Here is a 69,980-nt window from a genome sequence, read left to right on the forward strand (position 1 = left end):
ACAGGGCCTTTGCTCGGCTGTCCCTCCCTGTGGGTCACTCCCTACCCTCCTTCCAAAGTTTGCTCAAATCTTGCTTTCCCAGTCAGGCTTCCCCTGACCACTGCCTTTAATAGTTTAACCACTCTGCCTTTTCTTGAACTCCTAGTTTTTTATTTTTATTTTTATTTTTTGAGACAGGGTCTAGTTGTGTTGCCCAGGCTGGAGTGCAGTGGCGTGATCATGGCTCACTGCAACCTTGAACTCCCAGGCTCAAGCAATTCCTCCTGCTTCAACCTCCCAAGGAGCTGAGACTATAGGTGCACACACAGCACCTATAATTGTAATTTTTTATGGAGATGGGGTCCCACTATGTTGCCCAGTCTGGTCTCAAACTCCTGGTCTCAAGTGATCCTCCCACCTCAGTCTCTCAAAGTGCTGGGATTGCAGGTGTGAGCCACCACACCTGGCCACCACCCTGCCCTTTTACCCCCTTTGCCTACTCTGATTTTCTCAGAAACCTTCCATAGACTTCACAGCTCCCTCTCACCATCCCACTCATCCAGCCACTGGCCATGGCCACCTTCCCTGTCACTGTGACTTGTTAACTGTATGCAGGCTCCAGGAGGGCTGGTCAGCTCAGCCTCTCTGCTGGAGTCCTGTATTAGTTTCCCATTGCTGCTGTAATGAATTATCACAAACTTCATGGCTTCAGACACAGGCATTTATTCTCTTGCTGCTCTGGAGGCCAGAGTCTAAAATCAGTTTCACTGGGTTGGAGTCAAAGGAGTGGCAGGACTGCCTGCCTTCTGGAGGCTAGGGGGAGCCATTCATTGCCTCTCCTGGCTTCTGGAGGCTGCCAGCATTCCTTGGTTTGTGGCTGCATCACTCCAATCTCTGCCTCTGGAGTGATTTTGCCTTCTCCTCTTCTGTGTGCAGCCTCCTTCTGCCTCTCATATTTATAAGGACACTTGTGATGGCATATATGGCTTAACAGGTAGTTCAGGATACTCTCATCTCAAAATCATTAACTTGGCCGGGTGCAGTGGCTCACACCTGTAATCCCAGCACTTTGGTAGGCCAAGGCGGGTGGATCACCTGAGATCAGGAGTTTGAGACCAGCCTGGCCAACACAGCAAATCCCTGTTTCTACCAAAAATACAAAAATTAGCCAGGCTTGGTGGCATGCGCCTGTAATCCCAGCTACTTGGGAGGCTGAGGCAGGAGAATTGCTGGAACCTGGGAGGCGGAGGTTGCTGTGAGCTGAGATTGCGCCACTGCACTCCAGCCTGGGTGAGAGAGCAAGACTCCATCTCCAAAAAAAAAATCATTAACTTTCTCACATCTGCAAAGACACTTCTTTCGTATAACATAACATTTATAGGTTCCAGGGATTAGGTTCCCGTCTTAGTCTTTTCAGGCTGCTATAACAAAATATCATAAACTGGGAGGTTTAAACTCAACAGAAATGTATTTCTCACAGTTGTAAAGGCTGGGACGTTCAAGATCGAGGTGCTGGCAGATTCGGTGTCTGATAAGCGCTCTGCTTCCTCACAGAGGGGCTCTTCTCCCTGGGTTCTCACATGGTGGAAGAGGCAAGGGCTCTCCCTGTGGCGTGTTTTATAAGGGCACTAATCCTATTCATGTGGACTTTGCCCTCTTGACCCAATCATCTCCCAGAGGTCGCACCTCCTAATACCATCACCCTGGGGGTTGGGATTTCCATATGTGAATTTTGGGGTTTGTTTTTGAGACAGGGTCTCTCTCTGTTGCCCAGGCTGGAGTCACAGCTCACTGCAACCTCAACCTCCCAGTCTCAAGTGATCTTCCCACCGCAGCCTCCCAAGTATCTGGGACTTCAGGTGCATCCCACCGTGCCTGGCTAATGTTTTATAGAGATGCGGATCTTACTATGTCAGCCAGGCTGACCTTGAATTCCTGAGCTCAGGCAATCCTCCTGCCTTGCTCTCCCAAAGTGCTGGGATTACAGGTGTGAGCCACTGCTCCTGGCCTCAGTATGTGAATTTCAGAGGGGATACAAACATTGAGACCATCGCAGTCCTGAATATATTTGGAGGCCGTGATTCAGCCTACTGATAATCAGTTCCTGACTGATAGTGGTTCTAGGGGAACGGAGCCCTAGGGAAGGGCATCTGCAGCCGGTTCTCTAATTGGAGGGCTTAAGAGCATCATCAACCCTGTTGCCACGGTTAAGGAGGCACTGGTGGTTCACAACATGTAGAGACAAAATGGTGACTTATATTGTTACCTGTGGTCACCTGTCATTTACAGGGTCAGGTCCATTCTGCCCTGGTCTCCCTGTTGAGCAAGGATGGTGGCCATTGTCAATCCAGGCTGCCCACTTCCTTGTTCTTTTTTTTGACAGAGTCTGTCTGTTGCCCAGGCTGGAGTGCAGTGGCACGATCTCGGCTCAGTGTAACCTCTGCCTCCCGGGTTCAAGCGATTCTTCTGCCTCAGCCTCCCTCCCAAGTAGCTGGGATTACAGGCGTGCGCCAACAAGCCTGGCTAATTTTTTTTTTTTTTGTATTTTTAGTAGAGACAGGGTTTCATGATGTTGGCCAGGCTGGTCTCGAACTCCTGACCTCAGGTCATCTGCCCATCTCGGCCTCCCAAAGTGTTGAGATTACAGGTGTGAACCACCGCGCCTGGCCAAGGAGCCTCCATTTTAGACGGTAAGTTCATTTGGGGATATTGGGAAGCGCACTGTGGCCACCCAGCTAAGCCTTGACCAATAGGCTGATACATATTTGTTTAATTATTAATTTTTGTAGGTACACAGTAGTTGTCCTTATTTATGGGGTACAGGAAATGTTTTGATACAGGCACAGAATGTATAATAACCACATCCTGGAGAATGGGGCATCCATCCCCTCAAGCATTTATCCTTTGTGTTACAAACAATCCAATTATACTGCTTTAGTTATTTTAAAATAGAGAGTTATTGACTATAGGCACCCCGTTGTGTGATCAAATAGTAGGTCTTATTCATTATTTCTATTTTTTTGTACCCATTAACCATCCTCACCTCTCCCCAACCCCCACTACCCTTCCCAGCCTCTCTATGTCCATGAGTGCAATTGTTTTGATTTTTAGCTCCCACAAATAAGTGAGAACATGTGATGTTTGTCTCTCTGAACCTGGTTTATTTCACTTAACATAATGGTCTCCAGTTCCATTCACGTTGTTACAAATGACTGGATCTCATTCTTTTTTTATGGCTGAATAGTACTCCACTGTGCATATGTACATTTTCTTTATTCATCTGCTGATGGACAAGGTTGCTTCCAAATCTTGGCTATTGCGAGCAGTACTGCAATACATATGGGAGTGCAGATATTTCCTTAACAGATACACTGATTTCCATTCTTTGGGCTATATACCCAGCAGTGGGATTGCTGGATCATATGGTAGCACAATTTTAGGGTGGATTTTTTTGTTGTTGTCATTGTTTTTGTTTTGAGACAGAATAGAGCTCTGTCCCTCAGGCTGGAGTGCAGTGATGTGATCTCGCTCACTGCAACCTCTGCTTCCCAGGTTCAAGTGATTCTCCTGCCTCAGCCTCTGGAGTAGCTGGGATTATAGGCACGCACCATGACGCCTGGCTGATTTTTGTATTTTTAGTAGAGATGGGGGTTTCACCATGTTGGCCAGGCTAGTCTTGAACTCCTGACCTCAACGGATCCACCTGCTTGGGCCTCCCAAAGTGTTGGGATTACAGGCATGAGCCACTGCGCCCGGCCTCAATTTTGAGTTTTTTGAGGAACCTCCAAACTGTTCTCCATAGTGGTTGTACTAATTTACATTCCCACCAACAGTGTACGAGGGTTCTCTTTTCTTCACATCATTGCCAGCATTTGTCATTGCCTGCCTTTTGGATATAAGGCACTTTAATTGGGGTGAGATGATATATCTCACTGTAGTTTTGATTTGCATCTCTTTGATATCAGTGATGTTGAGCACCTTTTCATATGCCAGTAGGCAGATATTTTGAGCTGTCTGTGTGATTCCTGGGCCTACTTCTCCAAACTCAGACTGGAAGCAGAGAGGCAGTGTGGAGAGCAGATAAGAGCCAGGGCTCTGCTGCCAGACTGCCCGGGTTCAAATCCAGGCTCCACCTCCAGCTCACTGGGGGATTTTGGGCATGCCACTCAGTCTTTCTGACCTGAGTTTCCCCCTGTATAAAATGGGGATGATAATGCTACCTACCTCATAGGGTTGTGGAGAGGATCAAATGAGCTACTATGGGGTATTTCATTGATCCATGGAATTGGGATGGGTGTTAAAATAGACGATCTGTTGTGGTTTAATCAACAGTGGTCTTTTCTGCTTGCTTTTTTTTTTTTTTTTGAGATGGAGTCTCGCTCTTGTTGCCCAGGCTGGAATGCAGTGGCGCGATCTCGGCTCACTGCAGCCTCCACCTCCCAGGTTCGAGCAATTCTCCTGCCTCAGCCTCCCGAGTAGCTGGGACTACAGGCGTCCGCCACCTTGCCCGGCTAGTTTTTTGTATTTTTTAGTAGAGACGGGGTTTCACCGTGTTAGCCAGGATGGTCTTGATCTCCTGACCTCGTGATCCGCCCGTCTCGGCCTCCCAAAGTGCTGGGATTACAGGCTTGAGCCACCGCGCCCGGCCTGGCTGCTATTTTTTTCTTTCTGAGATGGCTGTTATGCACAGAGCACCTTAGAGTTGGTGGAATAGGGCATGTGGGAAGGCTAAGAGCAGTGCTTGCAGCACAGAAAGTCGCATGTAACTGTTGATCAGTATCATTACTGTTCGTTCCCCTCAAATACCCCACAGCTCCCTCTGTACTCTTGAGGGAGTCCCCCAGGAAGACAGCTTCTCTCTCTCTCATTCTGTCTTTCTCTCTCCCTTGCCTCTGCGGAACTCAAATAAGAAAGCATGTTGCAGTGGTGTTGGCAGCCTTTCGCTAACAACCTTATCTTCAGGATGAAGATAAAACTAGATAGAGATCGCAGAGCAGAGAAACAGGAACCCAGGATGCCAGTGACATCAGTGAGCATCTGGACAGACTACACATCTCTGTGGGTTTCCTGTTACTTGCAGCCCGAAGCATTCATATATGGAGTTTGTATATGTGTGTGCGTGTGTGTGAAATGTTCTCCCAAAAGCACTGGGGGGTTTCTGAGACTTCTGAACATGGGCTGCTTTTACTAGTGTTTTTTCAGGCCTGTCTCCCACTTCTGAGCCCCTTAAGCCAGTATTCTCTCCAATAAGGCCTCTTTCCCTACCCCATGCTACAGATCTCTGGGAAGTTGAGCCCAATGGTCTGATTGACAAGTGACTGCAAGAAGTTGCTTGTTCAAACGTGCTGAGATCTCTCTGGAAATTGTCGCTAATTTCCACTTAGAACAGCATTTCCCAAAGGGTGGAATATGCTGGTGGGATTTTACACATTTAGGTAGTACACAAAACATTCGTTATGTGAATAGCTGTGTTTTCTTTCTTTTTTTCTTTTTAAGAGCTAGAGAAACACAGTTACCCAAGCTTGAGTGCAGTGGTGCAGTCTTGGCTCACTGCAGCCTCGGCCTCCTGGGCTCAAGTGATCCTCTCACCTCAGCTTCCCAAGTAGCTGGGACTACAAGCGCACACCACAGTGCGCAGCTAATTCAAAATATTTTTTTTCATAGTAATGGGGTTTTGCTATGTTGCCCAGGCTGGTCTTGAACTCCTGACTTCAAGTAATCCTCCTGCCTTGGCCTTCCAACATGCTGGGATTACAGGCGTGAGCCACTACACCCAACCCAGCTCTGTATGTATTTCCTTTTTTTTGGAGATGGAGTTTCACTCTTGTTGCCCAGTCTGGAGTGCAATAGCTCGATCTCGGCTCACTGCAACCTCCGCCTCCAGGTTCAAGAGATTCTCCTGCCTCAGCCTCCTGAGTAACTGGGATTACAGGCACCTGCCACCATGCCGGCTAAGTTTTTGTATTTTTAGTAGAGATGGGGTTTCACCATGTTGGCCAGGCTGGCCTTGAACTCCAGACATCAGGTGAACCACTCCCCTCGACCTCCCAAAATGCTGGGATTAGAGTCGTGAGCCACTGCGCCCAGTCTCTATTTTCTTTGAAAAACGATTAAGTGATTTTGGTTTTATCTTTATAGTAGTGATACAATGTTGCCTTCAAAATGAATTAAGTCTAAACATTATTTAAAGAAATTAAGTAAATGAGAGTTCAAGTAGTCCTTGAATAGGACAAAAAAATCTCAAGTGGTGTGTGAGCTGCTGAAGTTTGGGTAACTTAGTTTTAGAGAAATCCTATTTTTTGCACTATTTTTGCCCCCGGCGATGGTTCCCAGTTTGTCTGGCCTGGAGGTGAGACTCACTGTTCTTTCTTGCGTTTTCTTTTCAAATGTACAGAGCAGGGCACTCAGCCGGTCAACACTGAGAGCTGAGGGTTGTCACCAAGCAGCGATGTCTCTCCACTGGGAGTCTTTAAAAAGGCTACACTTGGCCGGGTGCGGTGGCTCACACCTGTAATCCCAGCACTTTGGGAAGCTGAAGATGGTGGATCACCTGAGGTCGGGAGTTCAAGACCAGCCTGACCAACATGGAGAAACCCCATCACTAAAAATACAAAATTAGCCGGGCATGGCAGCGCATGCCTGTAATCCCAGCTACTTGGGAGGCTAAGGCAGGACAATCGCTTAAACCTGGGAGGCAGAGGTTGCGGTGAGCCAAGATCGTGCTGTTGCACTCCAGCCTGGGCAACAAGAGCAAAACTCCGTCTAAAAAATATAAAAAAGGCTACACTTGCAGTGATTTAAAATAAACTGAGGCTTTTAGGAAATCTCTAAATTTCCTGAAGCAGCTCCTGCTTCAGCAGAAACACTAGTGTGTTTTAATGCTGAGGATAAGGATGGGCGGAATACGGAGCCTTGGGTGAAGCTGCAGACTGGGAGAGACCCGGACCAGTTACAAGCTGTAATATCAGACAAGCTACCTGTATTTGTCTGTTCCTGCATTGCTATAAAGAAATACCTGAGAGGGCCGGGTGCAGCGGCTCACGCCTGTAATCCCAGCACTTTGGGAGGCCGAGGTGGGCAGATCACGAGGTCAGGAGATCGAGACCATCCTGGCTAACACGGTGAAACCCTATCTTTACTAAAAATACAAAAAATTAGCTGGGCGTGGTGGCGGGCGCCTGTAGTCCCAGCTACTCAGGAGGCTGAGGCAGGAGAATGGCATGAACCCGGGAGGCGGAGCTTGTAGTGAGCCAAGATTGCACCACTGCACTCCAGCCTGGGCGACGAAGCGAGACTCCTTTTCAAACAAACAAAAAATAATAAAAATAAAAAAGAAATACCTGAGAGGCCCAGCATGGTGGCTCATGCTTGTAATCCCAGCACTTTGGGAGGCCGAGGCGGGCAGATCTTTTGAGGTCAGGAGTTCAAGACCAACCTGTCCAAGATGGCGAAATCGGGTCTCAACTAAAAATACAAAAAATTAGCCAGCTGGGGTGGCAGGCACCTCTAATCCCAGCTACTCGGGAGGCTGAGGCAGGAGAATCGTTTGAACCCAGGAGGCAGAGGTTGCAGTCAGCCGAGATCGCGCACTCCAGCCTGGGTGTCAGAGTGACTCCATCTCAAAAACAAACAAACAAAAAAAGAAATGTGACCAAGCCAGGCGGCGCAGTGGCTCACGTCTGTAATCCCAGCACTTTGGGAGGCTGAGGCAGGTGGATTGCTTGAGGTCAGGAGTTCAAGCCCAGCCTGGCCAACATGGTGAAACCCTATCTCTACTAAAAAAAAAACACAAAAATTAGCCAAGCGAGCTGACGGGCACCTGTAGTCTCAGCTATTTGGGAGGCTGAGGTAGGAGAATCTCTCGAACCATGGAGGTTGAGGTTGCAGTGAGCTGAGATCGAGCCACTGTACTGCAGCCTGGGCAACAGAGTGAGACTCTGTCTCAAAAAAAAAAAAAGAAAAGAAAGAAGGAAGGAAAGAAAGAAAGAAAAAAGGAAGGAAGGAAGGAAGGAAGGAAGGAAGGAAGAAAGATGCCCTAGGGTGGATGCAGTGAGTCATGACTGTAATCCCAGCACTTTGGGAGGCCAAGGTGGGAGGACTGCTTGAGCCCAGGAGTTTGAGATTACAGTGAGCCATGATCATGCCACTACACTCCAGCCTGGGTGACAGGGCAAGACCCTGTCTCAAAAAAAAAAGCAAAATTACCTACGCTCCGCATGGAACTCCATTATACTCATAACCAGGTTTGTTGTCGTTGTTAGAGACAGGGTCTCGCTCCGTCACCAGGCTGGAGTGCAGTGTTGCGATCATGGTTCACTGTAATCTCAAACTCTTGGGCTCAAGCAATCCTCCCAACTCGGCCTCCCAAACTGTTGTGATTACAGGCATGAGCCACCGCACCGGGCCTGTAAACAGTTTTAAATTTTTCAGGAATACAACTACTGGGTAGTTGTGATCTCACCAGGGATGTGTGTTCATTGTTCACCATTTGGTGCCTGAGTCACAAAGCCAATGTACCTGTGTCTGTCTTCATTTGTGGCTCTCCAGCAGGCTTTTGCAAAGCTTCTACCCCCGGCACACCCCTAACCCTTTATTATGTTTTATAGCTTAAGTCTGAGCCTTTTGAACGTTTTACTATAAATTATTTTCCACTTATTCTTTCTTTATTATAGTAAGGACATTATCTTGATTAAAAACTTTTTTTATACGTGGGTGGGTTATATTATCCATAAACTTTATTTCGGGGTGGTAAAAGGAGCATATAAAATATTTATTATAACACTAATCTATGCTAAAAATCAAAACAGCAGTTACCCCTGGGGGTGGGGGGTGGGCGGTAAGAAGATTGACTGCAAAAGGGCACAAAGGAATGTTCTGGATAGAAATGTTCTCTGCCTTGATTGAGGTGGTGTACAATTGTCAAAACTCATCCAACTGCACACTTAAAGTGGGCGCGTTTTACTGTAATTATAATGTAAATTATACCTCACTCGAGTGGAATAAAACAAATTTTAAAATATCTGCACAGAAACTTTAAAAACATAGACTTGGCCAAGTGTGGTGGCTCAGGCCTGTAATCCCAGCAATTTGGGAGGCCCAGGTGGATGGATCACCTGAGGTCAGGAGTTCAAGACCAACCTGGCCAACATGGAGAAACCCCATCTCTACTAAAGATCCAAAATTAACCGGGCATGGTGGCAGGCGCCGGTAATCCCAGCTACCTGGGAAGCTAAGACACAAGAAGCACTTGAACTCAGAAGGCGGAGGTTGCAGTGAGCCAAGATTTCGCCACTGCACTCCAGCCTGGGCAACAGAGCAAGACCCTGTCTCAAAAAACAGAAAACAAAAAACATAGGCTTGTTCTAGAAAGCAGATAGAGATCTGCTAAGGCTCTGAAATCAATCAAGTGGATTTAGACTAGCATTTAAAAACAAAAGCAAGAACAGAAGAGATTAGAGGCTGGCACTGCCCACGTTGTGAGTCTTGCACAAGTTATGTAAAACTTTTTTTTTTTTTTTGAGACGGAGTCTCACTCTGTCACCCAGGCTGGAGTGCAGTGGCACGATCTCAGCTCACTGCAACCTCTGCCTCCTGGGTTCAAGCGATTCTCCTACCTCACCCTCCCGAGTAACTGGGATTACAGGTGTGTGCCACCACACCCAGCTAAATTTTTTTGTACTTTTAGTAGAAACGGGGTTTCACCATGTTGACCAGGCAGGTGTTGAACCCCTGACCTCAAGTGATCCACCTGCCTTGGCCTCCCAAAGTCCTGGGATTACAAGTGGCAGCCACCGCAACTGGCCAAGTTATATAAACTTTTAATTATGGAATAGATACACATATATGCATGTGTGCTAGGTTGTGATGTAAGTACATGTCTTATTTTGAATTGCAGTCAAAAACATTGAAAAAACTAAAATGGTACTCGCCAGACTTTCAAACATAGATCTCTTCTTTTGCAGCAATGTCTGAGATGTGATTAGATCATCATGATTTTATCTGAGAAGACTGACAGTCAGAAGCTTGTGTTTGAAAGAGGATTAAATGTGGTAGAGTGAGTTCTAATAACAGAAATCACAGGGATGGGGAATAAAAAGAGTGCTGGGGTGAGAGCTGAATGCTGATCGTTCATAATGATGTCTATATTTGATCAATCCAAAATTAACATGAACAAACCTGGAAAAATACTTCCAAATTGCATCACATGCAAAAGGTTAATTTTAATAGATTTCCCACAAATGAATAAGAAAAGGAACAATCTCATCAGGGGAAAAAAATGCACAGAGAATGTGAACAAATAGTTCATAGAAAAGGAAATAAAAATGGTTCTTAAGGGCGGGCGCCATGGCTCATGCCTGTAACCCCAGCACTTTGGGAGGCTGAAGTGAGTGGATCACTTGAGGTCAGGAGTTCGAGACCAGCCTGGCCAACATGATGAAACCCCATCTCCACTAAAAATACAAAAATTAGTCGGGTGTGGTGGTGGTCGCCTGTAATCCCAGCTACTCAGGAGGCTGAGGCAGGAGAATCGCTTGAACTCAGGAGGCAGAGGCTGCAGTGAGCCAAGATCGCACCATTGCACTCCAGCCTGGGTGACAGAGTGAGACTGTCAAAAAAAAAAAGGCTCTTAAGTATATGAGAAGATGTAAGACCTGACTTGAAGTTAAATAAACGCGGATTCAACCAACACCGAGATGCCAGTGTTTAGTAAATCAAACTGGAAAAGCACAAAGAGATGGGCAGTATCTTGTACTGGCAGGACCTGGAGGGAAAGGGCACAGGTTGCTAGTGGGAGTGTATACTGGAGCAGTATCTATGGTAAACAATTTCTAACATCTGTCAGAATTAGAAACGCACCCCCTTTCTGACCTAGAAATTCACACCTAGAAGAAATACACCTGTATTGAGTACAAAAAAACTAGTATGTTACAAGGTTTTTCATTGCCATACTGTATGAAATAGCGAAAGATCGGGAACAATTGAAATAACCCTCAGGCCAGGCGCAGTGGCTCACGCCTGTAATCCCAAAACTTTGAGAGGTCGAGGGGGGCAGATCACGAGGTCAGAAGTTTGAGACCAGCCTGGCCAACATGGTGAAACCCCGTCTCTACTAAAAATACAAAAATTAGCCGGGTGTGGTGGTGCATGCCTGTAATCCCAGCTTCTCGGGAGGCTGAGGCAGGAGAATCACTTGAACCCGGAAGGCGGAGGTTGCAGTGAGCCGAAATCACACCATTGCACTCCAGCTGGGCAACAAGAGTGAAATTCTGTTTCAAAAAAAAAAAAAAAAAAAAAAGCCATTGTATTAGGCCATTCTTGTAGTTGCTGTAAAGAAATACCTGAAACTGGATAACTGATAAAGAAAGGTTTTAATTGGCTCGTGGTTTCGCAGGCTGTTCAGGAAGCATGGCACCAGCATCTGCTCAGCTTCTGGGGAGGCCCCAGGGAGCTCTGACTTGTGGAAGAAGGTGAAGCAGGAGCAGACACTTTACCTCTTCACATGGCGAAGAGAGAGAGAGAAGCCGGGCGATAACATACACTTTTTGTTTGTTTGTTTTTGAGACAGAGTCTCGTTCTGTCGCCCAGGCTGGAGTGCGGTGGCAAGATCTCGGCTTACTGCAACCTCTGCCTCCCAGGTTCAAGTAATTCCCATACCTCAACTTCCCAAGTAGCTGGGATTGCAGGCACCCACTACCACGCTCGGGTAATTTTTTTTTTTTTTGAGACGGAGTCTTGCTCTGTCGCCGGGGCTGGAGTGCAGTGGCCGGATCTCAGCTCACTGCAAGCTCCGCCTCCCGGGTTTACGCCATTCTCCTGCCTCAGCCTCCCGAGTAGCTGGGACTACAGGCACCCGCCACCTCGCCTGGCTAGTTTTTTAAAATATTTTTAGTAGAAATGGGGTTTCACCATGTTAGCCAGGATGGTCTCGATCTGCTGACCTCGTGATCCGCCCGTCTCGGCCTCCCAAAGTGCTGGGATTACAGGCTTGAGCCACCACGCCCGGCCGCTCGGGTAATTTTTTTGTGCTTTTAATAGATACGGGGTTTCACCATGTTGGCCAGGCTGGTCTTGAACTCCTGACCTCAAGTGATCTGCCCACCTCGGCCTCTCAAAGTGCTGGGATTATAGGCGTGAGCCACCACGCCCAGCCTCAATTCTTCTTTTCTTTTCTTTTTTTTTTTTTGAGACAGAGTCTCACTCTTGTCACCCAGGCTGGATTGCAGCGGCACAATCTCGGCTCACTGCAACTTCCTCCTCCTGGGTTCAAGCGATTCTCCTGCCTCAGCCTCCTGAGTAGCTGGGATTACAGGCGCCCGCCACCACTCCCAGCTAATTTTGTATTTTTAGCAGAGACGGGGTTTCTCCATGCTGGCCAGGCTGGTCTCGAACTCCTGACCTCAGGTGATCTGCCCTCCTCAGCCTCTCAAAGTGTTGGGATTACAGGTGTGAGCCACCGTGCCTGGCCTCAATTCTTATTTTCAATATCTTTGGCCCACCAGCAGCGTTGGACATGTTTAAGCATTTCTTCCTTCTCAGTCTCCCAGGGCTCAGTCCTTGGTCCTCATCTCTTCCCATGGGTGTTCAGATTCAGTCTCATGGCCTTAAATACTTAAATAATTATCTCCCCAGCCTGAACTGCAGACCCCTTATCCAACTGCCTATTAAACATCTCCGTGTGAATGACCAACACATGTCTCCAGATTAACATGGTGAAAATGGAATTCTTGACCCAGCACTGTGGTGCTCCTGTAATCCCAGGACTTCGGGAAGGTGAGATAGGAGGATCACTTCAGTCCAGGAGTTTCAACCTGCTATGAGCCATAATCAAATTACTAAACTCCAGGCTGGGCAACACAGTGAGACTCTGTCTCTAAAATATTTGAAAAATTTTTTAAAAAAGAACCTTAATAATGGTACCTTGTATTTAAAATTTAATTCACTGTGCTGGCTGCAGTGGCTCATGCCTGAAATCTCAGTTGGGAGGCTGAGGCAGGAGGACCGCTTGAGCCCAGGAGTTTCAGACCAGCCTGGTCAACATGGTGAGATCCTCTCCCTACAAAAAATGAAAAATTAGTCCCGGCTACTTGGGAGGCTGAGGCGGGAAGATTGCTTGAGCCCAGGGGGTCAAGCTGCAGTGAGCCGTGTTCGCACCACTACACTCCAACCGCGGTAATAGAGTGACACCCTGTCTCAAAAAAGAAATTAGCTGGGTGTGGTGGCACACACCTGTAGTCCCAGCTACTTTGGAGGCTGAGGTGGGAGGATGGATTGAGCCCAGGGAGGGTGAGGCTGCAGTGAACTGAGACCACCATTGTACTCCAGCCTGGGTGACAGAATGAAATCCTGTCTCTAAAAATAAAATAATAAAATAGGGCCGGGCACAGTGGCTCACACCTGTAATCCCAGCACTTTGGGAGGCTAAAGCAGGTGGATCACCTGAGGTCAGGAGTTTGAGACCAGTCTGGTCAACATGGCCAAACCCCGTCTCTATTAAAAATACAAAAATTAGCTGGGGATGGTGGTACACACCTGTAATGCCAGCTACTCAGGAAGCTGAGGTAGGAGAATCTCTTGAATCTGGGAGGCAGAGGTTGTAGTGAGCCAAGATCTTACCACTGCACTCCAGCCTGGGCGACAGAGAGAGACTCTGTCTCAAATAATAACAATAATAATAATAATATTTAAAAACTAAAATAAAAAATAGTAATTAGTTAAACTACAATGACTAAATAAAAAAGAAAGAAAATAACTGAATTTTTTATTTTCCTGTCCTATTCATTCCTCTCTTTCCTATCTCAGTGAAAGGCAACTCATCTTTCCAGTTGCTCAAGCCAAAAGCCTGGGAGCTGTCCTTGATTCTGCTGTTTCTCTTGAATCCTATGTCCGACCCAGCAGCAAATTCTGTTGGCACTACCTTCAAAATCTGTACAAATATGATCCACTCTCACCACCCCTGCCACCCCCACCTGGCCCCACCTGCCACTTGGATCATCCCCAGCAGCCTCTCACTGGTGTCTCTGCTCCAGCTCCAGCCCCAGCCCCTCCTTGTGCCCACCGCATTTGATAAGAATAGACCTTTTTGGCTGGGAGCGGTGGCTCATGCCTGTAAACCCAGCACTTTGGGAGGCCAAGGTGGGTGGATCACCTGAGGCCAGGAGTTCGAGACCAGCCTGGTCAATATGGCGAAACCCCATCTCTACTTAAAAAAAAGAAAAAAAAAATTTAGCCAGGCGTGGTGGTGGGCACCTGTAATCCCAGTTATTCAGAAGGCTGAGGCAGGAGAATCGCTTGAACCTGGGAGGTGGAGGCTGCAGTGAGCCGAGATCACGCCACTGCACTCCAGCCTGGGCGACAAGAGTGAAACTCTGTCTTAAAGGAGAGAAAAAAAAAAAAGAATAGATCTTTCCTGGGACAATTTGCTGTGAAAATTCAGAACTCTAGAGACAAAAAATTTGACAAGCTTGTGGGGAGGAAGGGACAGATAATAATATACAAAAGATCAAGAAACAGAGTGGGACCGGGCATGGGGGCTCATGCCTATCATTCCAGCATTTTGGGAGACCGAGGAGGGCAGATCGCTTGAGCCCAGGAGTTCACGATCCACCTGGGCAACATGGTGAGAGCCCCCAGCATAAAAACTTTTTAAAAATTAGCCAGACATAGTGGTGGGTACCTACAGTCCCAGCTGCTTTGGAGGCTGGGGCGGGAGGATCGCTTGAGGCCAGGAGTTTGAGGCTGTAGTGACCCATGGTTGCATCATTGCATTCCAGCCTGGGCAACAGAGAAAGAGAAAGACCCTGTTTCTTTGTTTTTTTCCTTTTTTTTTTTTTTTTTTTGAGATGAAGTCTTGCCTCCTCCCCCAGGCTGGAGTGCAGTGGCATGATCTCGGCTCACTGTAACCTCTGCCTCCTGGGTCCAAGTGATTCTCCTGCCTCAGCCTCCTGAGTAGCTGGGATTACAGGCATGTGCCACCACGCCTGATTAATTTTTGTATTTGTATTAGAGACAGGGTTTCACCATGTTGGCCAGGCTGGTCTCGAACTCCTGACCTCAGGTGATCTGCCCACCTTGGCCTCCCAAAGTGCTAGGATTACAGGCATGAGCTACCGTGCCCGGCTGACGCTGTTTCTTAAAAAAAGAAACAGAGAGAAAAATAAAACAGAATTTTAAAGACCAGACTTCTCGGCCTGGCATGGTGGCTCATGCCTGTAATCCCAGCACTTTGGGAGGCCTAGGCGGGTGGATCACCTGAGGTCAGGAGTTGAAGACCAGCCTGACCAACATGGTGAAACCCTGTCTCTACTAAAAATACAAAAAAATTGCCGGCCATGGTGGTGTGTGCCTGTAATCCCAGCTACTTGGGAGGCTGAAGCAGGATAATCACTTGAACCCAGGAGGCGGAGGTTGCAGTGAGCCGAGATCGTGCCACTGCACTCCACCCTGGGCAACAGAGGGAGACTCCGTCCACTGTCTCCCCCAAAAAAAGACAGAGAGAGAGAGAGAGAGAGAAACCTGAGGGTGCTGTTATAGAAGGTGCGAATTGCGAATGGCCACTGTGAACAGCCAGTGGACCCTGCCACGCCTTTCCTCCCCTCACATCAACCTCTTTTATGCCTCCCCCTCCATGTACCACCTTCTCTGTCTCAAAAACAAAAAACAAGCAAAACAAACAAACAACAACATCAAAAACCCCAGACTTCTCAAGAAAAGTATTGCAAACAAGAAGATGAGAGAACAATGCCTTTAAAATTCTGAAAGAAATGAATTTTGGTCCCTGAATTCTCTGGCCAGTCAACTGTCAATCAAGTCAGAGGGGAGGTTGAAGATATTTTCAGAGTGTAAAGTCTCAAACATTTACCTTCCATGACCTTGCTCAAGAAGCTCCAGGATGGCCAGGCACGGTGGCTCACGCCTGTAATCCCAGCACTTTGGGAAGCCAAGGCGGGTGGATCACGAGGTCAGAATTTCGAGACCAGCCTCACCAACATGGTGAAATCCTGTCTCTACTAAAAATACAAAAATTAGCTGGGCATGGTGGCGCATGCCTGTAATCCCAGCTACTCGGGAAGCTGAGGCAGGAGAATCGCTTGAACCTGGGAGGTCGAGGTTGCAGTGAGCCAAGATTGCACCACTGCACTCCAGCCTGGGCGACAGAGCAAGGCTCTGTCTCATGAAAAAAAAAAAAAAAGCTCCAAGATGCGCTCCACTGAAATGAGAGCACCACCAAGACAAAGGGGAGCACTGCGATCCAGGACACACGGGACCCGACACAGGAGAGAAGTGAAGGGGCACCTCAGGATGGCACCAAAGGAGGTCCCAGCATGGCAGCAGGGCATCAAATTCTGAGGGCAGGTCAGGTATGGTGGTGTGTGCCTGTGATCCCAGCTGCTGGGGAGGCCGAGGCAGGAGGATCACTTCATCCCAGGAGCTTGAGGCTGCAGTGAGCCATGATCATACCACTGCACTCCAGCCTGGGTGACAGAGAGAAACCCTTTCTCTAATATAGACATAAAAATATTGTATAAAAATAAATATATAATATTTATGTCTATTATATAAAAATTATTTCTATAATTATATACTATACAAATTATTTATTGATTTATATTATATAAAAATAAAAGATAAAAGGTTAGAGGGCAACCAGTCCAGATAGGACTGTGTGACTCATGAAGCCGACATGGTGAGGGCAATCATCGCCAGCATGCCAACTGCTATTGTACTGTTTGTTTTTTGTTTTTTTGAGATAGTGTCTCACTCTGTTGCCCAGGCTGGAGGGCAGTGGTATGATGATCTCAGCTCACTGCAGCCTTGACCTCCTGGGCTCAAATGATCATCCCACCTCAGCCTCTCACGTAGCTGGGATGACAGGTGCACACCACTACACCTAGCTAGTTTTTGTATTTTTTGTAGAGATGGGGTTTCACCATGTCACCCAGGCTGATCTTGAACTCCTGAGCTCAAGCAATCTGACCACCTTGTCCCGTGGCCTCCCAAAGTGCTGAGATTGCAGCATAAGCCACTGTGCCCGGCGTTTGTTTTGTTTTTTAAGTTGAGGAGAGTATGGCTGGCTGAACATGACCCACATTCTTTCTTTCTTTTTAACTAGAGACAGGGTCTCACTATATTACCCAAGCTGCTCTTGAACTCCTGGGCTCAAGAGATCCTCCCACCTCAGCCTACCAAAGTGCTGGGAGCCACCACACCCGGCCCACAAGTCTATACATGACTTGCCTTGACTGTGACAGAGATCCTGTTCTCCCTGCGTGACCTGCCATGGACCCGGGGGTATACTCATTTCCTTCTAGTAACTGTGCTGCTCGGTCCACGCCTGGGAGCCTGTGGAGGCTGGGGTGTTCCTGGAGGTAGCATACACAGAGCTGACCACCCTTCTGCCCACAATGCACAGCGTGACCCACGCTTCAGCCCTGACAGATCCCCGGTTGGTGGTCGGTCATATGCCCTCTAGGACTCAACTCCTGTTCTCACTCACTGAACTCACGAGGAGGGGTTTGTGTAGACCCTCAGGGAAGGTCACACCAGATTTGACCTTGATATGACCCAGCTTATCCTTCACACAGCAGGGGCCAGGCTGCCCTTTCCTCACGCAGAAAGATGAGCCTTGCTGTCTAGTGGGGGTTTTTATTTATTTATTTACAGAAGGCTCCACCAAGGCCAGAGTGCAGTGGTGAGATCTTGGCTCACTGCAACCTCTGCCTCCCTCCCAGGCTCAAGTGATCCTCCCACCTCAGCTTCCCGAATAGCTGGGACCACGGGTGCGCACCATCACACCGGGCTAATTTTTGTATTTTTTGTAGAGACGAGGTTTCGCCATGTTGGCCAGGCTGGTCTCAAACTCCTGGGTTCAAGCAATCCACCTGCCTCGGCCTCCCAAAGTGCTGGGATTATAGGCATGAGCCACTACATCCAGACTAAAAAGATATTTTTTAAGGCAATATTTTTGGGGGGACAGGGTCTTGCTCTGTTGCCCAGGCTGGAGTGCAGTGGCATGATCACAGCTCACTGCAACCTCCTGGGATCACGTGATCCTCTCACCTCAGCCTCCTGAGCATACCCCTGTAGGACTTTAAAATCTTCCAACACTCCTCAAAGTGACTCCAGTGGAAAATGGTGTACCCAACAATGGTACAATAAATAGTTGGGGCCAGGCATGGTGGCTCACGCCTGTAATCCCAGCACTTTGAGAGGCTGAGGTGGGCAGATCATTTGAGGTCAGGAGTTCAAGACCAGCCTGGCCAACATGGTGAAACCTCATCTCTAAAAAAAAAAAGAGAATTAGCTAGGTGTGGTGCTGTGTGCCTTTAGTCCCAGCTACTTGGAAGGCTGAGGCAGGAGAGTCACTTGAACCCAGGAAGCAGAGGTTGCAGTTAGCCAAGATCACACCACTGCACTCCAGCCTGGGTGACAGAGCAAGACTCCGTCTCAAAAAAATAATAATAAAATAAAAATAAATAGTTGGGCCAATATTTACAAGAGGTCATGTTTGTTTGAGAGTTTGGTCTGTCCCTGGCCTCAATTCTGGATTTTATGGAACTGTCATGTCCACCCCATGATACAGCTGTGCTTAGAAGCCACACATGGTGGATCACACTTATAATCCCAGCATGTTGGGAGGCCAAGGCAGGTGGGTCGCTTCAGCCCAGGAGTTTGAGACCAGCCTGGTCAGCAAAGCAAGACTCTGTCTCTACAAAAAAATTTAAAAATCAGCTGGGCCAGGTGGCGTGAACCTGCAGTCCCAGCTACTAGGGAGGCTGAAGTGGGAAGATCACTTGAGTCCAGGAATTGGAGGCTGCAGTGAGCTATGATCATGCCACTGCACTACAGCCTGGGCAACAGAATGAGATCCTGTCTTAAAAAAACAAAATATGCCAGGCGCGGTGGCTCACGCCTGTAATCCCAGCACTTTGGGAGGCTGAGGCGGGCAGATCACGAGGTCAAGAGATCGAGACCATCCAGGCTAACACGGTGAAACCCCGTTTCTACTAAAAATAAAAAAATTAGCCGGGCATGGTGGCGGACGCCTTGTAGTCCCAGCTACTCGAAAGGCTGAGGCAGGAGAATTGCACGAACCTGGGAGGTAGAGGTTGCAGTGAGCTGAGATCACGCCACTGTACTCCAGCCTAGGCGACAGAGGGAGATGTAGTCTCAAAAAAAGAAAAAACAGCAACAACAAAAAAACAAAATACATAGCCAGGCACGGTGGCTCACGCCTGTAATCCCAGCACTTTGGGAGGCCGAGACGGGTGGATCACCTGAGGTCAGGACTTCAAGACTAGCCTGACCAACATGGAGAAGCCCCGTCTCAACTGAAAATACAAAATTAGCCGGGTGTGATGGTGCACACCTGTAATCCCAGCTACTCGGAAGGCTGAGGCAGGAGAATCGCTTGAACCCAGGAGGCGGAGATTGCAGTGAGCCAGGATCGTGTCATTGCACTCGAGCCTGGGCAACAAGAGCAAAACTCCATCTCAAAAAAAAAAAAAAAGAAAAAGAAAAGAAAAGAAAAAAAGACAAAAACAAAACAAAACCACGCTGGGAGATGACACAGGACTTGAGGCCTGAAATCCAGGACGAGATGGCAGAGGGATGAACTGGAGACAGTGGGACCTGGTAGTTAAGGCCAAGAGGGCAGAAGGGAATGAATCTCAACTCTTTTTTTTATTTTTATTTATTTATTTTTTTTGAGACAGAGTCTTGCTCTGTTGGCCTGGCTGGAGTGCAGTGGTGCAGTCTCAGTTCACTGCAACTTCCACCTCCCAGGCTCAAGAGATTCTCTTGCCTCAGCTTCCTGAGTAGCTGGGAACACAGGCGTCCACCACCACGCCCAGCTAATTTTTGTATTTTTAGTAGAGACAGAGTTTTACCATGTTGGCCAGGCTGGTCTCGAACTCCTGACCTCAGGCGATCAACCTGCCTCGGCCTCCTAAAGTGCTGGGATTACAGGCATGAGCTGCCGCACCTGGCTCAGCTGTTCTTCGTACTGGCAGTGTGATGTCAGGTAAGTGAGCTCACTCCTCTGAACCTCGGTTTCCTCTTCTGTAATAGAAAATGGGACTATGTGAAGCGGTGAGGAATCCACGCAATCATACACGGTTCACAGGGAGCCTCCAGCAAACTGGCTATAGCCATGATTACGAGGTGAAGCCTGGGGTGGGCTGTCCTGGGTCCGTCACAGGAAGTCTCCACATCTGAGAGGCTGAGTCACTCTTCCTTCCTGCTGGAATTTGAAGCAGGGTGGTATCTCTCAGGAGGTGAGCTGTGCCTTGGGCATGCTGCTCACCTCCGGTGGCTCACAGGTCCCCTGACGTGTGATATCACACGCAGTCAGGATGAAATCATGGAGTTCAAAGTTGGGGATGAAAGGAAATGGTTCTGCCGGGAGGTGGAGGTTGCAGTGAGCCGAGATCGAGCCATTGCACTCCAGCCTGGGCGACACAGTAAGATTCGGAAAAAAAGAAAAGAAAAAAAGGAAGGAAAGAAGGAAAGAAGGGAGGGAGGGAGGAAGGAAGGAAGGAAGGGGAAAATGGTTCTGTGCTCGCCTTCTCTTTCCAATCTCAAATTCTAGGGTCCAGTACTTAGCCGGGCAGCAAGGATGGTTCATGATCCCAACAGTCATTAGGATTCATCCATGTATTTGATCATTTCATAAATCCTTACTGCACACCTGCTATGTGCCAGACAGCCAACATCCCTGCCTTCCTGGAGCTGTTAGGAAGCTGGGGCTGACAGCTCCAGGGGAGATGTTAGACGACAAACATAATAAACAAGTAAATATTACAGTCTGTTAGAAGGTGATGAATGCTATGAAACAAGTATTAACCAGGATAAGCTTAGGGCAGGGTCAGCAAACTACAGTCGGGGGCCAAATCTAGCCTGTCATTTGTTTTTATACAGCCTACACCCTAAGAATGACTTTTACTTTTTTTTTTTTTTTTGAGACAAAGTCTCTCCCTGTCACCCAGGCTGGAGTGCAGTGGCGCGATCTCAGCTCACTGCAACCTCCGCCTCCCAGGTTCAAGCGATTCTCCTGCCTCATCCTCCCAAGTAGCTGGGATTACAGGCAAACACCACCAAGCCCAGCTAATTTTTGTATTTTGAGCAGAGACAGGGTTTTACCATGTTGGCCAGGCTGGTCTCGAACTCCTGAACTCAAGTGATCCACCTGTCTTGGCCTCCCAAAGTGCTGGGATTACAGGCATGAGCCACCACGCCTGGCCTGGTTTTAACCTTACAAAATTTTTTTTTGAGACAGGGTCTCACCTCTCTCACTCAGGCTGGAGTGCAGTGGTGTGATCATGGCTCACCACAGCCTCAACCTCCCGGGCTCAGATAATCCTCGCACCTCAGCCTCCTAAGTAGCTGGGACTATATGTGTGCACTAATTTTCACACGCAGTCAGGATGAAATCATGGAGTTCAAAGTTGGGGATGAAAGGAAATGGTTCTGCCGGGAGGTGGAGGTTGCAGTGAGCCGAGATAGAGCCATTGCTAATTTTAGTATTTTTTTTAAGAGATGGGGTCTTGCTGTATTTTAGTATTTTTTTAAAAGAGATGGGGTCCTGCTAATTTTAGTATTTTTTTTAAGAGATGGGGTCTTGCTGTATTGCCCCGGCTGGTCTCAAACTTCTAGACTCGAGTGATCCTTCTGCCTCAGCTTCCCAGAGCACTGGGATTACAGGCATAAGCAACCATGCCTGGTTGATTTTTACGTTTTTTAATGGTTGGAAAACAAAAACAAAATAAAAATATTTTCTGGTATATGAAAATTATATGAATTTTGGCCAGGCATGGTGGCTCATGCCTGTAATTCCAGCACTTTGGGAGGCCGAGGTGGGTGGATCACCTGAGTTCAGGGTGGGTGGATCACCTGAGTTCAGCTTGGCCAACATGGTGAAACCCCGTCTCTACTAAAAATGCAAAAATTAGCCTGATGTGATGATGGTGGGCGCCTGTAATCCCAGCTACTCGGGAGGCTGAGACAGGAGAATCGCTTGAACCAGGGAGGCAGGTTGCAGTGAGCCGAGATAGCACCATTGCACTCTAGCCTGGGCAACAAGAAAGAAACTCCATCTCAACAAAAAAGAAAAGAAAAGGAAATTATATGAATTTCCAATTTCAGTGTCTATAAGTTTGTTTGGTTTTTGGAGATGAGGTCTCACTATGTTGGCCATGTTGGTCTTGAACTCTTGGCCTCAAGCAATCCTCCTGCCTCGGCCTACCAAAGTGCTAGGATTATAGGCATGAGCCACTGCGCCTGGCCTCCATAAAGTTTTACTGGAACACACCCACACTCATTGGGTTCCATAATGTCTATAGGTACTTTTGTGTGATAACAGAGTCCAGTAGCTGTGATGGAGGCTATGTGGCCTGCAAATCTTAAAATGTTTAATATCTTGCCCTTTACCAAAAAACTTTTGCAGACCCCTGGCTTGGCGGATGGGGAGTAGTGTGTGGAGGTGGATTATAATTTTATATTAGTCAAGGGGAGGACTCCCTGAGAAAGTGTCATCTGGGTAAGGCCTGAAGGAAGGAGAGAAGGGGCTACATGGGCACTGGGGAAGAATGTTCTAGGTCGAGGGAACAGGCAATGAGAAAGAAGGCCCTGAAGTGGGGACATGACTAACATGTTCAAAGAATAATGTAGAGGCCAGGTGTAGTGGCTCACACCTGTAATCCCAGCACTTTGGGAGGCCCGCGTGGGCGGATCACTTGAGGTCAGCAGTTCAAGACCAGCCTTGGCAACATGGTGAAACCCTGCCTCTACTAAAAATACAAAAATTAGCCGGGCGTGGTGGTGTGCACCTGTAGTCCCAGCTACTCAGGAGGTTGAGGCAGGAGAATCGCTTGAACCCAGGAAGCAGAGGTTGCGGTGAGCTGAGATCCCACCATTGCACTCCAGCCTGGGCAACAGAGCAAGACTCCGTCTCAAAAAAGTAAAACAGGCCGGGCACGGTGGCTCACACCTGTAATCCCAGCACTTTGGGAGGCTAAGGTAGGTGGATCACGAGGTCAGGAGATCGAGACCATCCTGGCTAACACAGTGAAACCCCGTCTCTACTAAAAATACGAAAAATCAGCCAGGCATGGTGGCAGGTGCCTGTAGTCCCAGCTACTCGGGAGGCTGAGGCAGGAGAATGGCATGAACCCAGGAGGCGGAGCTTGCAGTGAGCCCAGATCACGCCACTGCACTCCAGCCTGGGCAACAGAGCGAGACTCCATCTCAAAAAAAAAAAGCAAAACAAAACAAAAAACAGCGTAGAAGCCTCATGCCTGAACCAGTATGGGTGAGGGGCAAGTAGTAAGGGATAAGGAAAGAGAAGTGACAGGCAGGTCACGTGGGGGTCTCGTGGGCCATGGGGAGGTCTCTGGCTTTCCCGTGAGTGAGAGGATCAGGAGGACTTTGAGTGGGTGAGAGATGTGATCTGACTCAGGTGTTCACAGGACCCCTCTGGTTGCATGTGAGGGACAGACTGCAGGGGGTGAGAAGGGGGACAGGATGGGAGCGGGAAGACCAGGGAAGGGCCTGCTGAGACAACCAAGGAAGGAGAGGATGGGTAGGGGCTGCAAAAGTGGGCAGGTTCTGGATAGTTTGGAAGGTGGAGCTGACAGCATTTCACACTGGATAATATTCTAAGCGGGGAAGAGTCGCTCCTAAAAGTATTCACACGGTCAGGTGTGGTGGCTCACGCCTGTAATCCCAGTAGTTTGGGAGGCTGAGGCGGGTGGATCACCTGAGGTCAGGAGTTTGAGACCAGCCTGGCCAACATGGTGAAACCTCATCTATACTAAAAACACAAAAAGTTGACCAGCCATGGTGGCGCACACCTGTAATCCCAGTTACTCCATAGGCTGAGGCAGGAGAATCACTTGAACCCAGGAGGTAGAGGTTGCAGTGAGCCGAGATTTTGCCATAGAACTCCAGCCTGGCCAACAAGAGCGAAATTCTGTCTCCAAAAAAAAAACAAAAAAAAAAAAAACAAAAAAAAAATCACACACCAGGCTTTGAAATCAGACACACTGGGGCTCTAGTCCTGGCTTCTCTGCCACACAACAGCTGTGTGATTTTAGGTAAATTACTCAATGTCTTTAGCCTCAGTTTCTCCATCTATAAAATGGGCTTAATAGGGAGCGTGCAGTATCAATGGGATTATTCATGCAGAGCATTTGGCACACAGCCAAGCACTCCATACAGGGAAGCTGCAATAATGGGGATCATTCCCAGGCGGACCCCAAGACCTGTTAGCCCAGGTCCCTGTCCCGGGTGCATGCCACCCTTCCTTCTGGAAAGGAGCTGTCCTTCTACAGTTCACCCTGTCTGCCCCCAACCCAGTCAGTGACCTGAAAGTCACACAACAAGGTGCTTTGCCTTGCTGAACCTCAGTTTCCTCATCTGTAAAATGGGTCCTCATCTGTACAATTTCTAAAGTCTACATTAAAGATTGTCAGGGTCATTAAATGAACATACAGGGTGTGTCAATCACTCAGGAATCAGTTGCTGCTCTGGCTTCACCGTGATTGTCAACAAAAGCAACTATGTGGATGTCCCCAAGCGTTTTCCCCAACATTTTATTATGAACATTTTCAAATGCACAGGAAAATTGAAAGACCTTTGCAAGAAACACACATATATCCACCATATATCCAACTGGATTCTATCATTAACATCTTACTCTTCTTGGCTGGGCACAGTGCGTCTCACCTGTAATCTTAGCACTTTGGGAGGCCAAGGTGGGAGGATTCCTTGAGCCTAGGAATTTGAGACCAGCCTGGGCAACATTGCAAGTCTTCGTCTATACAAAAAGTGCAAAAATTAGCCAGGCATAGCGGTGTGAGCCTGTAGTCCCAGCTACTAGGGAGGCTGAGGTGGGAGGATTGCTTGAGCCCAAGAAGTTGAGGCTGTAGTGAGCTGAGATCACACCACTGTACTCCAGCCTGGGGAACAGAGCAAGATCCTGACTTAAAAAACAAAAAACAGGCTGGGCACAGTGGCTCAAGCCTGTAATCCCAGCACTTTGGGAGGCCGAGACAGGCGGATCACGAGGTTAGGAGATGGAGACCATCCTGGCTAACATGGTGAAACCCCGTCTCTACTAAAAAAATACAAAAACAAAAAAACTAGCCAGGCGAGGTGGCGGGCGCCTGTAGTCCCAGCTGCTCGGGAGGCTGAGGCAGGAGAATGACGTAAACCCGGGAGGCAGAGCTTGCAGTGAGCTGAGATCCGGCCACTGCACTCCAGCCTGGGTGACAGAGTGAGACTCCGTCTCAAAAAAAAAAACAAAAAACAAAAAACAAAAAACAAAAAAACAAAAACCAAACCCAAAAAGCCCATATCTTACTATTCTTTATACATATATATATATATATAAAATATATAACTATACATATATAAATTAGAGATGGGGGTCCCACTATGTTGCCCAGGCTGGTCTTGAACTCCAAGGCTCACATAACCCTCCTGCTTCAGCCTCCCAAGTAACTAAGACTGCAGGTATGTGCCACCACACCCAGCTAAAACCTTGAAATATTTCTATTAAGATTTTTAAGGACTTGGTTTATACCAAGTGCTGTTTTTACCACAGGTCTTAGTTCATTACATCCATTCATTCACTCGTCTAATTCTCACAACTCTCTAAAATACGTCAAATATACAGCATGGTTTATTATCCCCATTTTGCAGATGGGGAAATTGAGGCACAGAGAGGCAAATGGCTCACAGCTGCTCAAATGTTGGAGCTGGGTTTAAACACAAGCTGTCTGTCTCCAAAGCCCTGGCTTTTCTCCATGGATGCCATCTCTCAGATTGGGTAAAGTAAACCACACAATGGAATATTATGAGCCAGTATCAAAGAATGTTTAGAAGAGCCCAGTAAAAATAACGTCAGACTGTGGTATGACTGTGATTCAACCCAATTCCTGTGTATAAGAAAAAATGCTCCAAGCATTCTCAATGGCCACTGAGTGATTGAATGAAATCTTTTGTAAATAATTGTGGCTATTATCTATGGAGCTCTTTCTTGATCAGCCCCACCCCGTGTTACATGTTTTACTTGCTGTATCTTTCCAAGCACTTGCAAAGTAGGCACTGTATATCAGTTTTAGATATTAGGTCACTGAGGCTAACACAAGAGCAGACATTCACCCAATGTTACCCAGTCACAAGGTGGCAGAACCAGAATTCAAACCCTGGTTTGTGGTTATGTGCAGTGATTCATGCCTATAATCTCAGCATTTTGGGAGGCTGAGGTGGGAGGATTGCTTGAGGCCAGGAGTTTGAGGTCACAGTGAGCTGTGATTGCATGATTGCACCAATGCACTCCAGCCTGGGTGACAAAGTGAGACCCTGTCTCCAAAAACAAAAACAAAACCCAGTGTTGTTAGTTCCTTGAGCCATGAAACCTCCCTGGCTCTTTTTAAGTTTTCAGTAATGAGATGCGAATATTTTCATTTTTAGTAGTTTTTTTTTTTTGAGACAGAGTCTGGCTCTGCAGGTGTGTGCCACCACACCCAGCTAAAATCCAGGCTGGAGTGCAATGGTGTGAAATCGGCTCACCGCAACCTCCGCCTCCCGGGTTCAAGCGATTCTCCTGCCTCAGCCTCCCGAGTAGCCAGGATTAAAGGCACTTACCACTATGCCTGGCTAATTTTTGTATTTTTAGTAGAGATGGGGTTTCACCATGTTGGCCAGGCTGGTCTCACACTCCTGCCCTCGTGATCTGTCCACCGCGGCCTCCCAAAGTCCTGGGATTACAGGCGTGAGCTGCCGCCAATGATGTTACTATTTTCATAATGGAGAAATAGTTTTTAAAAAAGAAGCCTCCTTAAGGAAGTGGACTCATTTATTTTTATTTTATTAGCTATGTGCATTACTTTGATAAAATTTAAAACCCTAACTCACACCATACACAAAAATCAGTTCCAGATAGATTGACAACCTAGGGGTAACTCAAATGAGAAAGCTGTCGGAAAGTAACAGCAGAGGCCAGGTGCGGTGGCTCACACTTGTAATGCCAACAGTTTGGGAGGTCAAAGTGGGAGGATCGCTTGAGTCCAGGAGTTCAAGATCAGCCTGGGGAATATGGCAAGACCTGGTCCCTACAAAAAAATTAACAAAATTAGCTGAGCATGGTGCACGCACCTGTAATCCCAGCACTTTGGGAGGTCGAGGCAGGTGGATCACCTGAGGTCAGGGGTTCGAGACCAGCCTGGCCAACATGGTGAAACCCCGTCGCTACTAAAAATACAAAAATTAGCCAGGCGTGGTGGCGGGTGCCTGTAATCTCAGCTACTTGGGAGGCTGAGGCAGGAGAATCGCCTGAACCCAGGAGGCGGAGGTTGCAGTGAGCCAAGATTATGCCATCGCACTCCAGCCTGGGCAACAGAGTGAGATTCTGTCTCAAACAAACAAACAAATAAATAAATATAGAAATAGAAATAAACAAAATTAGCCAGGCATGGTGGTGGTGCATGCCTGTGGTCCCAGCTACTGGGAGGCTGAGATGAGAGGATTGCTTGAGCCAGGGAGGTAGAGGCTGCAGTGAGCTATGATGATGCCACTGCACTATAGCCTAGGTGACAGAGCAAGACCCTATCTCTAAAAAAATAAAATAAAAGTAAATAAACCAATAAAAATGGACAACCCAATAGAAAACTGGACAAGACACTTGAACAAGCACATCACAAAAAGGATATCCAAAAGACCAATATGCAAATGAAGAGATGTTCAATTTCATTACTCAGCAGGGAAATGCAAATTAAAACTACAATGAGTTACCACTACACACCCACCAGAATGACTAAAAATAAAGCACTTGACAATGCTTTATTGGTTTCAAGTGTTGGCAGCGATGTGGAACAATGGAAATGTTCTAACGTGGCTGGTGAGAAGAGAAGAAATTATTATGATCACTTTGGAAACCTCTTTGGCTGTATCTACCAAAGATAAATATATAGACACCTTATGATCCAGCCATCTTATACTCCTGGTTTACATCCAAGAGAAATGTGTATATATGTTTAACAAAATATGTACTAGAATGTTGATCACAGCACTATTTGCAAAAGCCAAAAAAAAAAAAAAAGGAAGTAACTCAAATTTCCATTGACAATTGGTTTTGATAGATAAACCAACTGATAAACAAATTGATAAATAAATCATTGAAGGCTGGGCGCGGTGGCTTACACCTGTAATCCCAGCCCTCTGGGAGGCCAAGGCAGGCGGATCACCTGAGGTCGGGAGTTCGAAACCAGCCTGGTCAACATGGTGAAACCCTGTCTCTACTAAAAATACAAAATTAGCCGGGTGTGGTGGTGCATGCCTGTAATCTCAGCTACTCAGGAGGCTGTGGCAGGAGAATTGCTTTAACCTGGGAGGCAGAGGTTGCAGTAAGCCGAGATCACCCCATTACACTCCAGCCTGGGCAACAAGAATGAAACGGGCAACAAGAATGAAACAAAAACAAAAACAAAACCCCACCATTGATACATAAATTGGGGCGCATTCACACAATGGAGGGCTACTTGGCAATGAGAAAGAAAATGGGTTGCAATTATACTCCCAACTCAGATAAATTTCCCAATCATAAAGTTGAGTGAAAGAGTTAATTCTGTATATTTCTATTTATGCCATGTGCAAAAATAGGCAAAACGAAACCTCTGTGTATAGGGAGGCATACTCAGGTGGGGAAACTAAAGTCAGGTAAAAGTTAAGTGGATTCCTTCACGGGAAGGAAGAAGGCTGTGCTGGAGAGGAAGCAGGAGGGGGCTTAGGGGAAGCCAGTAAGATTATTTTTCTTCTACCTGATTGGTGGTTACACAGGTGTGTTCACTTTGTCCTATTGATTCAGTGGGACATTTATGTCTCATGTACTTTTCTGCATGTATATCACATTTCACAATTTAAAAGGTTTAAATTGACTGGGCATGGAGGCTCACACCTGTAATCCCAGCACTTTGGGAGGCCAAGATGGGGAGATCACTTGAGTCCAGGAGTTCGAGACCAGCCTGGCCAACACAGCGAAACTCCGTCTCTACTAAAAATACAAGGCCGGGTGCAGTGGCTCACGCCTGTAATCCCAGCACTTTGGGAGGCCGAGGCGGGCAGATCATGAGGTCAGGAGATCGAGACCATCCTGTCTAACATGACGAAAACCCGTCTCTGGGCAGATCACGAGGCCAGGAGATCGAGACCATCCTGCCTAACACAGTGAAACTGTCTCTACTAAAAATACAGAAAATTAGCCGGGCGTGGTGGCGGGCGCCTGTAGTTTCAGCTACGCAGGAGGCTGAGGCAGGAGAATGGTGAGAACCTGGGAGGAGCAGCTTGCAGTGAGCCAAGATTGCACCACTGCACTCCAGCCTGGGGGACAGAGTGAGACTCTGTCTCAAAAAATAAAAATAAAAATAAATAAATAAATAAAAATAAAAATACAAAAATTAGCCGGGCGTGGTGGCACACACCTATAATCCCAGCTACGCAGGAGGCTGAGACATGAGAATCGCTTGAGCTTGGGAGGCAGAGGTTGTTGTGAGCCGAGATCGTGCCACTGCACTACAGCCTGGGGGAAAGAGTAAAGTGACTTAGAAAACTAGGCTTATTAAAACTCTGTCTTACAAACTGGGCAGACTAGATGTCTTGGTAATAATTAGAAGATTATTGATAATAATCTTCTAATTATTATGATAATTATGATAATGATAATTAGAAGATTGTATGGGGGCACTTGCTCTGGGCTAGGCACTGTTCTAAGGGGTTTATTATTTAATCCTTGCAACAACCCTATAAGGTGCTACTATTGTTCCCATTTCACAGATTGGGAAACTGAGGCACCTTGCGGTTAAATCACTTGTCTAAGTTAGTCAATGCTGAAGATACATTTATAAGCAGGCCATCTAGCCCCAGAGTCGATGCTCCGTTCCCCACCACAAGCTTATACCTGAGCTATAAGCCCTCATCTGCCAGTCAGGGTCCAACCAGAGGCAATTCCAGTGGGTTTTTTCCACCTGGGCTGGTGGTTGGGAATTCAGGAGCTACATGAACTTGGATAGGGGAAAATTTTTTTACCTCTTCTTTTACTACGCTTTAATCTAGCAGTTCTCAAAATGTGGTCTGGGGATACCTGTGGGTCCCCAAGGCCTTTCTCAGGGGGTCAGTTAGGTCAAAAGTATTTTCATAATTATACTAAGATGTTTGTCCTTTTCATTCTCCAGTGACTACCTGACCTGTGATAATGTCATCACTCTGATGGCTGATAGAAATATATGCATGTATATTCGTGTGTTTTTAAAACTTCTCGTTTTCAGCCAGGCACGGTGGTTCATGCCTATAGTCCCAGCTACTTGGGAGGCCGAGGCTCAAAAATCGCTTGAACCCAGGAGGCAGAGGTTATAGTGAGCCGAGATCATGTCACTGCGCTCCAGCCTGGGCAACAGAGCGAGACTCTGTCTCAAAACAAAAACAACACACACACACACACACACACACACACCCCTACACCTTATATCACAATAGCACTGGTTTCCTTTGTATTTCTGTGGTGGAAGGGCAGGGACATGTAACAACATGATTCTGAGAAGGGCTTGACCAGCTTGCCATAGGCATCTCTAGGACAAAAAAGCTGAGGAACCTCCCACTCTGGAAGAACTAAGAATAAGGGGAGGCTATAATTGGGGGCCACAGGAGTGGCAGGTATTCAAGTTTGGCTATGAAAGCTACTTTCGTTATATTTTAGGCTGTAATGGAGCCTCTGGAAGTGGGAAGAAAAAAAAAAAACTCAAACAGTCAAAGGGCTCGTTTTGATTTTCCCACACTCCTAGTGCCAATTTCTGAAATTGGTGTTCACCATCAGTAGAAGCCTATATGCTCTCAATTTACAAAGCCAAGTGGTGGCAGGTCATTGTATCTGCGTTCAGGGAGGGGAAACGACTGGAAATCCGGGCCCCCCAGATCTTTCCTGCTTCTCCTTTTGTGGCAGCCACTCCTCACATTCAAACAGTTTGCAAAGGTTTACAGAGGAGAACCCTAACTTTTTCCCTAGACATCAGTTTCTGGAGTTCATGCATTAATACGATAAAAAGAACAGCTGATTCTTATCCAACTCTTACTCTGGGCTGGGCCCTGCTATCAGCCTGAAATTTCATGCAGTAACTCGTTTACTCCTCACAACAGCCCACGGGGTATATACGATCATCACCTCCTTTTCACAGGTGAAAAAACCCGAGGTCTAGCGAGGTTGAGTAACTCACCTAGGTCGAACAGCTCAGAAAGCCCACTGCAATTCCGGGATTCTAGTTTGGTTTTCAGGTTGCCCCGGGCTTCTGAGGAGTCAGTGGGCTCAGCATGGAGAGGAAGGAAGCCGGAAGGAATTGCGAGGAAGATGCAGCAAGGCTGGAAAGGTTGGGGATGCCCTGGTACCTGCACACCTGGGTACCTGGGGATGGGGCAGGGCCAGGGTAGGGGCCGGTGTCCGTGCCCTGGGGGCTCCTCAGCTGAAGAGTGGGCGCCTGAAGGACAAGCGCAGGCTTACCTTACCCGGGCGCTCACCTGGTGGCCGGCGCGGAGGTGGCGATCGAGACGCACCAAGCCTTCCTGGGTCCCCCTTCCCGCGCCACGCCCTGTGGGGGGGTGGGCGGGTGGGTGTGGGGCGCCCAGGACCGGCCGGACCTGTGGGACCCGGGGCCCTGGCTGTCTAGGGAGGCTGTCACCCGAGGCGACCGGCTCTTCCGGGGCTGGGACGGCTGTAGGCGGCGAGAGGCCACGGCACCCACGAACTCATAAATACCCGGGCGGCGCTGGCGGCGGGAGAGGCGCGTGCGGGCAGCCGGCGCCCCCGAGGGTGAGCCGGGGTGCGGGAGGGCACCCCCGCTCCCGGATGGTCCCGACCCGGCTCCAGCCTGGCAGCTGGAGACAGAGCTGGAGCAGGCGGGGAAGCGCTGGGGAGAAGGCGGGTGGGTACAGATGGTGGAAGGGCAGGGACGCTGGGGATGGGGAGAGAGGATGCGGCCGCTCTGGCCAGGATGGACTCTAAAAGATCTGGGGGTGGCGTGGGAGGATTGGGGTCACTAGGAGCAAAATGGAAGGCTAAGGATGGAGTAGAGAGGCGAGATCCCGGGGGCAGGCAGGAATGCTTGGAATCTCGGGAGTAGGTAGGAGAACTGGGGTTTCTAACAGCAGGATGGAAAGCTGGGGATGGGGCTGCTGAATGCAACCTCCTGTACAGCCTCCACCCCACTCCCAGGCCCCCAGCACTGAGAGTGAGCTCTGGTTAGGAGCAAGGCTCCGGAATCAGGCCCTCCTGGGTTCAAATCCTGGCTCCATCGCATCCTGGCTGCGCAGTTGAATCACTCAGCTGCTCAGTTTCCACATCTGTGATATGGGGATGAGGATGCTCACAGCCACCACCTCATAGCAATGTCATGAGGCTTCCGTGAGTTCATCTATGTCAAGCGGTTGGCACACTGTGAGTGAGGCTCAGAGAGCTCTGCTGCTGCTCCTTAGCCATTCTTATTTTTGGTTTCTCTCTCCAGCGTCTGGATAACCACCTGTCTTGAAGGAGACCTCCCTGCCCTCCTGCCTCTGTCCCCCAGAGGACTACCAGATCATCCTCCATTCCCCAACCTCCCAGCCCTTCCTGCTGTACATGTGGGGAGGTGATCTCCTCAGTCCCTCCACTTTTCCCCTGTCTCCAGTCACCACCCCACCACCATGCACCCCCTTCCTGGCTACTGGTCCTGTTGCTCTCTACTCCTGCTATTCTCCTTGGGAGTCCAGGGGTCCCCAGGGGCCCCCAGCGCTGCCCCAGAGCAAGTCCATCTGTCTTACCCAGGTAAGTGTCCCTGACCCCTTTCTACGCCTCTCCCAGCGAGGCCCAGCGGTGCTTCATTGTTTGAGGGTTCAGGAATCCCCACCGTGAGCCCCTAAGCAGGTGGCTCATTTCTCCCGAGCCTCTGTCATCTGCCAGTGTGGAATGGGAAGTACAGGCCATGGTACACCTGGAAGTGTGCGGAATGATCACGGTGCCCAGCCCACAGTGAGTGCTCTCCTGCTCTCCAAAGGGGGCTGCTGCTGTCCTTGTTCATTGCATCTCTGTTGTGTTTCTGGGACCTGGCACATTTGTTCGTTTGTGCACAGTAGGCCTCAGAGCCAGTTTTGGAAGGAACCAGTGGATGAGTGATAACAGAGCTGGATTACCCAGCCCCTTCTCCATCCCCCCTCTCCTCTTCCCCACCAGGATGGCTGCCTCCCAATCTTTGATTAGGATCCTTCCACTGTCAGGGCAAGAGCTTGGACTCTGGACCCTGGGCAACCAGACCCAATGGGTTAGAATCCCATCTTTGCTATGTACCTGCTGCCTGATCTTGGGCAAGTGGCTTAACCCCTCTGGCCTCAGCCTCCTCATCTGGATAATGGGGTAATATTAGTGCAACCTCGTGGTGAGGTGTAAATGAGTTGCTACCTGTAAAGAGGCAGAACTGAGGCTGGGTGTGGGGGCTCACACCTGTAGTCTTAGCAGTTTGGGAGACTGAGGCGGGAGAATCACTTGAGGTCACAAGCTTGGGACCAGCCTAGGAAACATAGTGAGACCTCTGCCTCTTAGGAAAAAAGAAAAAGATCTTAGTCATGTGTGGTGGCAAGCACGTGTAGTCCCAGCTACTTGGGAGACTGAGATGGGAGGATCGCTTGAGCCCAGGAGTTCAAGGCTGCAGTGAACCATGATTGGCCACTACACTCCAGCCTGGGCAACAGAGAGAACCCTGTCTTAAAAAAAAAAAAATGTGGGCCGGGCGCGGTGGCTCAAGCCTGTAATCCCAGCACTTTGGGAGGCCGAGATGGGCAGATCATGAGGTCAGGAGATCGAGACCATCCTGGCTAACACGGTGAAACCCTGTCTCTACTAAAAAATACAAAAAAAAAAAAAAACTAGCCGGGCGAGGTGGCGGGTGCCTGTAGTCTCAGCTATTTGGGAGGCTGAGGCAGGAGAATGGGGTAAACCTGGGAGGTGGAGCTTGCAGTGAGCTGAGATCCGTCCACTGCACTCCAGCCTGGGCGACAGAGTGAGACTCCGTCTCAAAAAAAAAAAAAAAAAAAAAAAAAAATGTGGTGGAGGCCGGGCACGGTGGTGCACGCCTGTAATCCCAGCACTTTGGGATGCTGAGGTGGGTGGATCACTTGACCTCAGGGGTTCAAGACCAGCCTGGGTAACACGGTGAAACCCCATCTCTACAAAAAAATTTAAAAAATAAAAAAATTAGCTGTGCATGGTGGCTCACGCCTGTAGTCTCAGCTACTTGGGGAGCTGAGGCGAGAGGGTCACTTGAGCCCAGGAGGCAAAGGTTGCAGTGAGCCAAGATCATGCCACTACACTCCAACCTGGGTGACAGAGTGAGACCCTGTCTCAAAAAAAAAAAAAAAAAAAAAAAAAGGGTTGGTGGGACAGAACCGAGCTTGCTATGTAGCAGCAATTTCCATACACTTTAAATCTCAGGACTATTTGTTTTACACTGTTAATCTCAGAACTGTTTTACACTGCTAAAACTTATGGAGAACTTCAAAGAGCTTTAGCTTATGTGCAGTGTAGCTAGCAATATTTACCAAATGAGGTATTAAAACTGAGGCATTAAAAATTTTTTATTGTCATTTAAAATTAACAATAACAAATACCTTCTGTGTAAATGACATTTTTAATGAAAAAACTGTATTTTGCAAGAGAAGAAATTGAGTGAGGAGAGTGACACTGACTTGCATCTTTTAAAAATCTTTTATTTTTTATTCTTTTGAGACAAGGTCCCACTCTGTCACCCAGGCTGGAGTGTAGTGGCACAATCTTGGCTCACTGCAGCCTCCGCCCCACAGGGTTCAAGCGATTCTCCTACCTCAGCCTCCCGAGTAGCTGGGATTACAGGCACCCACCACCATACCTGGCTAACTTTTGTATTTTTCATAGAGATGGAATTTCACCATGTTGACCAGGCTGGTCTTGAACACCTAAGCTCAAGCAATCCTCTGGTCTCGGCCTCCCAAAGTGCTAGGATTACAGGCATGAGCCACCGCGCCTGGCCTAAAATCTCTTTAGTATCTGGTTTGGTAACTGACACCTGGATTCTCCTCAGATCTGTTTACATTTTAGTCTGTTGCGATTTGTTGTTTTGGATTTTGCCTGTGAAGAAAATCTGTTCTTGCACAGACGTGTGGTTGAAACAGGGAGAACAGTTGTTTGTTTGTTTTTTGACACAGGGTTTGGCTCTGTCAGGGTTTGGCACTGGAGTGCAGTAGCACTAACATGGCTCACTGCAGCCTCGACTTTCAGACTCAAGCAATCTTCCCACCTCAGTCTCTCGAATAGCTGGGACCACAGGGGCATGACACCATGCCCAGCTAATTTTTTTTTTTTTTTTAGATGGAGCCTCACTGTATTGGCCAGGCTGGAGTGCAATGGCATGATCTTGGCTCACTGCAAGCTCTGCCTCCTGGGTTCAAGCGATTCTCCTGCCTCAGCCTCCCAAGTATCTGGGATTACAGGCACATACCACCACGCCCGGCTACTTTTTATATTTTTAGTAGAGATGGGGTTTCACCATGTTGGTCTGATCGGCCTTGAACTCCCGACCTCAGGTGATCCACCCACCTCGGCCTCCCAAAGTGCTGGGATTACAGGTGTGAGCCACCGTGCCAGGCTCTAGTCCTACTCTTTTCTATCTGTGACAGTTCCTCAGTTATTCCTTATCTTTCCTTGTTTTTCATGTCTTTCACATCTTCAAAGAAGATAGTTTCTTCTTTTTTTTTTTTTAAGATAGGATCTCACTCTGTCACCCACACTGGAATGCAATGGCGCAATCAGAGCTTACTGCAGCCTCTAACTTCTGGACACATGTGCTCCTCCTGACTCAGCCTCCTGAGTAGCTGGAGTAGTGCAGACGTGCACTACCATGCCTGGCTAATTCTTTTTATTTTTTGTGGAGACAAGGTCTCACCGTGTTGTCCAGGCTAGTCTCAAACTCCTGGGCTCAAGTGATTCTCCCACCTCAGCATCCCAAAGTGCTGGGAAGACAGGGGTGAGCTACCATGTCCAGGAGAGAGAGTTTCTTAAAGGTTAGTTGCAATGTGGAATCAGAAACCACATGAATGAACTGGCTTGGCATTTGCCAGTCTAGTGACCTTGGACAAAGCACTTTGCCTGGAGGCCTCTGTAAAAATGGGAAAGGCAGTAAAAATCCATCCCATAGTGCTGCCATGGCAATCCAGTGAGATCATGGCTGTCCTTTTTCAGCCTACACAATAACAATGGCAAGTACATGCTTAGAAGTGCGCTAGATGGATAACTCGTTTAACCTGGTATCCACTTTAAGCTGTAGGTACCATTGCTACTCCCGTTTGACAAGAGAGTAAAACTGAGACCCATAGCAGGGGAAGAGTCTGACCCCAGTTCACATAGCCCAGGAATCTGAATGCTGGCAGGCTGGTTCAGGAGCCCACAATCTTTGCGGGTTTGTTTGTTTGTTTTGAGACAGAGTCTCACTCTGTCGCCCAGGCTGGAGTGCAGTGGTGCGGTCTTGGCTCACTGCAACCTCTGCCTCTCAGGTTCAAGGGATTCTCCTGCCTCAGCCTCCCAAGTAGCTGGGACTACCCGTGCGTGTCACCATGCCTGGCTGATTTTTGTATTTTTGTGTTTTTGCATTTTTTTTGTTTTTGAGTTGGAGTCTCACTCTGCTGCCCAGGCTAGAGTGCAGTGGTGCGATCTTGGCTCACTACAACCTCTGCCTCCCAGGTTCAAGCGATTCTTCTGCCTCAGCCTCTCAAATAGATGGGACTACAAGTGTATGCCACTAAGCCCGGCTAATTTTTGTATTTTAATAGAGACAGGGTTTCACCGTGTTGCCCAAGCTGGTCTTGAACTCCTGACCTCAAGTGATCCGTCCACCTTGGCCTCCCAAAGCTGTGGGATTACAGGCATAAACCACTGCACCTGGCCCCTAATTTTTGTATTTTTCAGTAGAGACGGGGTTTTGCTATGTTGGGCAGGCTGATCTTGAACTCCTGGCCTCAAATGATCCACCCACCTCAGCCTCCCAAAGTGCTGGGATTACAGGCATGAGCCACTGTGCGCGGCCTATTTTAAAACTTTTTAATTTTGTACCACTTTTAGATTTAGCAGAAACGTTCCAAAAATATTACAGAGTTCCTGTCTCCCCTCACTTGGTTTCCCCTGATGTTAACATTTTACGTAACCGTGGTACAATGATTAAAACCAAGAAATCAAGATTGGTACAATACTGTTAACTAAACTACAGATCTCCTTTGAATTTCACCCGTTTTTCTTCTAATGTCCATTTCCCCTTCCAGAATCTGATCCAGGGTTTCACATTGCATTTAGCGGTTGTGCCTCCCTAGTCTCCTCCCATCCATTAGTTTCTCAGTCTTCCCTTGTCTTTCATGATGTTGGTATTGCTGAGTACTGATCAGCTATTTCGTACAGTATCTCTTGTTTGGGGTTTGTCTGATACTTTCTCATGACTGGTATTAAGTTATGTATTTTTGGCAAGACTATCATAGGATGTTGTGCCCTTCTTGGGGCATGATATGAAGGATCAAGATGTGGCTATGACTTATTGCTGTGACTTACTGATGTTGACCCTGATTGTTTCATTAAGGAGGTGCCTGCTGGGTTTCTCCTCTATAAAGTAATTATTCTTCTCTTTGTAGTTAATAAATATCTTGAGGGAGATGGCTCAAGACAATGCAAATCCCATTTCTCCTCAATGTTTGCTCACTAATTTTAGCATCCATCAGTGGATCTTATTGGCAACAATTATCAATGTAGTGTTTGCCTAATGGTGATTTTCTAATTTTCTAATTCCCTCCTTTTTTTTCTTTTTAAATTTTATAACTTTTGTTTTGTTTTGTTTCTGAGACAGAGTCTTGCTCTGTTGCCCAGGCTGGAGTGCAGTGGCGCGATCTCGGCTCACTGTAACCTCTGCCTCCCAGGTTCAAGCAATTCTCTTGCCTCAACCTCTCATGTAGTGGGGATTACAGGCCCACACCACCATGCCTGGACAAGTTTTTGTATTTTAGTAGAGACGGGGTTTCACTGTGTTGCCCAGGCTGGTCTCGAACTCCTGAGCTCAGGCAATCTGCCTGCCTCATCCTCCCAAAGTGTTAGGATTACAGGCGTGAGCCACTGCGCCCGGCCAATAACTTCTAATTTATTTATTTATTTCTTTTGAGACAGAGTCTTGCTCTGTCACCCAGGCTGGAGTGCAGTGGTGCAATCTCAGCTCATTGCAACCCTTACCTCCCGGGCTCAAGTGACCTTCTCACCTCTGCCTCCCGAGTAGCTGGGACTACAGGGATGCACCACCATGCCTGGCAATTTTTGCATTTTTGTAGAGACAGGGTTTCACCATGTTGCCCAGGCTGGTCTGGAACTCCTGGGCTCAAGCAATCCACCTGCCTCAGCCTCCCAAAGTGTAGGGATTATAGATGTGAGGTACTGTGCCCAGCCTCTACACTTCTATTTTATTTTATTTTTTTTGGTCTATTGTTCCTATTCAATATAGTAGCTCCTTCCATCTAATTGAAATTTTATTATAAGAAAGAGCTGTCCCTTCCTGATCCCTTTATTAATTTATTCAATAATTTATTTATATCATGGACTCATGGATATCCATTTTATTCCATGCTTGAAAAATCTGATGTTATGATTGTCCCAGATTTGGTCTCTCAGAATTCCTTCAGATTGGGTTCTGTGTTCTTACAACAAACCTCCATCATTTCTGAGTACTTCCTCACTTGATGACATCACAAATAGTTCCAGGCTCCTCTTGTATATTTCCTGTTCTATCCTTGGAAGTACCTATTTCCCACAATGAGTTCCAGTTTCTTTTTTTTCTTTCTTTCTTTCTTTTTTTTTTTTTTTTTTTGAGATAGAATTTCACTCTTGTCACCCAGGCTGGAGTACAGTGGCGTGATCTTGGCTCACAGCAATCTCTGCCTCCTGGGTTCAAGGGATTCTCCTGCCTCAGCCTCCCAAGTAGCTGGGACTACAGGTGTGCACTACCAAGTCCGGCTGATTTTTGTATTTTTAGTAGAGATGGGGTTTCACCACGTCAGTCTGGCTGGTCTTGAACTCCTGACCTTGTGATCTACCTGCTCAGCCTCCCAAAGTACTGGAATTACAGGCGTGAACCACTGCACCCAGCCCTCCAGTTCCTTTTTATTGGAGAATGGGTATTTAGAAACTAATATCTGGGCACTAGGTGTGCTCATTGCCACTGAGATGTCATAGCTTCTAGTTCCTCTCAACAAACACAGCAAGGCAATACATGCATGTACACAAAGCTTCATATTCACACATCTATGTTTGAATCTATATAAAATTAATTACCTGGCTGGCCACGGTGGCTCAGCACTTTGGGAGGCCAAGGCGGGTGGATCACTTGAGGTCAGGCGTTTGAGACCAGCCTGGCCAACATAATGAAACCCCATCTCTACCAAAAGTACAAAAAATTAGCCAGGCATGGTGGCGTGTATCTGTAATCCCAGCTACTCAGGAGGCTGGGGCAGGAGAATCACTTGAACCCGGGAGGTGGGTTCAAGTGAACCAAGATCGCACCACTGCCCTCCAGCCTGGGCAACAGAGCGAGACTCCAACTAAAAAAATTAATTACCATGAGATCATACTGATATCCCTGATTTCAGCCCAGGATCATGGGTTTATTTTAGCCTCATCTTTCCTTATTTGTAACTTCTTTCTCTAACACTCAGAAACTTGACTCTTACTGTCTACAATATATTTATTTGTTCAATCCTAGTATATACATAAAGCAGTTACAGCTGGGTGTGGTGGCTCATGCCTGTAATCTCAGCACTTTGAGAGGCCGAGGCGGGTGGATCACCTGAGGTCAGGAGTCAAGACCAGCCTGGCCAACACTGTAAAACCCCATCTCTACTAAAAATACAAAAATTAGCTGGGCATGGTGTGCGTGCCTGTAATCCCAGATACTTGGGGGGCTGAGGCAGGAGAATCACTTCAACTCAGGAGGCAGAGGCTGTAGTGAGCCAAAATTGTGCTATTGCACTCCAGCCTTGGCAACAGGTGTGAAACTCGGTATATATATATATATATATATATATAGCAGTTTCAGAATCATTTACGGGTATGTCTGTCAGAAGCACACAATGCCAAGGTGACAGCCTTTATGCACAGTCCTTTTCATCTTTTGTTTTATAGTAATACCCACTTAGGACACTGTTTCTTGCAGTTATTTTTCTTCCTTACCCCTTCCACGTGGTTATGTTATTCATTTTTTAATCTGGTTAGGTCCACTTATTAGTGTCTCTATTCCATATTGGGTTCTCCGCATATCCTGATAGTTTTGTTTATTTTGTGGGTGTGAGGGAAATGTGAAACGCGACTACAGTTCCGGGAGTCAAACTTATACGAAAAGCCTGACTCAGGTAAGTGTCTCTGTTTCTTCATCCCTACTACTCTGTTCCTCTGTTCCCATTCCCCCTTTTATTTATTTATTTATTTATTTGAGACAGAGCCTTGCTTTGTCTCGCCAGGCTGGAGTGCAGTGGTATGATCTCAGCTCACTGCAGCCTCCGCCTCCGGGGTTCAAGCAATTCTCCTGTCTCAGCCTCTTGAGTAGCTGGGACTACAGGCGTGTGCCACCAAACCCGGCTAATTTTTGTATTTTTAGTAGAGATGGGGTTTTGCCATGTTGGCCAGGCTGGTCTCGAACTTCTGACCTCAAGTGATCCACCTGCCTTGGCCTCCCAAAGTGCTGGGATTACAGGTGTGAGCCACCACGCCTGGCCCCCCACTTTTTTTCTTTCTTTCTTTTCTTTTCTTTCTTCTTTCTTTCTTTCTTTCTTTCTTTCTTTCTTTCTTTCTTTCTTTCTTTCTTCTTTCTTTCTCTTCTTTCTTTCCTTTCTCTCTTCTTTTTCCTTCCTTCCTTTCTCTCTCTTCTTTCTTTCTTTCTTTTTCTTTCTTTCCTCCTTTCCTTCTTTCCTTCTTTCTTTCCCTCCCTCCCTCCCTCTCTCTCTCTCTCTCTCTCTTTTCTTTTCTTTTCTTTTCTTTTCTTTCTTTCTTTCTTCTTTCTTTCTTTCTTTCTTCCCCTCCTTCCCCCGCCCCGCCCCCACTATTTCTTTCTCTTTTTTTTTTTTTTTTGAGACGGGTCTTGCTCTGTCACCCAGGCTGGAGTGCACTGAGTGGCACAATCTCGGCTCACTGCAACCTCTGCCTCCTGGGTTCAAGTGATTCTCCTGCCTCAGCCTCCTGAGTAGCTGGGATTACAGGCACGCGCCACCATGCCCGGCTAATTTTTATATTTTTAGTAGAGACCAGGTTTTGCCATGTTGGCCAGGCTGGTCTTGAACTCCTGACCTTAAGTGATTCACCTGCCTGAACCTCCCAAAGTGCTGGGATTGCAAGTGTGAGCTACCACGCCCAGCTAATTTTTGCATTTTTAGTAGAGACAGGGTTTCACCATGTTGGCCAGGCTGGTCTCAAACTCCTGGCCTCAAAGTGATCTACCCACCTCGGCCTTCCAAACTGCTGGGAATACACGTCTGGCCTCCTCTTTTTTTCTACCTCATTTTCCACCCATCCCCTGTAAGTAATTCATCTCTTTAGTACCTGGTGTATCCTTTAGTACCTGGTGTATTTCTTTTGTACAAATGAGCAGAGACACCTCCATATTTTCTTATACCCCTTACATTAAGGGCAGCTAACTATACTCTTATGCACTTTGCTTATTTTGGTATAACAATATGTCCTGGAAACATTTCATAGCAGTTCTTGGAGCTTGTCCTCATTCTTTTTTACACCATTGTGTGGATGTTATTCAGTCACTCTCCTAAATATGGGCATTTAGGTTGTTTCCCGTATTTTGCAATTACAAAGAGTACTGCCATAAATAACCCTGAACACATGCATTTTTGTATGACTGGAGGAAGAACTCTTAACATTACACTACACCACATGGTATTTTTAAAACCTTGACTTGGGTGCTAACATTTAAAAATTTGAAGCTATCACTTCAAAATCTGGATTTTCATATCTATCTATATATGCTCCTGGGATATAAAAACCACCGTGTAAAGATGTGTTCTAGGCTGGGTGTGGTGGCTCACGTCTGTAATCCCAGCACTTTGGGAAGCTGAGGTGGGCGGATCATGAGGTCAGGAGTTCGAGACCAGCCTGGCCAACATGGTGAAACCCTGTCTCTACTAAAAATACAAAAATTAGCCAGGCGTGGTGGCACACACCTGTAATCCCAGCTACTCAGGAGGCTGAGGCAGGAGAATCACTTCAAAAGTGGGGCTGGAACCCCCACACAGAGTCCCTACTGGGGCACCACCTAGTGGAGCTGTGAAAAGAGGGCCACCGTCCTCCAGACCCCAGAATGGTAGATCCACCGACAGCTTACACTGTGCTCCTGGAAAAGACACTCAGTGCCAGCCTGTGAAAGCAGCCAGGAGGGAGACTGTACCCTGCAAAGCCCCAGGGGCAGAGCTGCCTAAGGCCATGGGAACCCACCTCTTGCATCAGCATGACCTGCATATGAGGCCTGGAGTCAAAGGAAATCGTTTTGGAGCTTTAAAATTTGACTGCCCTCCTGGATTTTGGACTGACGTGGGCCCTTTAACCTCTTTGTTTTGGCCAATTTCTCCCATTAGGAATGGCTGTGTTTACCCAATACCTGTATCCCCATTGTATCTAGGAAGTAACTAGCTTGCTTTTGATTTTACAGGCTCATAGTTGAAAGGGTCTTGACTTGTCTCACATGAGACTTTGGACTGTGGACTTTTGGGTTAATGCTTTTGGGGGACTGTTGGGAAGGCATGATTGATTTTGAAATATGAGGGTATGAGATTTGGAGGGGCCAGGGACAGAATGATATGGTTTGGCTCTGTGTCCCACCAAAATCTCATCTTGAATTGTACACCCATAATTCCCACATGTTGTGAGAGGGACCTGAAGGGAGATCAGTTGAATCGCAGGGGCAGTTTCCCCCTTATTGTTCTCGTGGTAGTGAATAAGTCTCATGAGACTGATGGCTTTTTTTTTTTTTTGAGACAGAGTCTCGCTCTGTTGCCCAGGCTGGAGTGCAGTGGCTGGATCTCAGCTCACTGCAAGCTCCACCTTCTGGGTTCCCGCCATTCTCCTCCTCAGCCTCCCGAGTAGCTGGGACTACAGGCGCCTGCCACCACGCCCAGCTACTTTTTTGTATTTTTTTAGTAGAGACAGGGTTTCACCATGTTAGCCAGGTTGGTCTCGATCTCCTGACCTCGTGATCCGCCCATCTCAGCCTCCCAAAGTGCTGGGATTACAGGCTTGAGCCACTGCGCCCGGCCTGAGACTGATGGTTTTCTCAGGGGTTTCCGCTTCTGCTTCTTCCTCATTTTCTCTTGCCACCACCATGTAAGAAGTGCCTTTCTCCTCCTGCCATGATTCTGAGGCCTCCCCAGCCATGTGGAACTGTAAGTCCAATTAAACCTCTTTTTCTTCCCAGTCTCAGGTATGTCTTTATCAACAGCATGAAAACTAACTTCTGAAATCTAGGCGGAGGTTCCCAAACCCCAATTCTTGACTTCTGCGCACCTGCAGGCTCAAAACCACGTGGAAGCTGCCAAGGCTTGGGGCTTGCACCCTCTGAAGCCACGGCCCGAGCTCTATGTTGGCCCCTTACAGCCACAGCTGGAGTGGCTAGGATGCAGGACACCAAGTCCCTAGGCTGCACACAGCTCAGGGAACCTGGGCCCTGCCCATGAAACCATTTTTTCCTCCTAGACCTCTGGGTCTGTGATGACAGGGGCTGCTGCAAAGGTCTCTGACATGCCCTGGAGATATTTTCCCCACTGTCTTGGGGATTAACATTCAGCTCCTCATTACTTATGCAAATATCTGCAGCCAGTTTGAATTTCTCCTCGGAAAATGGGATTTTATTTTCTATCCCATCATCAGGCTGCAAATTTTCTGAACTTTTATGCTCTCCTTCCCTTTTAGAACTGAATGCCTTTAACAGCACATCTTGAATGCTTTGCTGCTTAGAAACTTCTTCCACCAGATACCCTAAATCATCTCTCTCAAGTTCAAAGTTCCAATAATCTCTAGGGCAGGGGCAAAATGCCACCAGTTTCTTTGCTAAAAGCTAACAAGAGTCACCTTTGCTCCAGTTCCCAACATGTTCCTCATCTCCACCTGAGAGCACCTCTGCCTGGATTTCATTGTCCATATCATCATCAGTATTTTTGTCAAAGTCATTCAACCGAGTCTCTAGGAAGTTCCAAATTTTCCCACATTTTCCTGTCTTCTTCTGAGCCCTCTAAACTGTTCCGACCTCTGTCTGTTACCCACTTCCAAAGTTGCTTCCACATTTTCAGGTATCTTTTCAGCAACACCCCACTCTACTGGTACCAACTTACTATATTAGTCCATTTTCATGCTGCTGATAAAGGCATACCCAAGACTGGGAAGAAAAAGAGGTTTAATTGGACTTACAGTTCCACATGGCTGGGGAGGCCTCAGAATCATGGCAGAGGTGAAAGGCATTTCTTTTTTCTTTCTTTCTTTTTTTTTTTTTGAGACAGAATCTTGCTCTGTTGCCAAGCTGGAATGCAGTGGTGTGATCTTGGTTCACAGCAACCTCTGTCTCCCTGGTTCAAGCAATTATCCTGCCTCAGTCTCCCAAATAGCTGGGACTACAGGTGCACGCCACCATGCCCAGCTAATTTTTGTATTTTCAATAGAGATGGGGTTTCACCATGTTGGCCAGAACGGTCTCGATCTCCTGACCTCGTGGTCCGCCGGCCTCGGCCTCCCAAAGTGCTAGGTTTACAGGCATGAGCCAATACACCCAGCTGGTGAAAAGCATTTCTTACATGGCGGTGGCAAGAGAAAATGAGGAAGAAGCAAAAGTGGAAACCCCTGATAAACTCATCAGATCTCGTGAGACTTATTCACTACCATGAGAGCAGTATGGGGAAAACCGCCCCCTTGATTCAAACAATCTCCCACTGGTCCCTCCCACAACACATGGGAATTATGGGAGTACAATTCAAGATGAGATTTGGGCAGGGACACAGAGCCAAACCATCTCATGCAGGTTGCAGTGAGCCGAGATTGCGCCATCACACTCCAGCCTGGGCAACAGAGCAAGACTCTCCTCAAAAAAAAAAAAAAAAAAAATAGCTGGGCATGGTGGCATGTGCCTGTGGTCTCAGCTACTTGGGAGGCTGAGGCAGGAGGATAGCTTGAGCCCAGGAGGCCAAGGCTGCAGTGAGCTAAGATGGCACCACTGCACCTCCAGCCTGGACAACAGAGTGAGACCCTATCTCCGAGAAAAAAAAAAAAAAAGTCAATAGCTTTGCTAGTACTGGGCCTGTTTCCTGCTTGCTTGGTGGCTATCGCCAGATCTGAGTGATGGCTGCCCCTTTGGGATAGGGCAGGGTCTACAGTTGGCTACATGCTCTGTAACTCCTTGCTCACTTACAGGTGGCCCTTGTCTCCCTTTAGATCACCTGTGGCCTCCAGACACCCAAGCTGGCAACCCTTAAATGATATCATGTGTGTACAATAGTTGGTACAAGATCTGCATACAGTAAATAATGATATTAATAATAATACTTGTTCCCCCATATAACCCTAAGTGTACTAAACACTATTTCATTTGCTTTATTTATATTTATTCATCTAAGCCTCATAACAACCATATAGCACAGAAACTATTATTTTTCCATTTTACAGACAGGAAAACTGAGGCTCAGAGAGGTGAAGTGATGTGCCCCAGAAAAGCTCAGCTTAGAAATGGCAGAGCTGGATCATGCCTGTAATCCCAGAACTTTGGGAGGCGAAGGTGGGTGGATCACCTGAGGTCAGGAGTTCAAGACCAGTCTGGCCAACATGGCAAAACTACATCTCTACTAAAAATGCAAAAATTAGCCAGGCATGGTGGCACATGCTTATAATCCTAGCTACTCGGGAGGCTAAGGCAGGAGAATCGCTTGAACCTAGGAGGTGGCACAGGTTGCAGTAAGCTGAGATTGCACCACTGTACTCCAGCCTGGGCAGCAGAGTGAGACCCCGACTCAAAAAAAAAAAAAAAGAAGAAGAAGAAGAAATGGCAGAGCTGGGATTGAACTTGGGCAGTTCCAGAACCTGTCTCCTTAACTACTGACTGTTCAACAGTGGTCAACGCCCCTCACTTTTTCTGCACATCCCTACCACCCTGCCCAGGCCTCACTCCTGATCTAGCCTCTGTCCCTTTCTCCCCAGGTGAGCCAGGCTCCATGACTGTAACCTGGACCACATGGGTCCCAACCCGCTCCGAAGTGCAATTCGGGTTGCAGCCGTCAGGGCCTCTGCCCCTCCGCGCCCAAGGCACCTTCGTCCCCTTTGTGGACGGGGGCATTCTCCGGCGGAAGCTCTACATACACCGAGTCACGCTTCGCAAGCTGCTGCCGGGGGTTCAGTATGGTGAGAGGGACGCTAGGCTGAGTTCTTGAGGGGGAATGGGAAGAGGAGTGGGATACAGACTAGAAGCTACCACTGGCCGGTGGCTCAGGCTGGGCTGGTAACTCCTCTGCCTATCTGCAAAAAGCTATTGTATGAGACTCCAGGATGAAAACGGAAGGTGCGGGGAAGGCAGATCGAAGGGGCATGGGCCAGCCCCAACCAGTCCCCCCATCTCCTCCCCTCCAACAGCTGGGGAAGGATGGGGTTGGAGGGAGGGTCCTGGAGCGGCCCAGCTGACTGCGACATTTTCCTCTCCCTTCAGTTTATCGCTGTGGCAGTGCGCAAGGCTGGAGCCGTCGGTTCCGCTTCAGGGCCCTCAAGAATGGGGCCCACTGGAGTCCCCGCCTGGCTGTGTTTGGGGACCTGGGGGCTGACAACCCGAAGGCCTTCCCCCGGCTGCGCAGGGACACCCAGCAGGGCATGTACGACGCCGTTCTCCATGTGGGTGAGGCATCCGCAGGGGCGCGCGGAAGGATGGTGGTCAGCGCGCACGCGGAGGGATGGTGGCGCGGGTGGGTCGCGGAGGGATGGTGCCGCGGGTGGGGTGGGGAGCGCGGGTGGGGGGAGCGCGGGGGGGGGGAGCGCGGGTGCTGGTGTGGGAACGCGGGTGGTGGGTGGTGCCAGGACCGTGGAGGGGACAGGGCTGGGGCCAGTGTGTCTCTGAAGGGACACGGGATGAGACTGGCTACGGAGACGGTGTCTGTGGCCAACCAGCCTACCTTGGTTAAAATCCCAACTCTGGCACTCTTGCCAGGAGCAGGCGTTTTTCCCGCCGTGTATTTTGATTAGAGAGAAAGCTGGTTCCGAGTTCGCAGGACTGTTATGATGACTCTGTGAGTTCGCGTTGCCTGGCAGGGTGCAGGTGCACTTCGGTGTCCTTGTGCTGTTATTATTATTGCTGCTGTTGTTATTTAAGAGGGGGAAGAGAATGAGATGGGTAATGGAGATTGGGGATTGTATGTTTCAAAGTACAGACGCTGATTCGAATCAGGCTCCCGTTTTATTTCTACATCTTCACTAGCCAGCTGTGTGACCTGGGTCCTCAGTTTCCCCATCTGAAATGGGAATAATAATAATACTAATGTTGGGCCGGGCACGGTGGCTCATGCCTGTAATTCCAGCACTTTGGGAGGCCAAGGTAGGTGGATCACTTGAGGTCAGGAGTTCGAGACCAGCCTGGCCAACATGGTGAAACTCCATCTCTACTAAAACTACAAAAATTAGCCAGGTGTGGTGGTGCGTGTCTATAATCTCAGTTACTTGGGAGGCTGAGGCAGGAGAATCGCTTGAACCCGGGAGGCAGAGGTTGCAGTGAGCCAAGATGGCACCACTGCATACCAGGCTGGGTAGCAGAGGGAGACTCGGTCTCACAAAAAAAAAAAAAGAAAAAAGAAAACAAAAACAAACAAACAAAAACCATCTTAGCCAGGCATAGTGGCTCACACCTGTAATTCCAGCACTTTGGGAGGCTGGTTTTGAATTCCTAGGCTCAAGTGATACTCCTGCCTCGGCCCCCTAAAGTGCTGGGACTAACCTGGCTCTCTCAATTCCAATGAAAGCAGAGCTGGGCCTGGGTACTCATCCTCCTTCCACCCCCTCCCCCAGGAGACTTTGCCTACAACATGGATCAGGACAATGCCCGCGTCGGGGATAGGTTCATGCGGCTCATTGAACCTGTGGCTGCCAGCCTGCCGTACATGACATGCCCCGGGAACCATGAAGAACGCTAGTGAGGACCGAGGGCTGTGGCGGTGGGCAAGGGCTGGATCAATGGAAACAGTCCCGTTCTTCTTAGTGTCTCCCTTGAGTCTCTCATGCTGCAACATTTCAATTGTGGTAGCAAGAGGAGATGGGGGTGGGCTGGAAGCCAGACTCAGGGCCCAACAGTGGCAGGGTATAGGAGTAGGGCTATGAAATTCAGTCCCTCACCTCCATCCCTTGTACTTCCTTTATTCTAGCAACTTCTCTAACTACAAGGCTCGCTTCAGCATGCCGGGGGATAATGAGGGCCTGTGGTACAGGTAATGTGCAGGTGCCGAGGGACTGGCCCTCTCCTCTGAAGGATGGGAGATGCAGAGGAGCCCCGGTCCCTGACCCCTGCCCTTTGACTCCTCCAGCTGGGATCTGGGTCCCGCCCACATCATCTCCTTCTCCACCGAGGTCTATTTCTTTCTCCATTATGGCCGCCACCTGGTACAGAGGCAGTTTCGCTGGCTGGAGAGCGACCTCCAGGTAACCTGGGTGGAAGTCCCCTGTAGTCCCTCGGCCGGCCCCACCTCCCCCTCCACCCCCCACTCCTAGCCCCTCACCCTGGGCCCTTCTCCCTAGAAAGCCAATAAGAACCGGGCAGCCCGGCCATGGATCATCACCATGGGGCACCGGCCCATGTACTGCTCCAATGCAGATCTGGATGACTGCACACGATATGAAAGCAAGGTGAGGCCCCCTCCCTGGGAGACAGTGGGGAGGTGCTGAGAGCCAGGTGCGTGTCGGTCTGCGTCACCCTCACCCACTCATTCACCCTGCCCAGGTCCGCAAAGGCCTCCAAGGCAAGCTGTATGGTTTGGAGGATCTTTTCTACAAATACGGTGAGCAACCCTTGGGACCCATGCCCCACACCCCACCTCTGCCCGCTTCAGAGGTCTGATCCCCGCTTGCTCTATCTCAGGAGTGGATCTGCAGCTGTGGGCTCATGAGCACTCATATGAACGACTGTGGCCAATTTACAATTACCAGGTGAGGCACGTGGAGGGCTGGGCGCCCACGCAGCTGGGGTCAGGGTGGTCAGATGCCCCCAGAATGGCCTCGTGTGACTGCCCGCCACCCAACGTTGTTCCCTTCCCCAGGTATTTAACGGCAGCGGAGAGATGCCCTACACGAACCCGCGAGGACCTGTCCACATCATCACAGGATCTGCCGTGAGCAGGGGGACGGTTGCCTTTGCCTTCTCTCTCTCTTCCTACCCGTGGAGGGCTGACTTTGTTCCAGCCTGAGTGCTGGGTGCTTTATACAGTGCATATCACTTAACCCTCAGCCCTAAAGTCAGGAACTCCTAGCAGCATGTCCATTGGATGGATCCAGGAACAGAGGCACAGACAGGAAGATACTACAGTGAGTTATGATCACCGTACTGTACTGTAGCCCAGGTGACAAAGCAAGATCCCGTCTCTAAACAAAAAAATGAAACAAAACAAAAAAACTATCTTTTTTTTTTTTTTTTTTTGAGATGGAGTCTCGCTCTGTTGCCCAGGCCGGAGTGCAGTGGCATGATCTCAGCTCACTGCAACCTCCGCCTCCCGGTTCAAGAGATTTCTGGCTAATTTTTGTACTTTTGGTAGAGATGGGATTTCACCATGTTGGCCAGGCTGGTCTCAAACTCCTGACCTCAAGTGATCTGCCTGCCTCGGCCTCCCGAAGTGCTAGAATTACAGGTGTGCCTGGCCCAAATGTCCCGTTTCTCCTCAAACTTTCACCCTCTTATTTTAGAACCCATTAGTGGACCCTGCCTGCAAGTTATTACTAAGCTGTTCTAATTAGAACCAACCCTCCCTCCCTCCTTTCCTTCCTTCCTTCCTTCCATCCTTCCTTCCTTCCTTCCTTTTTTGAGACGGAGTTTCACTCTTGTTGCCCAGGTTGGAGTGGAGTGGCGCGATCTCGGCTCACTGCAACCTCCACGTCCCGGGATCAAGCCATTGCCCTGCCTCAGCCTCTCGAGTATTTGGGATTATAAGTGCTCACCCCCATGCCCGGTTAAATTTTGTATTTTTAGTAGAGATGAGGTTTCACCATGTTGGCGAGGCTGATCTCGAACTCCTGACCTCAGGTGATCAGCCCACCTTGGCCTCCCAAAGTGCTGGGATTACAGGCGAGAGCCACTGCGCCCAGGCTTACTGTGCTGTTCTAATGGGGATTTTCTGTCGCCCTCACTCTTCCAAGATTTATTAATTGAGATCCTCCTGCAAGGCTGACTTGTGTCTTCTGCCACATTTGTTCAGTTGGTTAGTTGTTTATTTATGTCTGTGTGAACTCATGGGTAATTTATTTTACTCTGCAGGTTATTATCCAACACGACTGTTATTTATCTGGATGTTTAAGTTGTGCCGGCTCCGGCCATCAGTGGGCTCCTGTCTCCTTTCCACTTGTCCCCTCCTTATTCTCTGGCACTTCAAAACGTTCTAGGATCATCATGTGTTTTTTCCGCTCAGCCTTGGAATCTACCCCTTCTCCATGGAGCAAGGCTGAGTTTTTTAATTTTTAAATTTAATTTAAAAAATTTTGGCCACACACAGTGGCTCACGCCTGTAATCCCAACACTTTGCGAGGCCGAGGCGGGCAGGTTGCTTGAGGTCAGGAGTTCGAGACCAGTCTGGGCAACATGGTGAAACCCCGTCTCTATAAAAAAAATACAAAATTTAGCCATGCATGGCGGTGCACACCTATAGTCCCAGCTACTTGGGAGGCCAAACTGGAGGATCGTTTGAGCCCGAGAAGTCGAAGCTGCAGTGAGCTGAGATTGTGCTACTGCACTCTAGCCTGGAGACAGAGCGAGACCCCATCTCAAAAAAAAAATGTTTTTAATAGAGACAGTCTCACTATGTTGCCCAGGCTGATCTCGAATTCCTGGGCTTAAGTAATTCCCCCGCTTGGCCTTCCAAAGCTACTGCTTATAAATGATTAAGAGCAGCGTGAGGCAGGGTGCGGTGGCTCACGCCTGTAATCCCAGCACTTTGGGAGGCTGAGATGGGTGGATGGCTTGAGTCTAGGAGTTTGAGACCAATGACAAAACCAATTATTATTATATATATATGTATATATATAAAAGTAAGAATCACTTGTAATAAAAATTCAAATGATTACAGAGGACAGGAGGTGAACAGCAGCCACTCACACCGCACATTGCCCCACTCTCAGCTGTTGACTCTCGAGGCATTTTATAATGTTCTCTGCATATACAAATGAGTAATTGTTTAGATACAGACATGTTACTGTATTGCTTACTTTAAAAAACAAAAACAAAACTACTTAGATTGTGAGTCATGCCCCAGTGGTTCTCAAACTTGGTCCACATCAGAATTACCTGGGGAGCTTTTAAAACTCCAATGCTTGGACCTGACCCTGGACAAAATACCAGAATCCCTGGCATTGATCTCCCAGAGTAGCTGCCACGTGGAGCACGAAATAGAATGCTGTCAGCACCAGATGGCTTCTCACAGCCCTTGGCAGTCAGGCTCTGCCCATGGGTGACTGCTATTCTGATTTTATCAGCACAAATTGGTTTTTTTCTTTAATTAAAAAATTTGAGGCTGGGCGCGGTGGCTCACGCCTGTAATCCCAACACTTTGGGAAGCTGAGGCGGGCATATCACCTGAGGTCAGGAGTTTGAGACCAGCCTGCCCAACATGGTGAAACCCTGTCTCTACTAAAAACAAAAAATTAGCTGGGCGTGGTGGCGAGCACCTGTAATCCCAGCTACTCAGGAGGCTGAAGAGGAGAATCACTTGAACCCAGAAGGCAGAGGTTGCAGTGAGCCAAGATCACGCCATTGCACTCCAGCCTGGGTGACAAGAGCGAAACTCTGTCTCAAAAATAAAAAGTTTTTTTAAAAATTGAAATTATTTCAGACCAATAGAAAAGTTGCACTAACAATACAAGGACTTTCCATATCCACTTCACCAAGATTTCCCAAATATGAACATTTAACCACTTTTTTTTTTTTTTTAAGATGGAGTTTCACTCTTGTTGCCTAGGCTGGAGTGCAATTAGTGTGATCTCTGCTTACTGCAACCTCCGCCTCCTGGGTTCGAGCAATACTCCTGCCTCAGCCTCCCGAGTAGCTGGGATTACAGGCATGCGCCACCACACCTGGCTAATTTTGTATTTTTAGTAGAGACGGGGTTTCTCCATGTTGGTCAGGCTGGTCTCAAACTCCCGACCTCAGGTGATCCGCCCTCCTCGGCCTCCCAAAGTGCTGGGATTACGGGCGTGAGCCACCGTTCCTGGCTTAACCACATTTTTAAAGAAAAAATAGAGATGGGGTCCAGCTCTGTCACCCAGGCTGGAGTGCAGTGGCTCCATCATAGCTCACTGCAGCCTCCACCTCCTGGGCTCAAACCATTCTCCTGACTCAGCCTCTTGAGTAGCTGGAACTATACACATGCCTGGCTAATATTTTTTAACTTAATTTTTACTTTTTGTAGAGACAGGGTCTTGCTACGTTGCCCAGGCTTGTCTTGAACCCCTGGCCTCAAGCAGTCCTCCTGCCTTGGCCTCCCAACGTGCTGGGATTCCAGGTGTCAGCCACTGTGCTTAGCTAAACATATTTGTTTTAATGTCTTTCTCTCTCCATTTTAGTCTTATTTTCAGGTCTAATCAAGAGCAAGTTGTAGACATGATGCCCCTTTACCACTTTCTCTGTATGTCTTAAAAAACAACAACAACAAAAAACCTCTTATATCATCACAGTATAGTTATCAAATTCAAGAAGTTAACATTGATAATATACTATTATCTACTCTACAGGCCTTATTCAAGTTTAGCCAGTAGTCCCCTTGGTGTCTTTTAAATCAAAGCAAAGATTTCTCCCCCCGCCACCAGCCCACGATCTGACATCACGTGCTGTATTTAGGTGTCTTGTCTCTTTCATTCCTTTCTTTCTTTTCTTTTTTTTTTTTTTTTTTCAGACGGAGTCTTGCTCTGTCACCCAGGATGGAGTTCAGTGGCAAGATCTTGGTTCACTGCAACCTCCGCCTCCCGGGTTCAAGTGATTCTCCTGCCTCAGCCTCCTGAGTAGCTGAGACTACAGGCCTGCGCCACCACACTCGGCTAATTATTGTATTTTTAGTAGAGATAGGGTTTCACCATGTAGGCCAGGCTGGTCTCGAGCTCCTGACCTCATGATCTACCTGCCTCGGCCTCCCAAAGTGCTGGGATTACAGGCATGAGCCACCGCACCCGGCTGCACGATGTCTTTCCAACCTCTTTGAGATTCTGATTTCTCAGCTGAAAGTGTGGTATGGATGCGTCTCATTACTGATGATACTCACTTTGATCACTCGGTTAGGGAGGTGTCTGCCAGCCCTCTCCACCATAAAGTGACTCTCTTTTTTCCTATGTAATTAACAAGCATCTCCTGGAGAGATACTTTGAGACTATGCAAACGTCCTGTTATGCCTCAAACTTTCCCTGCTAGTTTTATCATCCATTCATGATCCTTACTTCAACCTGGTATTACAATGCTGGGTGCAAAATGGTGATTTTCCTCGCTCTAGCATCCTCTCTGCTCCTCAAGCCTGGCTTTTCTGTGGCAAGCACGAGCATTCTGTTTCCCCAGGCATTGGTGTTTTCAAAAGCTTTCTTGGAGGGTCTACTGTGCAGCCAGGCTTCAGATCCAGTGATTTCTCTGTTCTTCGAATTGCTTTTTCCCCTTCATACACATCTTGGCCGTCTTTCTGTCTCACCCCGCTTCCCTGCTTTGCGATGGCTATGCTATAATGTATTTAACTGACTCCCTGATGGGCGTTGAGATGGCTTCCTGTTCAAAGCTTTCACTGTAATGCTGTAGTGGGCAGAGTCTTACACAGCCATGTACTTTTCTAGAAGTCAGAGACTTGGAGCAAGGGAAGCCTGCCCGGGACACAATGTTCAATTGCGAAGCATTATTGTGGCCAAGTCTTTTTGTTTTTGTTTTTGTTTGAGACAGTCTCACTCTGTTGCCCAGGCTGGAGTGCAGTGGCATGATCTTGGCTCACTGCAACCTTCGCCTCCCGGGTTCAAGCAATTGTCCTGCCTCAGCTTCCCAAGTAGGTGGGACTATAGTTGTCCGCCACCACACCGGGCTAATTTTTGTATTTTTAGTAGAGACAGGGTTTCACCATGTTGGCCAGGCAGGTCTCTGACTCCCAACCTCAATTGATCTGTCGTTCTTGGCCTTCCAAAGTGCTGGGATTATAGGCGTGAGCCACCGGGCCTGGTCTCTATGGCCAAGTCTTAACTGTCTTTCTTGAGGGCAGCAGGGTCCTGGACTGGTAGGTCATTTCTGCTTCCCTGCGGGTCCTCCACCTGCCCTGGGTCTGACCAGTTCTCCCTTCCCAGGGCTGTGAGGAGCGGCTGACGCCCTTTGCTGTCTTCCCGAGGCCCTGGAGTGCCGTGCGTGTGAAGGAGTACGGGTACACTCGGCTGCACATCCTCAATGGGACCCACATCCACATCCAGCAGGTGTCGGACGACCAGGTCAGTGAGGGGCAGGCCCGAGTCATCTGACTGCACAGCCAGGCCCCACCAGGCAAATGAGTTGTTAAAAACATGGACTTGGCCAGGCGCAGTGGCTCATGCCTGCAACACCTGCAAGTTGGTGGGGCTAAGACACGAGGATTGCTTGAGTCCAGGAGTTCAAGACCAGCCTGGGTAACGTGGTGAGACCTAGTCTCTACAAAAAAATACAAACATTAGGCCAGGTGTGCTGGTTTACACCTGAAATCCCAGCACTTTGGGAGGCCGAGGCAGATGGATCACTTGAGGTCAGGAGTTAGAGACCAGCCTGACCAACATGGTGAAAACTGTCTCTACTAAAAATACAAAAATTAGCTCCCCGTGGTGGCAGGTGCCTGTAATCCCAGCTACATGGGAGGCTGAGGCAGGAGAATCACTTAAATCCGGGAGGCGGAGGTTGCGGTGAGCTGAGATGGCGCCACTGCACTCCAGCCTGGGAGACAGAATGAGACCCTGTCTTGGAAAAAAAAAAAACAAAGAAAACAAAAATTAGCCAAGTGTGGTGGCAGAAGTCTGTAGTCCCAACTACTTGGGAGGCTGAGGCAGAGGATCACTTGAGCCTAGGAGTTAAAGTTTGCAGTGAGCTATGATCTCGCCTCTGTACTCCAGCCTGGGCAACAGAGTGACACCCTAACTCAAAACAAAAAAACAAACAAATGTGGACTGTAGAACTAGAAACCTGCTCCTGCTACTTACCAGCTGAATGACTTTGAGCCACTCATCTAACTTTTTTTTTTTTTTTTGAGATGGAGTCTCGCTCTGTCGCCCAGTCTGGAGTGTAGTGGCACGATCTCTGCTCACTGCAACCTTCACCTCCCGGGTTCAGGAAATTCTCCTACCTCAGCCTCCCGAGTAGCTGGTATCACAGGTGCCCACCACCACACCCGGCTAATTTTTCGCATTTTTAGTAGAGACGGGGTTTCACCACTCTAGCCTGGGCGACAGAGTGAGACTCTGTCTCAAAAATAAATAAATACCCGGGCAACAGAGCGAGACTCCGTCTCAAAAAAAAATAAAAAAATAAAAATAAAAATAAAAAATAAATAAATAAAATAAAGTGCTACTAAAGGCTGGGCGCAGTGGCTCAAGCCTGTAATCCCAGCACTTTGGGAGGCCGAGACGGGCGGATCATGAGATCAGGAGATCGAGACCATCCTAGCTAACATGGTGAAATCTCGTCTCTACTAAAAAATACAAAAATCTAGCCGGGCGAGGTGGCAGGCGCCTGTAGTCCCAGCTACTCGGGAGGCTGAGGCAGGAGAATGGCGTGAACCCGGGAGGTGGAGCTTGCAGTGAGCTGAGATCCGGTCACTGCACTCTAGCCTGGGCAACATAGCGAGACTCCGTCTCAAAAAAAAAAAAAAAAGTGCTACTAAATACAGAGCATCTAGGCAGTGCCTGGTATGCAGTAGGTGCTCAATAAATCATAAATATTATCATTTTTAAAAAACTACAATGGCAAAAATAAAGAAAGGTGAGCCATTATTATTTGGGTCCACCTAACCTTCAGCCACCCCTACCACGTACCCATCTTATTATTTCCCCCCACTTGTGTCCCACCCTGCCATCCTTATCTTCCCCTGCCTCACAGTGGGAAATATCTACAAAATTTACCAAGTTCTGCACTATTCTAAGCATTTTATATATAATAAGTCCTTCAACCCCCACATAGTCCTGTGAGGTGGAAACTGTGATCATCCCCTCTCACAGACGGGAAAACTGAGGCTTAAAGAAGTTAGATAAGTGGGCCCAGCACGGGGGCTCACGCCTGTAATCCCAGGACTTTGGGAGGCTGAGGCAGGTGGATCAATTGAGGTCAGGAGTTCAAGACCAGCCTGGCCAACATGGTGAAACCTTGTCTCTAGTGAAAAATACAAAAATTAGCCAGGCGTGGTGGTGCGCGCCTGTAATCCCAGCTGCTCGGGTTGCTGGGGCAGAATGGCTTGAACCTGGGAAGCAGAGGTTGCAGTGAATCAAGATCGTGCCACTGCACTCCAGCCTGGGTGACACAGCAAGACTCTGTCTCAAAAAAAAAAAAAAGAGAGAGAGAGAGAAAGAGTGGATGTGCTGGAATATAAAGCAAGGTCTGTCTGACTCCAGAGTTTGTGCTCTAAGAATAGCCTATACTTACATAGCCCTTTCCATATGCTGGGCTCCGTTTACAAATACTATCTCATTTAACTCCCACAACATCTATGATGTGGGTACTGTCACTCTCCCTACCACTTTTCAGATGAGGAAAACTGAGGCCCAGGGAGGTCTAGCTGCTTGCTCAGGGTTGTACAGCCCACCAGAGGGCAGAGAGGGGATTGGAACCCAGGCCATCTGGCCCCAGAGTTCAGGCTTTCAGTTCTAACTACTGTCCCTGTTTTTGTCCCTCACAGGATGGGAAGATCGTAGATGATGTCTGGGTGGTGAGACCCCTGTTTGGCCGGAGGATGTACCTCTAGGGATGGGGGCAGCTCTCCTCCAGAAGCCTACGTTTTGCTGCCTTGGCTGCTGTGACCAGAAACTGCCCAGGCCTGGGTGGGGATTTGGGTGGGCCCTGACTCCCCTGCCCTCCAGAGGCCCCATGTAGGGTGCATGCAGCCCTATGGAGCTGGGGCAGCTGTTCCCTCCTGGAGAGGTGGGAGTCCTGGCTGGCTGTGGAGGGAAGGCAGGTGTGCGGGCACAGAGTGACACAGAGCAGCTCTCTGCTGGCAGGGCCCCACCCTCCTGCATAGCTCTGATCGGGTGAGGTGCCCACAGGGCTTCAGGAATCAAGAGGCTTAAGCTGTGGCTCCATGGACTCTGCTCATCTTCCAGGGATACCTCTGGGCTGCCTCCTGTCCTGCCCACCGGGCAAGGGCATCACCAGCCTTCCGTCAGCAAGGTGGCCACAACCGTCATGACACTACTCACCAGCAGGTGGTGTCGGGGACTTTTGCTTCTGATCGCGGCATTGAGAGTTGGTCTGAAGCCCGGCTCCTGCTTCACTGCTCCAGGACTGCTACCGAGAGTCCCTTCATGCCTCAGTTTTCCAGCCTGGCACCGTCTTATCCGGGAAGAGGAGACGTGTTAACACTCTTGCCTCCCAGCTAGGACAGATGATGAACCGCGAGAGGCCACAGACTCGCCAGTTCCTTCCCTCTTTCCTTCCTTTCTTTCCCGTCTTTTATTTATTGAACCATAATTTATCCAGCGTCTACCCTGTGCCAGGCTCTGTTCTCAGAGCTGGAGAGACAGCCATGAACAAGACAGAGATCTCAGCCCTCACAGAGCTGACACCCTAACCAGAGAGGTGGACAAAAACCACGATAAATGAGTTGGTTAAATGGCGATTTGTGCATAGAAAATGCAGGGACAGTGAGGGAGCCGTTGCAGTTTTCAGGGGGATCTCACTGAGAGGGCAACATTTGATCTGAAGGAGGTGGGGAAGGAGCCAAGTGGCCAGACATCTGGGGAAAGAGCGTTCCAGGCAGAGGAATAGCCAGTGCAAAGGCCCTGAGACAGAAATGTGCCTGGCCGGCCGGGTACAGTAACTCACATCTGTAGTCCCAGCACTTTGGGAGGCTGAGGCGGGCGGATCCCTTGAGCCCAGGGGTTTGAGACCAGCCTGGCTGACACGGCGAAACCCTGTCTCTACAAAAACTATGAAAATTAGCTGGGCATGGTGGTGTGTGCCTGTAGTCCCAGCTGCCCAGAAGGCTGAGGTGGGAGGATGGCTTGAGCCCAGGAGGTTGAGGCTGCAGTGAGCCATGATTGTGCCACTGCACCCCAGCCTGGGCAACAGAGTAACACCCTGTCTCCAAAAATATTTCTAAATAAAAAAGTTTTAAAAAGAGAAAAATAAAACAAAGAAACGTGCCTGCCCTGTTGGAGCATCCACGAGGAGGCCACTGTGGCTGGAGTAGGGAGAAGTGAGAGGGAGACTGAGCTTGAGGACAGGGCAGTGGTGGGGACGGCTTTTACGAGGCCTTACAGGCCACGGTGAGGACTGTGGGTGGAGCTAGGGGAGGCTCTGATCAGGTGAAGGAAGTGGTCGGACTCCACGAGTCACAGGTAAAGGCCCCAGGGCTGACGGTTGCCCTGGGGCCTGCGGGCTCCCAGCCCTGCCAGATGACCTGAGATCTATCTATTCCCCCATCACGGGGCGCGGTTTCTGCCTCCGCAGATTTTATTCCCTCCCACCCACCCCTTGCTTGGCCCAAGGCACACAGGACTCCTAGCCATTCCTGGAACACAGCCAGCTCTTTCTCACGCGGGGCCTGGGCACTGGCTGTCTGCCCCCTGTGTGCCCTCTCCCCAGCTCATCCCAGGCTGGCACCTTCTTAGCCTCAGTCTCGACCTCGGTGTCCCCTCCTCAGAGGCCTTTCCTGCTGACCCCAGCAAAAATATCCTCTGTTGCTGCCTGCCCCATCCCCATTATACTTCCATCTGTAATTCTCTCCTTGATTGGTTAACTTGTTCATTGGCTGTCCACACCCAGAAGGCTAAGTCTGTGAGGGTGGTGACCATGAGTTTGACACCTCCGCCAAATCCTCCCAGGCCCCTGCTCGGGCTGGGTTGTGGACTCTGGGCTCCCCTGCAGTTCCAGTCCTGCCAATTCTAGGCCATCACTGTCTGGGGATAGGTCTCTCTGACTCCCCCACTGGACTTCAACCTCAGAAGGACGGGGCCCAGAGTTGTGTCCCAGCATTGCCCAGCACAAGATAGATGCTTAATAAATATTGATTGCCTTAATGAAGGCCACCACATGCCAGGCTCTGGCCAGGCAATGCCAGGGACAGTGATGAATCAGCTACAGTCATGCCCTCTGGGAGCTCACAGGCAGGCAGGGAAACACGGTTACTCAACACAGGTGATGAGCAGTGAGAGAATCTCATGGCGGGCCGGTCCAAGACCGTGAAGTCACAAGCTGGATGGTCATGGAGTGCTGTGGCCACTGACTGAACTGGTGCCCTGTGTGGGCCTGGCATGCCCTGTCCCGGGCTGGGTGAGGCTGTGGACATGCCGGGAGGTGGCAACCTCCACAGAGGGCAGAGGTTGGACACTGGTGTCAAACAGAAACTGGTTCAAATCCCAGCTCTGCCAATTCCTGTGTGACCATGGGCAAGTCGGCAACCCTCTCTGATTCTCTGTTTCTTCATTTGTAACCTAAGAATGATAATATTCTGTCAGGCTGCTTTGGGGTTAAATGAGATTGAAAGCCTTGGGATCGATCTTGATTCCTCTTTTTCTCATGCTCCACATCCAAGTGTCTAGAAAATCCTGTTTGCCTTGCCTTCGAAATCGATATAAACTCCATTTTTTTTTTTTTTTGACAAGGAGTTTCACTCTTGTCGCTCAGGCTGGAGTGCAGTGGTGTGAGCTCACTGCAACCTCTGCCTTCCAGGTTCAAGCAATTCTCCTGACTCAGCCTCCCAAGTAGCTGGGATTACAGGAGCGTGCCATCACTCCTGGCTAATTTTTTTTTTTGAGGCGGAGTCTCGCTCTGTCACCCAGTCTGGAGTACAGTGGCGCAATCTCGGCTCACTGCAAGCTCCGCCTCCCGGGTTCATGCCATTCTTCTGCCTCAACTCCTGGCTAATTTTTGTATTTTTAGTAAAGACGAGCTTTACCGTGTTGGCCAGGCTGGTCTCGAACTCCTGACCTCAGGTGATCCACCTGCCTCGGTCTCTCAAAGTGCTAGAATTACAGGCGTGAGCCACCATGCCTGGGTTGATCTAGACTCTCTACACTTTTGCCACCCCCAAAGCCCCCACCCTGGTCCTGTCTACACTCATTTCCTACAGACTCCTTGGACTCCCTGCTCCCTCCTTGTCCCTGGAGTCTGTTCCCCACACACAACCAAAGGCACCTGTAAACACCTGCATCAGATCATATCCGCCCCAGCTCACAGATCTCCCATGGTTCTGTCTCAGGTCCACGAGGCCCCAGACGATTTTACCCCGTCACCCCTCTGTCCTCATCCCCTTCAATCACCCCCCTCGCCCACTCTGCTGCAGCCACACTGGCCTCTGCATTGGACTCACCGCCCACTTTTGCACTGGCAGTTCCCTCTGCTGGGGACACTGTTCCCCCAGGGATCTGTATGATCCCTTTCTCCCCTCCCTCAGTCCTTACTCAGTGCCACCCTCTCTGACCCTCTTGTTTAAAATAGCTCCACCTAATTGGAGGTCATCGAGTTCAGTGAAATAAGCCAGGCACAGAAAGACAAACCTCGCATGTTCTCACTCGCTTGTGGGAGCTAAAAGTCGAAACAATTGATCTCACGGACACAGCGAGTAGAAGGATGGTGGCCAGAGGCTGGGAAGGGTGCTGGGGGGCTGCAGGAGATGGGCTTTTTTTGTTTCTCTTTTTGTTTTTTGAGATGGAGTCTTGCTGTTTCGCCCAGGCTGGAATGCAGTGGTGAGATACCGGCTCACTGCAACCTCTGCCTCCTGGGTTCAAGCAATTCTCCTGCCTCAGCCTTCTGAGTATCTGGGATTACAGGCACCCACCACCACACCTGACTAATTTTTTTTTTTTTTTTTTTTTTTTTTTTGAGACGGAGTCTTGCTCTGTCGCCCGGGCTGGAGTGCAGTGGCCGGATCTCAGCTCACTGCAAGCTCCGCCTCCCGAGCTTCTCCGCCATTCTCCTGCCTCAGCCTCCCGAGTAGCTGGGACTACAGGCGCCCGCCACCTCGCCCGGCTAGTTTTTTTTTGTATTTTTTAGTAGAGACGGGGTTTCACCGTGTTCGCCAGGATGGTCTCGATCTCCTGACCTCGTGATTCGCCCGTCTCGGCTGACTAATTTTTATATTTTTAGCAGAGACAGGGTTTCACCATGTTGGCCAGGCTGGTCTCGAACTCCTGACCTCAAGTGATCCACCTGCCTCGACGTTCCAAAGTGCTGGGATTACAGGCGTGAGCCACCGCACCCAGCCTTGGTTTTGTTAATGGGTTTAAAAAAAAAAAAAAAAAGGCCGGGCGCGGTGGCTCAAGCCTGTAATCCCAGCACTTTGGGAGGCCGAGGCGGGCGGATCACGAGGTCAGGAGATCGAGACCATCCTGGCTAATACGGTGAAACCCCGTCTCTACTAAAAAATACAAAAAACTAGCCGGGCGACGAGGCGGGCGCCTGTAGTCCCAGCTACTCGGGAGGCTGAGACAGGAGAATGGCGTGAACCCGGGAGGCGGAGCTTGCAGTGAGCTGAGAGCCGGCCACTGCACTCCAGCCTGGACGGCAGAGCAAGACTCTGTCTCAAAAAAAAAAAAAAAAAAAAAAAAAAAAAACAATGAATAAGACCTACTATTTGATCACCCAACAAGGTGACTATTCTTAATAATTGCACATTTTTAAATAACTAAAAGAGTGTGATTGGGTTGTAACACAAAGGATAAATGCTTGAGGGAATGGATACCCCATTCTCCATGATGTGATTACTTCACGTTGCATGCCTGTGTCAAAATATCTCACGTACCCCATAAATACACACACTTACTATGGACCCAACAAAAATTAAAACCTAAGACTGGGCACTGTGGCTTATACCTGTAACCCCAGCACTTTGGGAGGCTGAGGTGGGAGGATCACTTGAACTCAGGAGTTTGAGACCAGCCTGGCCAACATGACGAAACCCCATCTCTAGCAAAACTACAATTAGCTGGGTGTGGTGGTATGCACCTGTGGTCCAGCCACTCAGGAGGCTGACGTGGAAAAATCGCTGGAGTCCGGGAAGTTGAGGCTGCAATGAGCCAAGATCGTGCCATTGCACACCAGCCTGGATGACAGAGTGAGATCCTGTCTCAAAAAACAAATAAATAAATAAATAAATAAAAATAAATTAATTCTTAAAAATTTAATAATTAATAATAAAATAAAACAGCTTTACCCTCCACACACCTCCCATCTCCCTTCCCTGCTTTATATTCCTTCTGAGGGCTGGGTGCGATGGTTCCACGCCTATAATCCCAGCACTTTGGGAGGCCAAGGTGGGCAGGTCACCTGAGGTCAGGAGTTCAAGACCAACCAGAGGTCATCGGGCTGGCCAACATGGTGAAACCTCGTCTCTAGTAAAAATACAAAATTAGCCAGGTGTGGTCATGCACACCTGTAATCCCAGCTACTCAGAGACAGGAGAATCGTTTGAACCTGGGAGGCAGAGGTTGCAGTGAGCCAAGATAGCACCACTGCACTCCAACCTGGGTGACAGAGCAAGACTCCATCTCAAAAAAAAAAAAAAAAAAAAAGGCATTTACATCTTGTGACCCACTATATAGACATGTTTAATTATTTGTTCCTTTTCTCCCCCAACAGAATGTGAGTTCCCTAGACCACAGAGTTTTTTTGTTTGTTTGTTTGTTTTTTGCCAGTTCTGTCCCCCACTGTTACCTTGGTCCCTGGTATACAGTAGGTGCTCAATAAATGTGGTTTGTACGGAAGAAGGAAGGCATGAGAAATAAAGGTAAAATGCTTAGCACAGGGCCTGGCACTGAGGGATGCTTATCAGTAGGAATGACAGTGACTTAGGTGACTCAGATAAAGGCTCAGCCCTTGGGAGCTTCCTGTGGCTGGGTGCGCAGCAGACAGGCACGCCGGACTGATTGCAACACCTGCCCTGTGTGACGTGCACAGGAAGTTGCAGGTTGCAGGGCCGGAGACCCTGAAGCTTCTGAGAGATGAAGCTGAGCAAGGTCTTTTTTTTTTTTTTTTTTTGAGACAAGGTCTCACTGTGTCGCCCAGGTTGGAGTGCAGTGGCACAATCATGGCTCACTGCAGCCTTGACCTCCCCAGGCTCAAATGATCCTCCCACCTCAGCCTCCTGAGTATCTGGAACTACTAGACGTGCCACCATACCCAGCTAATTTTTGTATTTTTTGTAGAGATGGGGTCTTGTTATGGTGCCCAGGCTGGCTTCCAACTCCTGGGCTCAAGCAATCAGCCAGCCTTGACCTCCCAAAGTGCTGGGATTACAGGTGTGAGCCACCATGTCCCCGGTCACAAGGCTTTCAAAGGCTGCACAGATGCCTGCACTGCAGGCTGGGATTGGGAGGTAGCGGGTGGTCCCAGAAAGGGAAGCAGGGCCACAGGGAGAGCCCATGGGAAGACTGGGGGATCCGTGGGGCTCTGGATTCATTCATCAATAAGTATTTATTTATTACACTCCTTTGTTGCTCAAATCAGCCAGAAGTGGTTTCTGTTGACGGCAACTGAGAACCATGAAAGAAACATGCACCCTCTATGAAGGGAAAACCTTTGAAACTGTTTTTTCTCTGCTCTCACACCACAACGGCCGGGCGTGGTGGCTCATGCCTGTAATCCCAGCACTTTGGAAGGCCGAGGCAGACAGATCCCTTGAGGCCAGGAGTTGGAGACCAGCCTGACCAACACGGTGAAACCTTGTCTCTACTAAAAATACAAAAATTAGCCAGGTGTGGTGGCACATGCCTGTAATCCCAGGTACTCGGGAGGCTGAGGCAGGAGAATTCCTTGAACCTGGGAGGCGGAGGTTGTAGTGAGCTGAGATCGTGCCACTGCACTCCAGCCTGGGCAACAAAGCAAGACTCTGTCTCAAAAAAACAAAACAAAACACCACAACAACAGTCATCAACAAAGAATGTGATCAAATGCAGGGGGCGGGTACCTCCACAGAGCAAGCAGCAGACACCGGCTGGGTGTCCTCCAACTCAATTTTGACACCATCTACCCAAAGATGGCCTCAGATCCCACAGGCTGAGGGCTCAGTCCCAGACTGCTCTCTCCTTCCCCCCAGTCACATGTCTGGGTCTCCGCGGAACTTCTGACTGGCCAGCTTCAAGTCAGGGTCTCCACGACCCCCTCTTGGGGTTCGATTTATTTGCTGGAGCAGCTCACAGAACTCAGGGAAACAGTTACATTTAAGGTTTCTGACTAAGGATATTTTAATGAAGAGATACATAGGGTGAGCATAGCAGCTGCTGTCCCCATGGAGTTGGGGCACACCACCCTCCCAGCACCTGGATGAGTTCTTCGTTTATTCTTATTTTTTGAGATGGAGTGTTTGGGTCTTGTTGTCTAGGCTGGAGTGCAGTGGCGCAATTTTGGCTCACTGCAACCTCTACCTCCCGGGTTCCAGCGATTCTCCTGCCTCAGGCTCCTGAGTAGCTGAGTAGCTGTTGTCCACCACCACACCTGGCTAATTTTTGTATTTTTAGTAGAGACGGGGTTTCACCATGTTGGCCAGGCTGGTCTTGAACTCCTGACCTCAGGTAATACACCTGCCTCAGTCTTCCAAAGTGCTGGAATTTCAGGCGTGACCCACTGCACCTGACCTATTTTTATTTTAGTTTTTGAGACAGGAGCTTGCTCTGTTGCCCAGGCTGGAGTGCAGTGGTACAATTATAGCTCACTGCAGCCTCAACGTCCAGGGCTCAAGCAATCATGCTCCCTCAGCCTCCCAAGTAACTGGGAGTGCCACCATGCCTGGCTAATTTTCTTCTTCTTCTTTTTTTTTTTTTGTAGAGACAGCGGTTGGGGAGGAGGGGGCGAGGGGTAGGGGGCGGGTCTCGCTATGTTTCCCAGGCTGGTCTTGAACTCCTGGGCTCAGGTGATCCTCCTGCCTCCCAAAGTGCTGGGATTCCAGGTGTGAGCCACCATGCCCGGCCTGCATCTTATATTTTTATTGGCTAAATTTGGCCACCCTAAGATTGAGCAAGGGGAACATGGAGGGAGATGAGGATAGAGCCTGTGGAGCGGGCAAAAAGTCGAGGAGGAAACTCACTTTCTCCCGGATCCCACACACACAGCCAAAGAGACAGGATGCTCTCGGAGGTTTTTTGCAGGGGTTTCTGTTATACGGGTTCCCTCCTAGGACAGGAGTCCCTCCTCCTAGCCCCTTCCTCCCTCCAGATCGTCGGTGCTTCTTTTCAGCAAATTTTAAAAATGGTAATAGTTTTATTTTATTTCAGGTGAGAAAGCAACACACTCATTGCTAAAAATATATCAACTCAAACCATGCAAAAAAGGATAAAGCAGACACAAAAATGATAGTTATGTGAGGTAATGCATATGTTAATTAGCTAGAGTTAGTCATCCCAAAATGTATATATACTTCAAACATCATGTTGAACACATTAAATACATACACTTTTATCTGTTAATTTTAAAAAAGAGGGCTGAAATCTCAGCACTTTGGGAGGCCAAGGCAGGAGGATCGCTTGAGGCCAGGAGTTCAAGACCAGCCTGGACAACAAAGGGAGACACTCTCCCTGTCCTTGCTAGCTAGCTAGCTAAATAAAAAAATAATAATAATAAAATAAAATAGAATGTAGGCCAGGCGCGGTGGCTCACTCCTGTAATCCCAGCACTTTGGGAGGCTGAGGAGGGCAGATCACCTGAAGTTACAAGTTCGAGAGCAGCCTGGCCAACATGGTAAAACCCCATCTCTACTAAAAATACTAAAAGAAATTAACCAGGCATGGTGGTGTGCGCCTGTAATCTCCGCTACTCTGGAGGCTGAAGCAGAAGAATTGCTTGAATCTGGGAGGCAGAGGTTGCAGTGAGCCGAGATTGCGCCACTGCACTGCAGCCTGGTGACAGAGCGAGACTCTGTCTCAAAAAAAAAAAAAAACAACTTATATTAGTATGGTTACTTATATTGTTAACATTGATAAACCAATATTGATATATTATTAACTAAAATCCAAATTTTATTCTACTGCATTTTAAAAACAATTTTAACATAATTCTATTGAAAAATAATTTTTTTTTTTTTTGAGACAGGGTATCACTCTGTCAACCAGGCTGAAGTGCAGTGGCGCAATCTTGGCTCACTGCAACCTCTGCCTCCCTGGTTCAAGTGATTCTCCTGCCTCAGCTTCCCAAGTAGCTGGGATTACAGAAGTGTGCCAGTATGGCTGGCTAATTTTTTTTTTTTTTTTTTTGAGACAGAGTCTTGCTCTGTCTCCCAGGCTGGAGTGCAGTGGCGTGATGGCTCATTGCAACCTTCACCTCCCAGGTTCAAGCGATTCTCCTGCCTCAGCCTCCCTCCCTCAGCCTGTAGCTGGCCACCATACCCGACTAATTTTTTGTATTTTTAGTAGAGACGGGGTTTCACCATGTTAGCCAGGATAGTCTTGATCTCCTGATCTCGCGATCCACCCGCCTCGGCCTCCCAAAGTGCTGGGATTACAGGTGTGAGCCACCACGCCCAGCGCTTTTTTTTTTTTTTTTTTTGAGACAGGGTCTCACTCTGTCATCCAGGCTGGAGTGCAGTGGTGCAATCTTGGCTCACTGCAACCTCTGCCTCCTGGGTTCAAGTGATTCTCCTGCCTCAGTCTCCCGAATAGCTGGGATTACAGGAGTGTGCAACCACACCCGGCTAATTTTTTTTTTTTTTTTTTTTTTTTTGAGATGGAGTCTCGCTCTGTCTCCCAGGCTGGAGTGTGGGGGCGCGATCTTGGCTCACTGCAACCTCTGCCTCCCAGGTTCAAGCGGTTCTCCTGCCTCAGCCTCCCTAGTAGCTGGGACTACAGGTGCGTGCCACCATGCCCAACTAATTTTTTGTATTTTTAGTAGAGATGGGGTTTCACTGTGTTAGCCAGGATGGTGTTGATCTCCTGACTTCGTGATCAGCCCACCTCGGCCTTCCAAAGTGCTGGGATTACAGGTGTGAGCCACCGTGCCTGACCAATTTTTTGCATTTTTAGTAGAGATGGGGTTTCACTATGCTGACCAGGCTGGTCTTGAACTCCTGGCCTCAAGTGATTCACCTGCCTCAGCCTCCCAAAGTGCTGGGATTATAGGCATGACCACCAAGCCCGGCATAAGCATCAGTTTTGAAATCAAGATTTCCTGGTTACAAGCCCAGCAGAGTTCCTTCCAGATGGTGGGACTTTGTTCTACTTTCCACTCTATTCCTATGCCTCAATTTCCTTATCTGCTAAGTGGGGCTAAAGATCCCACTTTAAATATAAATAGTGACAATTAGATAAGATCAAGTAGTTAGGCTGGGCATGGTGGTGCATGCCTATAACCCAGAACTTTGGGAGGCAAAAGTGGGAGGATCACTTGAAGCTAGGAGTTGGAGACCAGCCTGGCCAACATACTGAGACCCTGTCTCTACACAAAACTTAAAAATGAGCTGGGTGTGGTGGTGCATGCCTGTAGTCTCAGCTACTCAACAGGCTGAGGCAGAAGAATCACTTGAACCCAGGAATAAGAGGTTATAGTGAGCTTTATGATCCAGCCATTGTACTCCAGCCCAGGCGACAGAGAGACCCTGTTTCTAAAACAAAAGATATGTAGGTAAGGTGGATTTAGAGAGGGTCTGGCATAGAGGGCAGGGAAAAACTTGGAAGCAACCCAAATGTCTAATAATAGGGGATTCAAGTACTTTTTTTTTTGAGGTAGGGTTTCGCTCTGTCACCCAGGCTGGAGAGCAGTGGCCGATCTCAGCTCACTGCAACCTCCACACATACCCGCTCCCCCACTGGCTCAAGCAATCCTCCCACCTCAGCCTCCCAAAGTGCTGGGCTATAGGCATGAACCACCATGCCCAGCCTAACTGAGTGCCCAGAGTAGCTGGGATTACAGGCATGTGCCACCACGCCTGGCTAATTTTCGTATTTTAGTAGAGCTGGGATTTTACTATGTTGGCCAGGCTGGTCTTGAACTCCTGATCTCAAATGATCTGCCTACCTCGGCCTCCCAAAGTGCTGGAATTACAGGCATGAGGCACTGTGCCCAGCCGAAGTACATTATGATACATCAATAATATTACATATAAAAAGCGTTATAATAAAAAAGTTATATTTTTTTATTATATATATTATATATAATAAAAGTTATTATAAATAACTTTTATTTATTTTATAAATTTACATATTTACATATAAAAAAGTTATAATCAACATTAAAATAGTACTTACTGATGATGAATATCTGCACATATACACCTTTGTCTGTGTTTTTTTTTTCTAAAGAAAGCAACACTAGTCTTTCTTTTCCTTTAAGATCAGTTCCTAGAAGTAGAATTGCTGTATCAAGAGGTAGACAGGAATATTAAGTCTCTTGATAGATATCACCAAAAAGCTGCCCAGATCCAGTCCACAGTGGGGTATTAGAGTGCTGATAGCGTGTACTCTCATCAGCACTAATTATATAATATATATTTAAAAACATTTTTCTGAGAGACCAAAAGCAAATCTCAGTTTAATATTTATTTCATTAATTGTTTGTTCACCAATTCAATTTTTTTGTATTCACTGTCTGTGTTATTTATTTACTTATTTTAGGTCCTTTGCCTATTTTTTTCTGTTGTATGTTCACCTTTTTCTGTTACTGATCTGCTCTTTACATATGAAGGACAGAAAACTTTGCTTTCCATTCATATGTTGCAATGTATCTTTTTCCTTGATGTACTGAAATGTATCATTTTTATGAAGCCAAATCCTCTTCACCCTCCTTGCCTTTTTCCATCCCTCAAGGTCACCTCCTCAACACCCCCACTGGGAAGCCTTCTGTACAGGGGCTTTTTGGAGTCTGATTTTCCTCTCCCAGGGTCCTGGAGTAGCAGGGCCTGATTGCTCACCCTGAGTAAGCCCTTGGGGTGGATCTGTCCCTGGGATTGTTCCAGGGGTCTGACTACTGACTGCAATCCCCAACTAAGTTACAAGGGGACTTCCCCAAAAATCAGTTCTAGAACCTAAAGCTCTGAAGTTTGTGCAGGGCGTTAAAGAGGCAAAGGCTGCACCTGCCCCTCCTCCTGTCACTATGACCAGAACAAGATGTTGTCATCTCAGCTCCTGGTCTTTTTTTTTTTTTTTTTTTTTTAATGATTCTGCAAGACACAAGCATTTCAAAAGAGTACAAAAACAAGAATGTTTAATGCTGACAATGATTCTTCTTTTTTTTTTGAGATGGGGTCTTGCTCTGTCGCCAGGCTGGAGTGCAGTGGTGCGATCTTGGCTCACTGCAACCTCCACCTCCGGGTTCTAGCAATTCTCCTGCCTCAGGCTCCTGAGTAGCTGGGATTACAGACGCCCGTCACCACACCTGGCTAATTTTTGTATTTTTAGTAGAGACGGTGTTTCACCAAGTTGAGCAGGATGGTCTCTATCTCTTGACCTTGTGATCCGGCTGCCTCGGTCTCCCAAAGTGCTGGGATTACAGGCATGAGCCACTGTGCCTGGCACCCAGTGCTGACAAGGATTCTTTAAAGGGCACGTTTTCTCTGAAGGCTGCTGGGAGTGTGAG

At 48.4% G+C, this 69,980-nt stretch overlaps 1 protein-coding gene across 2 annotated transcripts; it reads left to right on the top strand.

The window, feature by feature from the left end:
• Positions 1–30,503: 30,503 nt before the first annotated feature.
• Positions 30,504–58,868, top strand: ACP7 (acid phosphatase 7, tartrate resistant (putative)). Of its 2 annotated transcripts, none has more exons than XM_033226153.1 (13): positions 30,504–31,391; positions 32,523–32,821; positions 46,274–46,474; positions 46,776–46,958; positions 48,119–48,242; positions 48,472–48,534; positions 48,631–48,745; positions 48,842–48,949; positions 49,044–49,101; positions 49,182–49,249; positions 49,360–49,431; positions 54,605–54,742; positions 57,166–58,428. In XM_033226153.1, exons 2-13 carry the CDS (start codon positions 32,701–32,703, stop codon positions 57,229–57,231), a joined length of 1,317 nt encoding a protein of 438 aa, XP_033082044.1. In that variant the 5' UTR covers positions 30,504–31,391; positions 32,523–32,700; the 3' UTR covers positions 57,232–58,428. The 2 variants fall into 2 exon arrangements, with proteins under 2 accessions (XP_033082044.1, XP_033082042.1); XM_033226151.1 differs by lacking the exon at positions 30,504–31,391 and adding an exon at positions 31,736–31,831 and having other exon boundaries at positions 57,166–58,868.
• The last annotated feature ends 11,112 nt before the right edge of the window (positions 58,869–69,980 follow it).

The sequence above is a fragment of the Trachypithecus francoisi genome, unplaced genomic scaffold (assembly GCF_009764315.1).
Source record: "Trachypithecus francoisi isolate TF-2019V2 unplaced genomic scaffold, Tfra_2.0 Lachesis_group12, whole genome shotgun sequence".
In the NCBI taxonomy this organism is placed as follows: domain Eukaryota; kingdom Metazoa; phylum Chordata; class Mammalia; order Primates; family Cercopithecidae; genus Trachypithecus; species Trachypithecus francoisi.

Bases quoted from the DNA above. Each gene is read 5' to 3' on its own strand.
- ACP7 (XM_033226153.1), top strand. From the start codon at position 32,701: ATGCACCCCCTTCCTGGCTACTGGTCCTGTTGCTCTCTACTCCTGCTA. The intron at 46,475-46,775 runs GTGAGAGGGACG...CTCTCCCTTCAG, and splicing joins GCTGCCGGGGGTTCAGTATG to TTTATCGCTGTGGCAGTGCG. The intron at 48,950-49,043 runs GTGAGGCCCCCT...CACCCTGCCCAG, and splicing joins GCACACGATATGAAAGCAAG to GTCCGCAAAGGCCTCCAAGG.